This window comes from Diadema antillarum, unplaced genomic scaffold (genome assembly GCF_040938485.1).
Source record: "Diadema antillarum isolate AM-2024a unplaced genomic scaffold, OU_Dant_1.0 seq00000303_RagTag, whole genome shotgun sequence".
NCBI lineage: Eukaryota > Metazoa > Echinodermata > Echinoidea > Diadematoida > Diadematidae > Diadema > Diadema antillarum.
The window spans coordinates 494,698-565,000 of record NW_027271326.1 but is presented as its reverse complement, the minus strand read 5'-3'; the positions used below and the strand labels follow the sequence as shown (position 1 = coordinate 565,000).

The 70,303-nt window shown below is 39.5% G+C and overlaps 1 protein-coding gene across 1 annotated transcript; it reads left to right on the top strand.

The window, feature by feature from the left end:
- The first annotated feature begins 9,709 nt into the window (after nucleotides 1-9,709).
- Nucleotides 9,710-55,978, top strand: LOC139730364 (BMP-binding endothelial regulator protein-like). The gene is made up of 14 exons (XM_071641231.1): nucleotides 9,710-9,716; nucleotides 10,728-10,879; nucleotides 19,312-19,411; nucleotides 26,955-27,037; nucleotides 30,696-30,792; nucleotides 35,823-35,905; nucleotides 36,579-36,678; nucleotides 37,281-37,387; nucleotides 41,831-41,968; nucleotides 43,043-43,147; nucleotides 47,705-47,756; nucleotides 53,251-53,577; nucleotides 54,665-55,001; nucleotides 55,831-55,978. Exons 1-14 carry the CDS (start codon nucleotides 9,710-9,712, stop codon nucleotides 55,976-55,978), a joined length of 1,836 nt encoding a protein of 611 aa, XP_071497332.1.
- Nucleotides 55,979-70,303: the final 14,325 nt, after the last annotated feature.

Sequence of the window (70,303 nt, the reverse complement as noted above, 5' to 3'; positions counted from 1 at the left end):
TGTGTATTGATGTGTGTGTGTGTGTGTGTGTGTTCACATGTGCGTATCAGTTGAGGAGTAGGATGAGAAGGAGAAGGAGGGGGTTGGGTGACAACTTCTTTTCGGCCGGATTCTCGATGAAAACACCTGCTTCGCAGCTCCCTTCGGGCTGACGTGTAATAGGTGAATGTCGTCATGCGAGATATCCTCCTTTTGCGCTCATATCCGTGTGTGCGTGTTTCTTTTACTTGTGTTTTCATCAACAGTCAGGGAATAGCACACTCCATTTTACCACCCCCCCCCCCCCTCCATGGTGTGATGATAATCTATTTCTCTCTCTATCTCTAACTCTTTCATTTTCATCCTTTTTTTATCAGATACATTGTTTGAAGCGCTCACTTCTTTCGTCACGTTGCTTCTGACACGCCCGAAAGTCGTGACGAAGAAAATTCCGTCACGTCTTGCTCGTGAAAGAATAAAGAAACTTGCGTACACAGGAAGAGATAATAGGATGACATAATCAGAGCATCTCAAGACACCGGGGCCATTCTATCAAACATAGATTCAGAAGGCTCTTTTTTGGGATCTGCTTCGATCACTGTTTGGGCTCCCACCCGAAGAAAAAAAAAGAGTAAAATACGGCAGAACAAAAACAACCACTCGCTCTTTCCTATCCCCCCTTGTGAGCACCGTGATCCACCGCGGGCAGGTCATACGGAAGAGGCGGCAAGAAGAATAATCCCGTATAAATCGATCGATACGGCTCGTCCATCCCCTATTCTCCACTATGTTTGCGGGAGGGAAGGAAGACATGTCTCGTGAAAGATTCAGTGACATTTGAACAAAATGTCAATTCGCAAGGGGACGCAGGTGCCACACACGGGCTGATTTTATCGCTTTAAGTGTACCTTAAGCCGTCGGCCCCTTACGTCTCCCCCCCCCCCCCCCCCCCCCCCCCCCTCCTTCCCTCCATGCAGCCCGCTCTATGTGTTATCAGTGTATTAGCGCTTAGGATGCTGGCCACTGGAAATCGAGAAAAACGTGATCGATTGAATACGGGTTAAAGGCGGGCACACCTGTGTTTGAGATGTGTCGCCCCTACGCCATGGCCTCGTGTATCAATGCAAAGACAGCAGACTCCTGTCCGTGTGGACATACAGATTCTCACCGTGTTATCTCCGACATAGCCGCGCTGTCACCGACGAACGGTTTCAACAGCCCGACCGCCTAACTACCGCGTTCATATTTTATGCATTTCTTTTTAGAGCAAAGGTTGCTTCTGCTTAGTGCCAAGCTTTGCCGAGTCAGTCAACAGGTGAAAAGAGAGGGAGAGAGAGAGGGAAAAAAATGCATCTCAGGAGACACACAGCCACAATATCGAGCGCATCGGAAACCGATCTATAAAATTGTCGTATTCACCCTTTATAATGTCACGATAATGACCATAATTTTCACTGGTTACTGTTGAAAGTGGGGGTCAAGCAGAAATATATGTCGATCATGTATTATCCGGAAGTACTGACTTATGAGGGTGACCGGCTGACATCATTTTACTCTCAGATCAAAATAAATTATCGACAGCACATGCACAAAGCAAACTTGATAAAACGACTGGAAGATATGTCTAAAATCTTTGAGATAAATGCAAAGGTTATAGAATAAAAAAGTAGAAATAACCTTTGGGTGGCGGGTGAACATAGATAAGGAATGCTGTCGAAATATAACTGTAGGCCCTACAGATTTGAATGCTCGCCTGAAAATCAAACCCACAGGATCCACAATGACCCAAAACGTGAATGTAGGGGGTGAAGAGGCGACCCGACCTACAAAAGACAAAAACAAAAACCTGCATTCATTAATTATCCTAATGATGGATTTTATCTTTCCCCCAGGAGTGAGTTTTCTACAAAAATGATAATAAAGAAAAAAACAACTTTGATTTGCATAAGGATTTGGGACGCCAGCTTCAGATACGTGCAGAATGAAATTCTTTGACAAGTTAAAAGAAGCACAATCGATTGATGATCAAATAAATAATGTTTTATCTATTCAGGGAGCAGCCTCAGCAAATCCCAGCAAGTAACCGAGCCACCTGTTCTGGAGCAAAATTGATGGCAATGCGCATCATTGACAATAATTGCTCATCGATTTAAATGGAAGAAATGAGAATCCTATCAGAGCTCAACCAGCGCACCTATCACATGCGCCGAATGCGAACACAAATAAAAAGCACGGTGATGAGTCATAATTGGGTGCTGACGTTAACATAACAAAATAATATCTTTGTGCGTTTGTGTGTGTGTATGTGTGTGTGTGTCTGTCTGTCTGTCTGTCTGTGTATAGTTGTCAGACATAGATTTACTATCTGAATTGATAAAAGACAATGCTTTGTATGACTATAGCCGTTTCTGCAATTAAATGATGAAATGGGCACCGCGTAGCTAAATCCTTTGCGCCTTTTGACGCTCACCAATGAGCAGCTTCTATCTTTGCAACACCTCGGTTATGATTTTTTGAATCGTTCAATTTTTCCTCTTTTTTGCTTCCCATATCAGCTTGCTCGGAACAGGTTAGTTTTAAGTGGCGCCCGAGAAGGGATTGTCGCCGGTCTTATCATTCTAATTTTACGACCGACTATCTCTCGACATCGCTGGAAGGCGAGAAAGACAAGTATCGGAAACCCTCTGCATATTCAAGAAAAATGCAAATTATTCCTTCTCTTACAAATTTCTCGGAGCTAAAGGGGAAAACGAAGAGGTAATTGAGACCTCGCGCGGCAGCGTTTCTTGCGCAGCACCATAACCTCGAAAGTAGGCCACACGCCTCCACCTTTGAATGTCATTTTGTCAACAAAGACATAGGGTTTAATCACCGTATGGCGGAGGATATCGAATGGGAATGCAACCGTAGCCGAAAAGAGCGTTCGGACCAGATTACAACACGCGCGTGGAGCCGTCCTGGCTGGAAAGATTTGGGACGAGCGGTCTCTCTGGATGGTGAGAAAAAAAAACAAAAAACAAAAACAAAATAATGGAAGACAACAGAAACAGAAGCAAAGATAAAGATAGATAGATAAGAAGATAGATAGATAGATGAATAAATGAATAGATAGACATATAGATAGATAGGAAGGTAGGTAGGTAGGTAGATAGATAGATAGATAGATAGGTAGATATATATATAGACAAACAAATAGATACATAGATGGATAGATAAATAGATAGATAGATAGATAGATAGATAGGTAGATAGATTGATTGATATATTGATTGATTGATTGATTGATTGATTGATTGATTGATTGATTGATTGATTGATTGATTGATTGATTGATTGATTGATTGAAATGACAAAAGAGTGAAAGAGAGGGAGAGGGGAGAAAGGGGGGCGGAGGGCGGGTCAACATTTGACTGTTTCGTTGTGACCTGTCTAACTTGGCTATGCTGGCAGGTAAACAAACTGCTGTATAAAAGCGTTGCATCATATTATCTCTTCTTATTTTTGCATACAATATACAACCGTCATCAGGCCGTTAGATAATTCTCCACTTTTCATATCGTACTAGGGAGAATTTTTTCAGTGATGCACGGAGTTAGTGTTGAATGTACCTCGAAGTCGTTAAATAAAAGAGCAAAGGCGGCGACGTGATGGTATCGTAACAAGCGCCAGTTTTAAATAGTTGAGTTATGACTTATGGAATATAGATTCCAAGCGGTCACTCGCTTTCTTGAATTATACGTTTCCTTACTCTATCTCAGTCATCAAATAGACGACAAATTTGATTGCACTTGAAATATCTAGCAGAATTAGGTCACCAACCCTTATTATTATCCGGCCCGAAATCTCCTTGCGCTCACTAAAAGAAATTTACTAGGTCAATATCTACGGGCGGCGGAAGCAAACAGGAGAAAGGGGAATGGGATAGATTTGAGCGTACCTTATGCCGGAGCTTCGGCTGTAATAACGGTAACGAGAGCCGACAAAAACGGTGTTATTCTTTGAACGTCTAACCGAATTTGTCGATCTTTCGGTCTGGCGCGCGACAGACAGCGAAGCCCGGCGAGATGGATCGCTCCATTCTCCCGCCATTTGTAAGCCAAAATTCAGAATCGATCTGGATTGAGTGATGGGGATCGCCTGCGCGGAATGATGAAACGCGCACCTTTCACATCGCAGAGCTAAGACTATCTCCACTAAAGTTTTCTGCCTGCATGCGTGAATGATGTTTACCAGATTATAGTATTGTGAATATTTGAAGACATCAAAACTGGATTGAATTATCCGTCATATTTCCGCGATATCTATTTGTGCTAGGGAATCTTGTGTAGCTACTTTACTACCCAAAACTATACCCCCAAAAAAGATAATAAAAACCTCTACAAAAACATATGAAATATTTAAAGCAAGTTCCCAGCGATAAACGATATAACACTCAGTTGATGTCGTTATAGGTAACATTCATTTGTTTTGGTCTGTAATATTCATTTTATTATATGTATACATATTATGTCATGTTCACGTATAACATAGATGTAAATGCATGCAAATATCCAATGAAGATGTAAACATAGCGTGTATCATAAGTACAGGTGTTTGCCCTTGTATTGGGCATGACCATCCTTGTTTGTTTGAGGGCCAGAATGGAACTGTAATTATTATTCTTGTAACTAAAATCTTTCTTGCAAGAATCCATGTAATACATAATAACGCTCTCTGAGTCCATTAAGATGGACTCAGATGATGTACAGAGTCTGAAGCTAACAGAATATCATATCAATAAGAGAGAAGAGTTAATGTCATCAAGAAATTAAAAAAAAAACATAATCTAGTGATACTAAACGAAACTATGTAGAGTGCGGGATGAGCACTGAGAAACAAAATCAAATCATGGATTGCAAGAGTCGCAGAAATTCGGTGTGAACGGGGCCGAAATGCACCGCCCTGTGTGAATGACGCGGCTAGGCGATTTAAACCGCGGGCATGAATAAGCGTACATGCAAGCGGCTTTCTCCCGATAACGGATCGCCATGTTGCCTCAAATTCCCTGTGTATTATGCAGATCGAGGATGGATAGCCTACAAACACGTTGCGGGGTACCCCGGAGACGCTTGTCCAAGTTGCATAATGTTGAATATTCATCGCGAGTTTGTTTCCCCAGCGCGAGAATGCCGCCTTTTTGTTTTATTTTGTCGCTGTTTTTCTGGGTTTCGTGTCCCTTTTCTCTTTCCTGATGTTCGACCTATGTCTGCTATCCTCACCCCCCCCCCCCCCCTTCTTCTTCTATCATACCCTAACTGTCCTCCACATCGTCATGTGTGTCACTTCTTTTTTCAAGAACAACTTTTCGGCAACACCCCCCCCCCCCCCCTTTTGTGTTTTCTTCCTTTTCTCCGCCAACATGGACACTCAGTTGTAGTGGTGATTCACAGTTAGAGGTAAGGATTAAGGAGGGAGGGATGGGCTATCTTCTGACCACTGATTTCCTTTTGGTTTTCCCTCGGAAGGGCAAGCTTCAAAAGATGGCCTTCTTTCTGCTGACAGCATGCCTGGGGGGCTTTTATGCTAAAATTCGTAATTTACCCCGATATCGGGCTTAGAGCATTGGGAATGTATAGGGTTGTTGACGTTCGAAATAATATTCTCATCACCATGCAAGGCAGATTAAGACAAAATAAAATAAGATGAATATAGACGCCCACACATAAACGCGTACACACATACACACACATTATTCCACACTGTATATAGACACACATGCATACAAACACACACGCACGCCTACACGCACGTATGTATAATGTGTAAGTGGACAAAACTGATGTAAGGAAACTTCAATAATACATTTGATTATGTAAATGAGTATGGATAAATTTGAGAGCACGAATAAGGAGAAAACGGATCATGAAATGTAACCCCGTCTCACATGGCTCACAGCTGTAATCGTCGATTTCCTTGGTTTCATAAACATCCTTTTTTTTCTCCTTTTTTATCAAAGGAAACGACAATACTTTTTCTTTTTCGCACAAGAAAGAACTTGCTCAAATCTTCCTGGCATTATCAAGGCATGTATAGTAAAGAATCGTTGCGAAAATGGCGGCTGAAAAGATTAGATAAAGCAGATAAGATTACCTTTTTTTTTCTCTTTTGTCTATTTTGCTCGTATGCATAAATTATAGCATGCATGATAGCCGGCAATTCGGAGAAGAGACAGAAATGGGGGGGGGGGGGGTGGTTAGAGGGAGATAGTCAGAAAGAGAAATGGGAAATGCATCAATAATCCCCCAAAGCCGCGATTTACTTGAATAGCTGCGAATTTATGGAGATGAGTGACTCATTTTATTTTATGCAAGGACAACACAACGCTGGTGATCGCTGCATACTGTACTCTCAGACAAATCCAGGATGTTCATCATAGACATCAAACAAGACAACAAGAGATTAACGGGATAGCGCCGAAATAGATCGACGAAAAAATCTATGATTTTGAATGCGAATTAACACATGGAATTTATGCATAAAAGTGCAAGTAAATTGAAATAGATGATATTCATGTACTGCAGGACAGAGTTTTGAAATGTGGGGGAAGGGGCGACGATACTAGAAAATATGTCCCTTAACTGTATATGATTAATAGAAAAAAAATTGTGTTTTCAGGTAAGAGGGACAAAAGATTCGCAGAACAAAAATGTTGCTCGTGCATGTGGGTATCACATTCATTTGAGGCTCTACGGTTAAACCTCCGTCAATGTCCGTCATGTGTGGATAGGAGCTGAGATGATCTGTAGAACCGGAGCTGGTTTACGTTTGCGGTATTTTACCACTTCTTACTGATAGCATGCTTTCTTTGCACATATCCAGCAAAGAAAGTACCTTATCATACAAACCGACAGCAACTGGGTGGGGGGGGGGGGGGGGCGAGGGGAGTAGAAAAATGGTATAAAGAGATGCAGATTCTGGGATATCACGACAAAAGTTAAAAAACAAAAAGCAGAGAACTCAAATGTAGTCATACTCGGATGGATACAAAGCATGTGATGACATACATCCTTTGTGAAAATTTTTGTCAAAGGGTTCTCTCGGCTTAAAATGCACAAGACGTGATTCTATCCATTGACGTTTGTTTTTCTTCAACACTTGTTGAAAGGCCTTTTGACATACATACAAACTACTTCACTGTCCTGAAGGATTCTTTCAAGACTTACTCCTTTTAAAAGCCGTCTGCACGATGTGTTAAGGTGGTCGGATTATCGTTATGTGTAGCTTTTGTGACCTTCTATCTAAAACTGGGAGTTATCGGTTTCCTGAGCTGTCTTCGACCGGTTGTAACGCGCCTCTTCTTCCCTCCCCCTCCCAATGATGATAGTAATTATATGAAAGAGAGGTCATTACCTTTACAGAGTGTGGTCCCCTCCCCTCCTCCCCCCCCCCCCCCCTCCTCCCCAGCTGACAGCTCGGTCAAGACGTATATACCGCAAATCAGTGACACATTATGATGCTCTCCTGCGCCTGACTTCGAAATGTGGCCATTCGCGCGCCCACTGTCAAGCGATGACTTCATCCGATCGATCGATTGCGCTATCATGACTTTTTTTAGTCATGATCGGCTCGCTCCACTAAGCGCGCATCAATCGTCGAAATGCACCTGACTTGCGCGCGCGTTTCGCGGAGGTGTGTCATTCCTCAAAAACGTTTGGCGATGATGAAGCCGTAAGACAGCCGTAACAGGTGGCTGACAAACAGGGCATTGGCCCTGATGGAAACAATGACGCATTATTGGTGGCGCTTCCTCTGTTAGTATGTCTCTTTCTGTCCACTGTCGTAACCTTCTCGCACGCCTCTGTTTCCCGTGCTACTTTTCTCCTAGCCAGCGAGTTATCTTTATCATAACTTCCATCGCTTCATGCTTTGCTCTCACCTTAATTCCTTCTTTGTCTGAGATGTATTCCACCATTTCTCTTCTTTTGTCCAGTTTGTGTTTTCGTCTTCTAATTATGTCTGTTTACCATCTAGTTTAACAGTAATCTGTGCCATCATTAGATAGATAATTATTGTTGGTATCATTGTTATTGTTATCATTAATGCCCTTATTATTGTTGTTATTATGAGCAGTGCTATTATCATTATCAGTTTCATCATAGCTTTTCCTCCTCCTCCTGCATCTCCGTCCTCTTCTGGATTCTGTCTGTCTGTCTGTCTGTCTGTCTGTCCGCCGCACCTGTCTTCTTGCTTTCGTTTCGCGCTCTCTCTTCTTCTTCTTCAGTGTTCCAAGGTTGTATCATGCGCCTTCTAACATCAAGAGTAACCTACTCTGAAAAAGATGTGTATGTATGTGTGTGTGTGTGTGTGTGTGTGTGTGTTTTCTGCCGAAATTTCAGTGTAGTGAGTGCCCCCACCTTCTACACATTCATTAGGCATTTATACATTTTTTTTTCATCAAAAGGGATATAAAATGTAGCATTCATAGAGCTCCACGGCGTTTTCGATGGTTGATAACGCAAAGAAAGAGTAAAAGTGTGTCGACACATCCATGCGATGTGAGACGGTTCCCTCTTCGACAGGAGCTAATCAAGTTCACGCCGAGCTTGTCAAACAAGTTGGCTTTCTCCAATATTGTTCCCCCGAGGGGCTCGGGAAGATTGATCTCCAGGAATTAGACGACGCTCAGCGATAACCGCCTCTCCTGTTGATTATTATTGGTCTGACAGCAAGCCAATTAACGCCAATGAATATAAATTCAGTTCAGAAAAAAGAAGATAACAGCAAACAAACATTGATTACAATCAATGCTTACCCTGTCAAAGAAGAAAAACAAAGCAAAAACAAAACAAAGCAAAAAAAGTCTTAAAAGTGGGTCTGTAGCAAACTGACAAAAAGTGTACTAAATTGATTTTGATACTCATTAGAAAGACAGAAGGGTATGGTTCTGATAAGGACAGAACCAGTATAATGACTGAAGATAATCACGTTTGTCTTAAAACGGCAACTGAACTAGTCAAAATATAAATTGAGAACTCAAGCTAACAATTTAGGGCGCTTTGTCAGAGAATTGCGTTGTCATCACATCGTGTTTTCGTGGACTAATTCGGAGGAAGCGTTCAAAAGGAAGTTAAAACAAATCGTGCCAACAACAAGTGTAAATTGCGCGATCAGTATGCCAAGATTCAATTCAGAAGAAATTGTTATATGAATAAAAGAGAAAGAAACGATGACAAGAAAAGCATGTTGAGTCGCGTTGTCCAAATGAAGTCAGCCCCCCTAAAGCTGGGAGGTGGAAATGTAAGATGACAAATGAATTAGACCAGGCCTCAGATCTTAATGAATGACAGTCTTACTCATCAATTTTCTCGTTACGCCATCATCACATCGGTCGAAGCCAAACAAATCGCTCGCCACTTGTCGTTGGCAAACGATTTTTTGTGTAAGTCGCCTTCTCTGCCGAGCATTACGAAACGGTTTTCGTGCTCCGGCGGATGCTAGATGGCTTTCACCAATCATGAGGGTGCGCGGAGGATCAGGACATTAGCAAGTTTTCTAAACTGAGTGTTTATGATATTCTAAAAGGACGCTAACGGTTATTGTAATGGTGGCAGCAACGCATAGTGGACGGCAGATGTGTGCCTGTGTGTGCAGTTACCAGTGGGTATGGCGAGAATCTACTGAATCAACGATGTGCCGAGTATGGATTATATCATGTCTATGTGTGATTTGGGGTTCCTACATCTGTGCCGCAATGTCAGGTATAACATAAAGTTTTCACCAGCAGAGATAATCGCATGGCACGCTGAACTAACCCCACCACCCCCTGCCCCCTCCCCCCCCCAAAAAAAAAAAAAAAAAAACGAAAAAGAAAAAGAAAAAATGTAGTAGACTTTCGTGACTGTAGAAAAAAGTACTAGTAGTTGAGACTTCTCAGTGCACATACTGCACTCCTTAATTGCAATGTATTTGCCACAGTGATTCAAGGAACGAAGATTATGTAGCCCAAATGGATGTGATCCGAGAATGTTATGACTTGTACGTTGCCACACGTATACAAAAATAAGACTTCGTATTATAATGATATTAGCAGGGTTTACATTCCTTGCATGATGATACTGTGCATGATTGTTCTTCTACATCTCTTTCCTCTCAATTTGTTGCTGAGATATGAACCTATTTGGGTTTTTTTAATGTGCATGTAGACATATAGGCAAAGAAAACGACCATCGAAGTATCAAACTGGGCAGAAACACAACACATCAACTGTTCACTGAATTAACATGCTATCAAATTCGAATGATTTCGAAGAACTGCGTGGGTTTTCTCAATCATTTGTATCAGACTCGAGATTATGTAACAAATGACAACAACAAAGATGACAACAAACACAACGGAAACAACAACAATTACGAATGATGATGATATTAAAATGCAAAATTCACTGATGTAAATGTATTATACGCTGTGGCATAGTGTTTAAGACGCCCGCGACTCCCAGTCGGAGGACCCAAGTTCTATTCCCGCCCAGTGTTTGTGTTCTTGGACAAGATGTTTTTACCCATCACGTCCCTCTCGACCCATGTGTATAAATGGGTACCTGGCATCGCCTATGGTAATAATAATGGCAGGTGGGGCCTCTGGTAGAGCAGTCGTAACACTGAAGAGGCTGCTCTAAATAAAGAAGACCTTATTATCATTAATATCATTATTATTTATATCTTGCGCTGTGTTGCAAAATGAACTGAACAGATAAAGACTATTTCGTTCAGTAAATGATCGCTCCAAACGATTGGCTAACGAGACTACACCATTTTTGTTCCTTATTCATTCTGCAGGTGACCCACTGTCGTGCGAACGAGAAGGCGAAGTTGTACAGCCACCTTTCTTGGTGGGAAATCCGTGTATTACGTGTTTATGCGAGGTAAGCTGCTGTTGTTTTCATTTACTTTATATAATACGTACTGTCTGGATTCTGATTAGCCCAAGTAATCTAGTTATCATACCATATTAGTAAGAGAGAGAGAGAGAGAGAGAGAGAGAGAGAGAGAGAAATACAGTCACTGATACTTATTACAAATTTATTGTTCTCTTGTTTGACTTGTTTGGCACTGTTCTCTTTACGCTCTCGTTGTATGTACAATCTTAATTCGAACATTTCCCTTTGTTAGATAACCAAAACAAATTTGCAGAAAAAGCAGCTTTTGTTCTAAGCCATCTTTAATCCGTGTTTGCGCAAATCAAAACCGAAGCAAACGTGCACGTCTTGAGATACAAATGAATGATATCCTATTATAACTGGGCGTCCATTTTAGGAGTAAGCTTAGTTTTCGAGAGAAAATGAAAAAAGAAAAAGATGAGAGAGTTGTGACATTTATAGAGGAAGCTTTTGTGTCTTAACATTCTTCTCAAGTTCTTTATTTTCACTTCAGAGATGCCATCTCAAACTTTTTTTCCCCGAGATGGATCACTGTAAAAAAAAAAGAATAAAATAAGATATAAGAAAATGGGAAGAGTCAGTTCTATTCAGCGAAAGATGGTTGGGTCTCTTCTTTCAATTGCTTTTCTCAAGTGACTTTGAAAAACAGGGGAAAAAAGAGGAAGACGAAACAGCACGAAACAAAACCAAACCTCAAGGAATTCTGCAAGTATGTCGGCGCGCTGCTAACCGACATTTAAACTGTTGCTCTTCACCTCGTCGCTCTGATGTTATCACAAACTCCTCAAAAAAAAAAAAATCTTTCTTCCGTTAAGGCACTCGAGATAGCATCGTAGTTTCCTGAGTGACGAGATCTTTTCATCCGGACTCATTACTCCGGCATCTCGGAAGAAGCGAAACAAAGCACCGTCAAACTGCGTACAATATTTTATTTTTGTTTTCACTATTTCAGCAATCTGGGCTCAAGAATAGGTCACGTGTGTAAGAAGAGAATATACAAACGATAGAGATTTATCTCAAAACTTTCCCCGGCCGACGTAAACAGAAGAGATATCGTTGTGCGGTAGGCACGTTTTATGTTTACCAAGATTTGTCGAGTCCATAGGCCACCCAAAATGCTGCCTTATTAATCCAGTCTCTGCGTTCTTGGAATCTTGATTGCCGCAGACATTACGGACAGTTTCTGAGATTTATTATTTATGACGAATGTGTTTTTTATACTCCCAAATCTCCCCCGTCGTTACCAGTCCTTGTTTCGTTTCCTTATATTAGCTCTGTTTGTGCGCCGCGCACGGATTCTTTTATATTAATGTATGGCGAGGAAATATGCGCAAGGTAAGATCAAAGCGTATTTGGGCTCTTCCGAACCGGTATCTCTTTGGGGAGTGCCGACAATTTCACAACCTTGGCAGGAGCGACTGCCTATTCTGCCATCTAAACGAGAAGACATTCGTGGAAGAGATATAGGCAATAAGTTTGACTATAAATGCTTGATTAGATTACACGTTGAGCAACGTCTCTCTGATAGTAAGAGTGCTGGCGTACACATTTCATTGTTTAATGGTATAAAAAAAAACACACACACACACGCAACTTACAGCTGAAAAAAACAAAGACCCTTTCTGTAATTGATTCATCAATCGACACAGAAATGAATGAATATGGGAGAAAGTAGTGTTATATCATGAAGTTCAATCTACGGCAAATGAATTGACATAGCGTAATTGTTGACTTTAGGCGTACCATTTCGCGTCCCGCAATGTTCAATACAGGTGCCCTAGAAATCGAGGCCAACCTGATTAGCAACCTATGACAGCGCATTTCCTTCTATACAATCTGTAACCTGAACAGGATGCCTAGATATCGCAGCACAATATAGAAAACAAACAAATAAACAAATAAACAGATACAGGAACAGACAAACAAACACACACGCACATACACATACAAACTGTAGGGAACATGCATTTGTGACCCCGATGAAGTTGCAAACATGGAAGCCGAGAACACTTCAAAAGAAAGTTATGATGTATAATTTTGTTTAATAAAGAATTGATTCCTATCGCTCGACCGTTACTGATGTTCTGTAATCACGGGCATTGTCGAAAAAGCAACAAACAAACAATGGCACAATTTACTTCAGTCTTCTTCTGTTGTTTTTACATGGTGACCTGCTCGCGTACAGCTTGTTGTGAGTTGTTATGAGTTATGTCGTCGAAAGTATTCAACAGAATCCTTAAAGTCTGGGTAATCTAAAATTCCCAAACTAAGAAAAGCAATGTGCATTGACTTTATCGGGATTTGATCGTGTTGTATAACATTGATTACCCTAAATTAGTTCGCATGTGTAATTGGTGGCATAAAAGGAAAGCGAACAGCAATAGCAAAGAGAACAACGAAAGTTCAAATTGTCGTTGGATAGAAACGAAGCGAATTTCGATGAATCGTCTATCCGCATTTGCACTCTTCATTATCTCGCACGATTTCTCAGCCTCTACCACTTGTAACGAAAAATGAATGATGTGTATCTCAAAGGATTGTTTTCATCAGGTTTGACTTCGCCACTGCTACGATGTCAAATCATTGGAGTCCTTTTCTTTGGGGTCAGGACTTCACATAACGCAAATTGGCAAGTGGCACGCCGACAGAAAAAAAATGCAGTCAGATCCGACTTGCCGATAAGCGTTTACCAGGGTGTCAATTGAGCAGACGACAGAGTGTTAGCGATGGCAGAAATCATGTATCGTTATACTCGCGATCATAGGGCGATAACATTGTATGCCAAACCACTATAAATATCTTCCCTCTGTGCCACCTTCTATCTCTTGATCGCTCTTTTATTCAACCGTCTATTTTGTTGATTCTGTTTCCTTTCTTGCTCGCAATCCTGAAATTGGGACCCTGATATGAACTGCGATGTACTAAAAAAGCACACGGGCATTTTATCCTTTTTTTTGTACCTCTGTCGATCACCCATGTGTTACTTGGTTATTTTAATTCATCTTTCAGATTATAATCTCTAACTGTGCTGAATTGAATGCCTGTTATTTCCACGTTTGCGTCTTCTGGAGAATTTCTCGTCACCTCGCTATAATCGGTGAATACCTTGCAATTTGGCTGGTACAAGGACACAGATTTAGTGGGAAAAGGGGGCAATTTGGGGAAATATCGAGATTTGGCAAAAGATTAAAAGTGGCTAAGAGGTGTGAAAATACAATGGTAGTGGTGTTCGGCTAACAGGGAGGTACTAAGGGAGGGCTGTTTAAGTTATATTTCAATAAGCAATTTATTTTCAATTGATATCTCACCTCGTGCTCACGTTGAATGAGATCACTGCAACAGAAAAAAAAAGTATATGTATATACATTCGATGCAAGGTAAAAGGAGAAAATAGAAGGGGTATGAGAGAGAGAGAGAAGGAGAGAGTTACAAAAATTCATTCATTCATTTATTCATTCATTCATTCATTCATTCATTCATTCATTCATTCATTCAACCATTTATTTTTTTTTCCATTTTCAACAGAAACAAATAAATATATCAAACTAAAAACTTTAGAATATGATCGATGCTGATTGACCGACTACAAAAAGAAACAAACTTATAAGGACCACTGATATTGAACTATTATTGACGCTTTTCTTAGAAACTGTACTTTTTTAACATAACGCTTGTATTTGTTTTTTTAAATCACACGCCCTTATGTGTCATGTGCATACGCTTATATTGGTTAGGTGGTACTGATCTAAGCTGATTCGGTGCTCTATTCTGTATTCAGTAGACCAATGATATACATAATGACAGAGGGGGATTTCAAGTAATTGGAAATTAAACAATCACTCGTGAACTCTGTCAATGAAGGTCGTAATTATCGTTTATCATACATGATGTATCACGAATATCACGATTTAAGACCGAATTCTTCCTGCGGCACCGAGATTTTATTGAGCAGCTTGAGTGCACCTGAACGAACCGAGAAAGTTTGCAAGTATTTAATCTTATAAGCACAACGAGAATAAAGGATGCAGTTTATTCACCTAACACTGGGAACTCAACCCTGATTGGAAGATGAAGGATCCGCCATCTCGCTTCATTTGATTTTATTACTCAGTATTGAAGCCAGCCCTGACAAAGTGTGGACTTGCACTTTAGCGGTTGTAAAGTTGAAGTTATTACGATATCAAAATATTTTTATGAGAGTGGAAGTGTATAGAGGAAAGAAAAAAAAAGGAGGAATGGAAATGAAGGAAATGACGGAGAGAATGATTAAGGGAGAGAGATGGTTGATGGACAAAGAAACAGAATAGAGATGAAGGAGGAGGGGAGAGAGAAAGAGATAGAGACTGAGGGAGATATTGGGAGAGAAAAGAAAGGGAAGGAGAGAGAAAGGCTACAATGCAGTGAACTTGGAGAAATGAAATTATCGTTCCTGGTTAGAACAAATTTAAATAAATACCACTTGACCGCACATAAATCAAGCGTGTCGACTCGGAGCGCTTAAGTCTATACTCGGAGAATCATTCTCTGTTCCAGTCTGGAGGTCAAGTTACAAAAGCGACATAAGACATCATAGGATTGTAAATTACAGATAAAACGGCCGCATGTTAATTTGTTTATCTTGGATATTATAGCGGGAGAGGTTATCTATTTCCACGGAGGAAGTTATGGATTACGGCGCTCTCTCACAGGGTTGATTTTTTTTTTCCCCGAGCCTTTTGGAAGTTTGGAAATACAAAGCCAACAATGAATACAAATTGACACGAAGTTCTGAATGGGACGTGCTTCAATCGTTTCAGCATTCAAAAGTGTAAAGTCATTCGTTCATTTCCCTACAGTCTGCCAAACTAAAGTTGCCTTTGATTTCCCCCATCCTACCCCTCCCCCATGCTCCACGATACATTGTGCATACACAAAATATGGGATCACTCCAAAAGTAACAATGTTGAATAGGCGTACATGTCTAAGAAACTGAGGTTTCTCGTGTAGCCTCACTTCGTCATCCGGCACGCAGCAAGGAGTTAAGGGGACCCGCTTTGTTGGTAGGTCCATGGTTACATTAATGTTTGGAGCCCGCCAGATATCGCGACAGCTCTCTGGGAACGAGAGTTTACCTCGTGCGTGCATTGGTCTGCTTTCGTTTTGTTAGTATGTTGGAGCGTTTGTTTGTTTGTTTGTCTGTTAGTTTTATTTTTATTTTTGAAGAGAAGATAATGCCGTATCTGATATCGTTTCGTCAATTGAGCAGAGGGATGAAGGGCTTTTTGAAATCAAGGCTCGCGTTTATACTGAAATCATTCCCCTCCCCCCCCCCCCCCCCCCCCCCCCGTCCCTCGCACCCCCTCTCTCGTTTAAGAATCTATCCCAATTTAATCATCAACCTTCCTTCTGAGAACTGCTTTTCTCGCATCGACGGCCGACGCCGTTTTCATTTCTAATTATCTCTACCAAAAGTCGTTTTAACTGTGTCATATCATTGCAACCACTCATAAAACACAATAAACTTTTTGCCAAATCGAAGGAGAGCTTTCCGACGACGACGTTATACGACGATTGGTTCCAAAAGTCTACGGCTCGCTAATTTTTTGATTATACTACTCAATTTAGAGAAATACTTTGAGAAAAGGCAGAAAGAAATAATGTCTACAGGGGTTGATCAACGGAGAGTTTGAAAAGATCAATGGGCGCAGATATCTGACTAAGGATATTTGCTTCTTTCTTTGCCAACAAAAATGATCTCCCTCTAAGGGCGATTTATGTGAAGTTTTTCCTTTTGCACAATGATTCGGTTGTCATGTTGGACGAGAAAAACACGCAGTAAAGATGATTTACGACTTGCTCTTGCAGTCCCGCGGTTGTTTCGAAACATGCGATAGTGCATCACTAAAGGGTATACAGTCTCAAATTCCTGTTTACGTCTGTGCGTTTGATCGTCTGCTTTGTACATACGAGTACTTTTCTTTCTTCTCCTTTTTTCCCTACTGCGGCTTCAAATGCAAAACCACTGGACAACTTCGAAACAACTAGGGCCTACTAGTATTCGCACTTCCCGTCATAAAAAAATTGCTGTAAAGTTTTCAAAGAATGGATGGCTTATTCGTGCCTGAATCACCTCGATTTGTCTCCAATATGTCAGTCATAAAATGTCAATGTGAAATATGTTCATAAGGCGTCTGTGAACGATTCTAGGAAGCGCCTTGCAAGTACAGGTAATCTGGGGGGGGGGGGGAACTTCTGTCGCACTTTCGTACGATGCCATACATGACACAGTAACCAATAACTACAGAGTCTATTGTAATTGTAACCTATTCCGATGCACAATTATGTATGTATTCAAATTGACAGCGTCTAAGAGGTAGCGGTCTCTGGCAATTTTTGTTTGCTCTCTCTTTCGTTAATTGTTACTCATAGATAGTTGTTTTTTTTTTCAACTACGTAATCAATTCTATTCTACTTTTACGATTCTTCCCATTAGTTAGTCATGTGAAGGACACACACAGGAGTAGATCTGTATTTAAAATCAATATCAAGACTGCTAGTTTTTCCATTTCCTTTCTTTATCTTTCTTTGAAACCGATATAAGTTTGATATGATATTATTCTTCTCTTACATTGCAAAATCTCGAGATACAGGATTATACAGCTTCACGTGCACTATGATGACTGATCGTTTGTGTGTGTGTGGGGGGGGGGGACTTCTTAAATTTCAAAGAAAACAATATCTACCTCCATGATGATGTATACTCCCTTTCCCGACGAATTAGGGTGGTCTTTCATCGTTTTTTACTAGTATTTGTTCGCCTGCGGCCACGTGTGGATGAATATGGCGGCCCGACAACAAAGATTATGCCAGGAAGGAAACTATAGATTGGATTTATCTTGGCCATTGCAACTTCCCATCGCAGATATAACGATGACAGTTAATTTTCATTTTTTTGAAATATGATTTCCTCTACAAATAACAGAAAAGAAAACAAGCCTCAGAATGACTCATCTAGTATTGAATATTTACTTATTATTTTGATTGAATTACACTTCAAGTTTCTTTGACACATGCTCGTCGCTGAGTATTAAACAAAAAATCGTCAAGAATGTTGCGCAGAGCTTCTCAAGTATTCCCCTCTGGAAGTAATGTCAATAATGTGTGATGATTCTTGTCGATATACATGTACTGTATGTAAAGAGGGTTTTTTTTTTTGGGGGGGGGGGGGGAGTGTTGGGAAAAGAAACGACGATAAAAAAAAAATATCTTTCAATGTCTCTAGAAGAGTTCATGAAGACGGAACCTCAGTGTCTTTCCTTCTCGAAAAGATCAGTCGAATCTTAGCCATTGAAAAGGTAATTTCCATTATTAATTCAGAGTTTTAAAAGCAGCTGTATTGCAATATCTTTGGTAACCTTTAAATGTGACCCTGTGAGGTATTTTCGTGAAAGCTTGTCCACGGCGAATTAAGAGGCGTTTTGTAACCGTTCACAGCTTCGAAATTTCCCGCAATTGTCGTGGAGTCTTGCAAATACTGCGCCCCTTTATCAATAAATGTCTGATATAGTCAATACGCGGTCCTCTCTATGCAATTCAAGGTATATATATATATATATATATATATATATATATATATATATATATATATATATATATATATATATATATATATATAGTTGAGACAATGTAGATAACAGAAGATGTCGCATGAAACCGGCAGAGTTGTGAAGCTTTCGACCGTGGTCTTCCTCAGCTTTAATGTCTGTTTGTGTAACGAAATATATGTTTTCGAGCATAACAAATCTGAAGTCATAAACACAATATATTAAATATAAGTTGAGCATGAGTTAATAGTTACATGACATACTTGGCAATATTTTTGGCACTTTGCAACACATTCAACAATGTATAACTGGAAATGAGTGTATAGTGAGTATATATAGCATACAAACATATCATACAATAAAAATTATCAAACATATATCATAAATAAACTAAATAATATGATTACCTGCTAAGCAGACGTTTGCGTTGCCTGGATGTCTTGTGGATGTCTTGTGGCTGTCTTGTGGCGGGATGTGAGTGATCATGTGATATTGGGGGAAGGTTTGTGTGCGGTGGTGCATGTCAGGCAGGAGTGGGGTAGTGTAAAGAGTGGGGTAGTGTATATATATATATATATATATACATATATATATATATATTGCAAAATTTTACGAATATTACAAAGTTCACTTCAGGTGGAATGTTATTATGAATCGAAAGAATGGTTTTTATATCGATTGAAACCAATCTCATTTCGGTAAAAAAATATGTAAACTCAAAGAAAAGTTTAGTACCGAGATACTAAGAGATGGGATATTAAGGAAACACCCACATGAAGATAATGACTTCTAAAAACTAACATTTTGTTTATCTTCTCTTTTCTCTCTTTTCAGAAAGAGAAAGTGATATGTAGAAGAGAAGTGTGTGAGGATCTAGTCGATTGCGCACTGGTGATAACGACGCTTGGGGTCGATTGCTGTGAAAAGTGTAAAGGTAAGTGTTCGGGTGTTCACCACTTCGTGTGAATGGCAATCAGTACTGTTATGTGAGACATCACCACACACACAAACACACACACACACACACACACACACACACACACAAACACACCCACATATGAAGTGACTAATGTTAATATGTTTGTATGTTTACATCCCTCCCCCTCTCGCTTTCCCTCTCTCTCGCTATATCTTCGCATACAACATTAATTTTGATGAACATAAAATTTCATTCATATGAATAGATTATATTCACCAAGTATAACCTATATAGAAACGCATGATCTTCTACAACAATCCAGTACTTAACACCTCAGACTTTCCTGGGGGGTGTTTCACAAAGCTGTTCGTAAAGTTACGAACGACTTACGAGCGACTGGTGATCAGTTCTAGTGCTCAATTATGGAAATTCTGATAGGTATAGCACATCAGAACTGATCACCAGTGTCCCGTAAGTTGTTCGTAACTTTACGAACAGCTTTATGAAACAGGGCCCTGGTATATGTAGGAGTGGTATACATGTGGGCAATACAATACACATAAAGATATAGAAGGACAGATACCAGTAGATCAACGAACCGACAGAATGACAGACAGACGCACACACACATTCCTATTACCCACACACATACAAAAGGAAAGTATAATTGATACATAGTTAAAACTGACAGACGGAAACACAGACACACATTCTCACACACAATACATATTTTTGGTGAAAAACAAATTAACGCATATTTGAAGAAGTGATATGAATTTAATACATTGGGACAGTGCAAGAATTCAATTGTTCATGATGAATATCAAATATTTACCTACATTTGCGCGGTTTGTCTTAGTAAGATATAAACTTCTGTCTGCATCTTTTTTTTTTTTTTTTGTAGCGTTACCAACTTGTACCAAACACAACCAGGCAAATATGCCTATGCAGAGTAGAGCATTAAAAAACATGGAAAGATAAACACATCAATTGTGTGATTATTCCATAAGCTAAGGCACGGAAAATACCTTCGAAATTCATTAGGAATAGACCTATATACTCCTCCTCCCTGTGTTCTTGGCGCCACCGGTTTATCACAGGCACGTATAATCGCACGCATTGATCGGGCATTCTTGATGATAATAAAACTCTTCCTTTATAGGGAATGACAGTACAGAATTAGAGAAAAATTTAGGCAGGAAGTTTTCTCGGGGCAGAAACAGTTATTAAGTAAACTTCCCGCCTCTTTTAACACTATTGTGTAGAATGCTCAAGAAATGAGGGAAGTAAGGAATCAAGGGAAGAACGAATGAAAGAGACAAGGAGACAGACGGACAGACAGACAGACAGACAGACAGAACATCGAGGGGAGAGGTTGATGACAAACTGATAAGATCTCAGTGACGCTGCTTGATCCCCGAATGACCCGGTCTATTTGTTTGGTTGTCAAATAGATATGTGGGTTAAATAATACATCTTTGATAACCCATTCACATCACCCCAAATACCGACCCTACTCAGTCTTCACTGTAGGGAATGCCGCCTATACGACTTTGTGTTATTAGCGGCCGATTTAAAAAAAAAAAAATACGGAATGAAATTTGAGTGATAACATCCAATTGACGTATCTGAAAGTTTCCTTCCTGAGTTCGTTATATTCATTGATAGATTGCACCAATAAAGAGATCCGTCAAATAGGCCTAGTTCTACATTTAGACGTGCGCAAAATGGTGCCGTCAGTATAATCGACTCTTCCTCTCCGGTGTGAAGGGGGGGGGGGGGGGTAATGATCAACATTCGCCACAATAAGCATCGGATATCAACAGGAGCTTCGCACCTCAAAATCAAGGTTATTCTTTTTTAGCTCCAGCTCACGAATAATTGATGATATTTTTTTCTCTATCTTTCTCTCTCTCTCTCTTTCTTTGCAAACCTCCCTCAGCTTAACTGATCAAATATGTACGACATTCCGCCACGCTAGCGGAAGTTCAGGAAGGAATTACACACCGCGGAAAGAGAATAAATAATAAACACGTGATTACAAAATCAAGGATATTCAACATTTAGAATTGAGTAACCTAAGTCTGTAAGTGTATGTATGCATGTATACATAATGTACGTGCGTACATAATAGCATTAACTAATGAGCTCACTCGCAAGAGGGCCTAAGTCCATTTTTTTTTTTGTATCATCACATTATGGTGCTTTCAATATTTGCATGAAAGTGACTAAAGTAAAACTCTCCAAGATTTCAGGAAGTTTGTTCAAAAATTTAATCCGAAATTCATGTTCTTTATAAATACATACATTCTTTTCGTTTGCTTAGAAAACTTGCAATTAACGGTTTATTTATGGCATGCGATTTGCGATTGGTTACGCCGTCGGAGTCCGTGTCCAGTTTTCGTTTTATAGTGCATGGTCGTGCAATATAACGATGCATATCAATCGATGTTATAGTTACGCTTATTTGATTAAACAAATATTTCCTGCTTTGTCATGGACTAGTGTAGATTACATCACTCCAAAAATGCATTCCAAACCTGTGGAATTTTACATGTTACTCTCTTCAATTGGACTTATAGTGTGCTTATTGTGCATAAAATCAAATATCATGAATATACAGCATTCAAGATCATAAAAAATATTAATTGGTTTTTAACCGTCCCACTGTGTCTTATGGTCGTAGTGCAGACTCGTCTGGATATGATTTGCAGCGATAAATCATCTCAGAAGAGATAAATCTTGTCATGCAATTTTGAGATTAGCATGTAGGTGAAAATATCTATTAAATGTAGAAAATGGTGTGGGTTTTTTTCGTATTTCATTTCCCACACTGACTGTGGTATAAACTCCAGCGAAATTATCATCTTATCTGTCTGCTCACAGGTGCATTTTTTTTTTTTTTTGGGGGGGGGGGCGCTTTTGAAGACTAATTTGCAAATGTATGATCACATAAAAAGAATGCTCAATACATGTAGTTCATTTACAATGTACTTCTTGAAAATACTATGTTGACTTGGAAAAACAAAAGAAGACAACATGAAATCTGATGGAGTCCGCGTAAGATTACAATTTGACACCGTTCTGTCAAAATGTCATCGATTTTGGTTTTTTCTTTATTCAGAGTTCCTTTTCCGCCACTTCAACGGCAAAACTTTATTGTTTAGCAATGAGGTCACATTTGTGTCTGTAAGTTCTCGCATGGCGGGCAAAGTTACACCAGTCGTTTAATACTTTAGTTTTATCCAGTATTAAGGTTAGTCTCAAATTGCACGCGGGTATAGAGTGTGGAGGGGGGGGGGGGTGTCAGAGGGGGAGAAGAGGACTTCCGGAATAGATTTTTCTGCCTCTTCTCTTACTGCCTCCGTGAAGAACCTGGAAGACATTCGATTAATTTGCATGTTCTGGACACAGGACCAGGTAATGTCAGACTGTCACCGAGGCACGATGTGACACCTCGGGGGTGTAAATCCTATACCCACCATATTCAGGGCATAAATGTATCAAGTTCGCTCGTGAGCATGGGCACATTTTCAGGCGACTGAAGGTTTATTGAATTTCAGGTGAATTCGATAGCACAGCCTCCCTGATTCGGGAACGTATCGGCTTTGCCATGCGCCTAGTCTCCTTCCCCAGATGTTTGCTCATTGATCTCAGCATGTCTACACATATTCTACACGTTATTCTAACGTAATATCGGGAGTCGGGGTACCAAATATTGGTTGATGTTGTCATTAAAATAAAAAATACTTATGACTGTGGGAGCACCAATATAATAAAAAGAAAACTGTGGTCACAATAGAATTACAGACATGAACAAATTGTTGATGATCATCATAATAGAAGGTGGAGCATGGGCGAAACTGCGAGCCTATAGTGAACATAGACTTTTGCTTGAAGAAGACAACGTAGATTTGTTGTTTTCTCCTTGATGATGAATGATATTCTTCATCCTCATTCCCTACTTATTTGGAGTCAATGTCATTGGCAATTAGCCATTTTGTGGTTGAAATCATGGTTTCCTGGTAATATTCATTTAATCGAACCCCCGGATGTTTATAGACCTTTACATTTGAACATCTCTAAATTATTGATAATGCTGGGTACAAAGTTTCGAAATTTATAGTATTTGGGACGAGAAGTTATTATTTTTTTTTACAACTCATTACTTATTAACATGAACGAGGATGATTACATAGCAGCTTTATATCGGAAGTATTGTTTGGTGATCAAAGAAGCATAACAAAAGAAGAAAGCATGTATAAACTCGATACTCAGGTAATCTTGTTAAGCACGTGGCATTGTAATGGAATTACATTTCTACATTACTGACATAAGTATGCGAAAATGCGAATAAGTATGCAAATTTTCAGAGTATTGCCTTCTCTGCTCAAGAACGACAATAAATTACGCAAATCTATATAATACATGATACCATCGATTTACACTACACGATGTGAAATTATAGAAATCGTCTTGAATGTCCCTTTAATCATGGTCTATGTTTCTACATGGTCAGAAGGAATGATGAATCCAAACTCACTCTATAAAATGGTGTATTCTTATTGGTAGAGTCACCTTTGATTACACCAATTGTGGCGAAAGTGAACAGTCTTCATGTTTTTGTTTTTATGTAGCTCAGCCTTTCATTATGTCATTATTTTTTATACTTCATTTCTCTTTGTGTTATGAATGGAATGAGTTGATATTTTCTCCTTTTTTTTGGTGGGGGGGGGGGGGGGGGGTATCGAGTCGCACTCCTTTGTCATTTGTTATCAAGGCTCTTGCCAGTTTTCGATAGTCATGCGGTTCAAGCAAGTTTGTGTGTCGAGGAAGAACGACAATCAGCCTACGAGAGGGAGAGGCATTAACACACATCTTGGCCGGTAGCGTTCAAGGGCACGCGTGCACAATTCTCACGGAAAGAACTTTTGACTCGACCCCTAAAGGACGGGTTTTCTTTTGGATATGCCGAGATTACCCCAGTTAAATGCTGATTCATTCAGATATTTTCCTTTGTGCTCGACGCTTGTGTGATCTTTTCTCTATTCAGCCTTTCTCCCTCGCTCTGCCCGTCATATGTTGGTTGGCGCCGAACTTCATTTACCGTGCCCTGTGGGACTAGTGGGTCTATTGGTAGAGCGTTCACCCATGGACGCGCGGCCAAAGTAGAGGCAAGTCGTATGTCAGGGCACAATATATCCAGCCTGGCACTATACATGCCTGCTCCTACGCTGGCCCCTTCCCTCTTCCTGCGAGTCCCACCCCTCATATAACTTTTGAAACTTTCCTTCTCCCCTTCCCTCCCAACTCATTGCCCCCTTTCCACTCCCGTCACCTCACCCCAACCCACCCACCCCGACCCCCGTCCAACCTCCTCCATCTTCAGGAGATCAAGACCTGCCGCACGTACCTAAGATGCGACGCGAAGGTGTGTCGCAGTTCCCGTCTATTCCCATGCTTTTTCATGCCCCAGACGATGAACCTCGCGTTTTTCGTTCGTTGAGGCCTCTTGGTATTGTAGGTCTTTAGATGCCTCCAATGTGCAACGTATTCGAAGAAATGAACAATCAACTACTCGTTACTGTTAAACCGTGGTACCTAGGAATCTTTCATTTTAAACTGCAAATAAATGTGTTGTTTGCCAAGCTCCGGACTGGAAAAAAGAATAAGTCGAGAAAAGTGACTTCATTTCTATGTTAATATTTGCACAGGTTAGTCCCATGCAAAGCATAAAACCCTCCCATATCTCCTCCCCAGGGACGTCAATTTGCGATCTGATGGGGTTACTCAACTCCTTCATGCATATGGCTGATGTCATATCATTGATGAACTTTAATAGATACTTTCTGATTAATGGCACCGCTTAAGGAACGGCAATGGAATGCCAACTCGGGATAATTCGTGCAGATCGCAGTCGAGATCCTTTTAATGGCCCAAGATTGGCGGGCCATCCACGGGTAATCCAACCAGCGTGGTCGAACTTAAGCTTGGTTATTCTGAGGCTGAGAGTAACTGACACAGATGTGGGTAGGTGGGGACCGTGTTTTAGAGATTTAATGCTGTTTGTCTATGCAGTACGTACAAAAATATAATTCAGTTATACTAGTCAGGAAACATTGTTTTGTTGTCCTTTTGCAAAAACATTGCTTTCTTTTTGCATGATATGAATTCTCCGTAGAGGATTTGATACAGATAAATTAATGGTTGCAAGGGTGGGAGAACGGGGTGCTACTTGATTTTACTAGGCCAGACAAATAAGATTCAAATTGAAACCTTACAAGAAAAGCTGAAACCAATTTGTGCTTATTGTCTGTCGTATGACAACTTTTACACCACATCCACACTTATATGACTTAGCAGTCTACAGTTTATCTTCTTTTCTGTTTTTTTGCGGAGCGTTGAAATTATTATGGTTAATCGAAAACTTTTCTGGAGGAATTCAAGAGGGCATGCCTTCCAAGAAGTGTGGGGAACCGTCAGGGGACACTGCATTAGGTTCCCGAGAATGATGCCAACCCGCGTTGTCCAGCGGAAACGACCACAAGTGAAAGTGAAGAGCGCCTATGCTGTGGTGGCCATGGCAACGATGTAAAGACAGATGATGTTCTCCGATGAACTCATCGCTCGCCAAAAGACTTCTCTCCTTCACTCGCCACCTAACGACATTGTATTTCAACGTCGATCCAGATGTGTAGGTGTGTGCATGGGTATAAGGGGCTATAGTGGCCCCATGACCCTCTGAGAAAACAGTGTCTCTACTCAAGAGGGTACCTTCAAGAAAACAAAAATCATGATAATTATCTTCACTGAAGTTGTCATTAGTAACAACACAAAATCTCAGCAAAGGTTTCTGCAGGGATTATCCCACCAAAAGTCCTTGATCAAAGCATTTTGCACAACATCTGTGAAAATCTGGGTCGGATGTTACTAAGTAATTGGTAACTGCGTCTGATCAATATCAAACCGAAGGATAAACAACAACAACGACGACGACGACAACAACAACAACAACAACAACAACAACAACAACAACAACAACAACATCATCATCATCATCATCATCATCAACAAGCGAACATCCGTGCAATACCACCGAATTTAATTGACATGGAAACCTGCGAGGAAATTGCTTCATTAACAGATTCAATAATCAATAGACCCCGCACTTGGCGTGAGGAAGTTATCGTGTCTACCTGTAAGTAGTGGTGGATATTTCATCTTGCATGCTGCGTACGGTAGTTATGCCGATGTAGCGTCCATGTCATGATTAAAATGGAAAAGGATACATTCCTAGATACCACAAATATCTGTAGTGATGGCAACACTTGACTGTTTGCTAATATTGATATCTCCCCTTTCATTCACTATAAAGTGTCACTAATGACTTCTATTTCCACATTGACTAAACGTTTTCTACTAAGAATTGGTGTTTTGTTTGTTGTTGTTTTTTGTAAAGTGTGGACTTTAATGATGTTGTCATGGTAACTCGTGAGATGGATTTGATGTTTTCCTCCTGAATGAACCTCCGTCTTTCTGATTGATGTTCTCCCATCAGGTTGTCGATATAACGGTGATGTCTACTCGAGCGGCGACAAGTGGGCTGCTCACGATGACTCGTGTAGGGCGTTCCAGTGTCGGGTAAGTGGACAGCATCAATTTCCTTCCCAGGGCAGGGATGCACGCTCAATGTAGTTCTCAACTCCCATCTCATAAACAGTGATGAACTAGGCCCGGTTCTCAGTTTGCTCTGAAAGTCTGGGGTGCGATGGCGTCACTTGTTTTCTCACCTCTTAAAGGCAGTCAGCTGAGAGCGGGAGAACACGAAACAAAGCGAGAAAAAAAATATAAAGCAAAACAACTCAGAATAAACAGTGCAGAGCGCTGCGTCACTTTCTGTTGATTACGGATAGGATACGTATTTGAATGATTATGGTTATCGCAATTGCTTCATCGTCTAACCACAACAACAACAACAACAAAAAAGAAAAGTGAATAAAAGGTGTTAGAGAAAATGAATGAATAGGTGAAAGGGAAAACATATCACCTTACTGGAAGAAGTTAGATGCAGTTAATACGCACATTGGAAAACGGGTGTCGTCCCAGACATATTAAACACGAGCTAAAGAACGTATCCTTGCTGTTAGTCATTTGCCAGAAGTGCGTAATTTGGTTTTAGTGAAATGCTTCCTTTCTGAAATGAAAACCATTTATTTCAGCATCGAATGATGATACATGTACGAAACTATGGCTGTAAAGGGAATCTACTATCAATAAGTATCAGGGACCTGTGCATGATAGAATGATAAACATCAGGTTCCAACATAATGTGGCACTTCATCGCAGACATAGGAATCATGTGTAGGAATCACAATGGAACTTCGAAATAGACAGAAGTGTTCGAGGGCTAATTGTTTGTTTTTTTTGCCCTTTTTTAAAGTTTCTGAAGATGGAACTTCTCGCTAGCACAGGATTTACGTATTACAATTGACCTATTTTCTTTATAAACTGTTTACACAAACATATGTTGGATTAGAATTATGGTATATTAAGCCGAATTGCATCTTGCTTCTACATTTGTTTAAAGGAAGGAGGTAATAGACGAAAAGCTCCCCGAGAATAAAAATGTTTATTTTAACTGTTAGGTATAATCGTCTTCATCATTGGCGAATTGTATGCAAGTTGCGAATGACCAATCGTCAGTGAGTTCAACTTTCAAGGTCAAAAAATATGACCACGTGCCCATTCCTAGCATATCGTATGACAAAGTCCCACGTCTTACCAACCCATGATCATGAGATGCAGTGTATTACTATTAATACGTTTCCTATGTTGCATAATATGTTTCCGCTTAAATTCACTCATGAATCAAGATTGTCATCTTCAAGTTCCGGATAAAAGAGAGAGAGAGCGAACTGACAAGTCGGATACCCTTGAACAATTTTGTAACAGAAATCCCATCAAACGGAAGACAGCTGAAGAACTGTCAAATTCATATTGATAATTGAGCGCGCTAAACCCATCCACTTAACGAGCTTTCGCTCGCGTTTAAGCGACTTTATTTCTCGCGGGAGCGAGATGCTACAAATTGGAGACTTCCCCTCGGTGGGACACCTGTGCGCGCGTTTCACTTCGTACATCGCCATCGGAGAGCGCTGTCGCACTAATTGAAATGTCCAAGCTCATCGTCTGCGATGGCTATGATTCCATGACGGACACGAGTTACAGGGCAATTTGTCAAATCGCCGGTGATGATTCACGGCTCGCGAGCGGTGCGCCAAGGGATGGGGAGGCGCTCTTTTACCGACGACGTGAGAGGAAGGCGAGCTCTCTCCCTAGATAGAATGGCCGATGATGAGTCAAGATGTCAGTTCTCATGAAGAAAAATCACCCAAGAGACCAAATCCCTGCACTTTTTAATAATTACAATGTCAAGATTCTGAGGAGGAGCTTTGCGGCTTACGCCGGAGCATCTTGAATGAAAAGTTAAGGTCACACCAACGGGAAATAATGACATCTCTGCTGAAATTTCAACCAACGGACGAGAAACACGGCAAAGACACAATACTTGTATTCTGTTATGGTGGTAACTTTTTTTTTCTTCTACGAATACCTACTGTATGTGGGCCGGCTGCTCAAAGCGTTTTTGCTAATTTGTTACTTTTTAAATGCCAGTAATAATATAAGGGTTCTTGTTATTCAACTGGTCATAACATTCGCCATGATCTTTTTTTTTTTTATTTCAATGTTTCCTACAGTGAAACTGCTATACTGCTTCATCTTAAAAAGAGCATCCCTCTTTCAAGATTACATTCTACATTCCGGTATCTGTTTGGACCCTTGAATGTTTACAAATTCACTGTCTAGCTGCAGTTTGACAAAGACACTTTGACTAGCTACAACAGATGGCTGAAGGCGACACAGAATAACACCTGTTGAAGAAAGACCTCCATCATTATAGATAATTAGAAATCCCTTCTACGCATTTTGGCATGCTATGCCGATCCAAGAAGTATCGCGACTATATGCCCATGACGTAACATTGGAAGTAGTGCCGGCATGCGCACACGGTCATTTCCAAACACGAAATGATCGATAGGGTGATGGCGTTAGATTATGACCATCATCGGATGATATCCAGCAAAAATTCTGTCTTAATTAGGCTTTTTGAGCAAGTTTGTAGTTAGAAAGTGCACATCACTAAAAAGTTGCCCTTGATGTATCAAAGTGTTAAAGGGACATTCCAGACGATTTTCATAATTTCATATCATGTAGTGCATAAACCAACAACTCCATGTATAGATTTGTGGAATTTATTGTGGTTCTTGAGCAGAGAAACAATATTTTGAAAAATCTTAAACAAATGACACTGAACAAGGATGATGACATAGGATGTTCACATATTTCAGATATGTAGCAGTGTAATTCCATTACAATAGCATTTACTTGCGAGTTCACCTGTGTATAATCTATGCATGCCTTCTTCTTTTGTTCTGCTTCCTTGAGCACCAACTCATGCATTCTTATGGTGACTCTGCCATGTCATCATCCTTGTTCATTGCAATTTGTTCTAAATTTTGAAAATATTCTTATTCTTATTCTTATTCTTTTTCTTAATTCTCACAAATTCTGAAAGTCTGTCCTCAGTATAATTAATTTATAGTTGTTCGAATGTAAAAATCTTTAAATCATCTGGAGGTCTCCTCTAACGTTAGATGTAAGATTAAACTAATTGTTGACTGACTGCATCTATTTATGCTTTGTTCGCGCCTCCCATCATCTAGCGGGGCAAGCATAGTGATTGCATGAACATAAAACTCATTTAGTTATGCAATATCATGATGGTATCGCTCTGATGTGATGTGGCATCAGTCGGATATAGTACTGTGGTTTGCCTTCCTTTTCGTGCAAGATTATCTGATTTATCTTCATGATCTTGCCTTCAGGTATTGACTTCAGAACATCATAAATGAGTATTCATCTATTTCTTTTTTCCTGATTATGACGTCAATAAGTTTTACTTATTTCACTTTTTTTCATTGCTTACGAGCTGACTTCCCTCTCAAAAATAATCATTGCCACTGATCTTTATGGGATGCATTGAATTACTAGTAAATCGAAATCCCGAAAGCCTAGCCACAAATTTGGAGGTTTTATTGCGTTAAAGAGTGCAATGAACGCATACCGGATTAACGTATCAGTGTTAGTTGGTTTGTATCGATGCCGACGTAGTAGTTCGTTTGAAATTAATGTAATATTTGCGTTTTGCTGTCTCATTTCATTCAAACATCTTTTGTAGGAGGGTGTCATCACCGCCTCCACGATCCAGTGTGAGCCGACCGACTGTCCGGGTGGAACTCAGATATTACCAGGAGAATGTTGTCCGTCCTGTGCTGGTAAGACAGACCCACCCATTGTCTCCATTTTTGTTTGTTTGTTTGTTTGTTTGTTTGTTTGTTTGTTTTGGCCCTACCCAGAGTACCTTGGTAACACGACATTTGTTCCTGCGACATTTGTTCTGGTCTTATTTTCTCCGAGGACATAGAGATATGGTTTTACTTTAAGGTTTAGTTTGATGTGAGGATCAGGATTATATGTTTAGGGTTATAGGGTTATGTTTGTGGGTATGATTCATGTTTGACTTTTATAGCTTGCAGATATTTAATGGGGAGCAATTGTCGCAACAGCAAATAGCATGGAACTGAGTACCTTACTTTTTCACATAGTTGAGAAAAAGTTTCGGTTTCAATTAACTCGACTTTTGGCAGTCGGCACGCTCCCTGACTCGTTTGCTTATATTCTTGCGCACTTTCAGTTCGTCTCTTTCTACCCTATAACACAACATCATAATGTATTTAAACACCGTTTTCCTGTACACGCTTCTTTTGTGTGAATGTCAAAAGTTGCTGTAACTCTTTTGCGAGGAACCACATCCTTTACCCAGCCCCTTTCCCTACTGCTTCTATTTATATCCAATAGCTCCCGAGATCATTAACTTGCTTATTTCATTCAAATGAAATCCTTGTCAAAACTGATGAATGTATTATAAGAAAATATGGGTAGACATAAAAAACAGCACCAAAATCGAACATCTCCACAGAAGGAGGACAAACATATTTGGTAAGCTTTCAGTCTCTTCTCAATCGCCATGATATCAAAAGAGACGGCTTATGAATAAAAGGGAATGAAATATAGCTACTCCGAGGCAATGGTATTATATCATCTGATTTCTGAAAATAATGTATGACAAGCAGTGGGCGTCCTTCATAATATGCTGCCCCATAGGTGCCTATATTCTGCATGTTCCTTTCGACACTCTTGGTCAGTGATTGGCTGTTGCTTCTTGTATTGACGTTTGGTTGTCCGCTTATACTCTGAGATTGCACTACTCCATCAATTTTTGTTTTGGATATTACATAACCCATTATTCAGAACAAAACAAATCATCACATTTTCTTCTTTACGGAAATCTGCCCTGTTAGCCAAACTATCAGTGGGGCTTTAACTTCCAGCGCGATGTACCCGAACTAGTCTTCGCTCGAGTCGGCATGGGGCCCTCGATATTTTTACTCCAGAGTTTTGTGGGGCCTTTCAGTGTATATAATCAATTATTTTTCTTATGTTGATTTGTTTTTAACGACACTGGCAGATGTACGAGGCACGGAACTGACATATGCATCTGTATTCATTAGGTTAGTCACTTATTGGAATCCACGAGACGCGCTCTTTTAGCGTCATTTCGCGAGACAGAGCTTGGGGCGATTCATTGCAGAGTCAATTTTCAAAATTATATTCTGCCCTTTCGTATCTTTTCCCCTCTCGTGAACAAACGTTCTGCAGAAGAAAGAAAAAAAGAGATATATGACTATTATTAGTACCGTAATGTGGGGATATTGCATCTGGGTGATTTTTGTTCATGGTTCTTACATGACAAAGTTGGGGCAAGGGGGAAAAGGGAAATGAAAAGAAGGAAAAAAAGTACGTAAGTTTTCATCACTTAGTGAATTAACCCTGTCTTCTCAATAGGAATGCACGATGCTTCCGAGCAAAATTTGTTTTTCCGATTGTGCCGTATAGACAGAGATCTGTACAAGGAAGACGCTGTATTATGCATCGATAATTACCCGGCATCTCCGATGGCGCCAGTCATAAGTGGCGATTTTCAATGGCATGTGTATGGTTGAAATTACGAAAATGATTCGATTTGTAAAGCGTATCTATTCTCCGAGCAACCGTTGAAACTGGGGTTCTCGACGTGCATGCTAGAAAAGAGAAAGAAAGACAGTGAAAACGACGCTTTTTTTTTTGCATGTCGTGACAGACGTACACCTAAACTGACGTGTTATTTCAGTCTTTATGATAAATGACCCTCGGCTAAGCCCCTTTTAATTTGCCGGTAGTCAACCTTGTCGGCTAACGTTGTCGGAGTCAGCCGCCCGTTACGAAGACTTTGTATGAAATACAAAACTTAATCTACATGGTAACATGATCGTCTATGTTCAACACGTCCACGGTTAAGCCAGCGGAAAATATCCGAATCAAGATGGGGATATTGTTTAGAGGGGGAAAACAAAGGGTGTTCATAGAGTAGGCAGGTCTCCCGTAGTCAAGCGATGCTTTGTGACTTGTTTCATAATTCTTTGAAGTAGGGAATGAGGGCATGTTGATGGGTCGTCGGGGGTTAACAGTAGGCGAACCCCGGTGGCTGGGCGCGCGACGCATCCCGACACAGAGCTAAACGCGTATAGAACGCCATCGACAGGTGGCGTCATTTCGCCCCATTAACCCTTTGTGCGCTTTGAGAACTGATTGCCACAGAAAAACCACTCAACGTGATACACTCTGTCCAAAGTTTCCGGCACAGAAAAGGTTTACCATTTGCCTCCAATAAATGGTATTTTCCATACATCTGTAATATTACATAATCTGTTCTTGGTAAGGAGTAGATAAAAGGCCCCAATCTTGAAGACGGATGTAATGTATAACAGCGGGAAAAGCAAGACAACAAGCATATAACACGAAATAATCATGATGATCATAAAGCAAAACAAATCAAAGAAAATTATTTCGTGAAAAAAAAAGTTGACTTACGGAGGGGGGGGGGGGATTTTGGCACAAAAAGAATATCTAGGGAATTCCTGCGAATATATCTGGTCGTGGTTTCGCTTCATTGGTGAGAAACATCCATCGAGGCCAGTGATAAATCCTCCCAAAGTTCCCACCAAAATCTGGAGAAGAACGAAACAATCCCTGTTTTAATCGTCAAACCGTGACCGACCATCATTCAGGGGAGTAAAAAAGACTGCCTGTGTTCTTTCTCCCTTCTCCGTGCTACTCTGGTTATTGAATTGTCATGGATCTATACACGAAATCCACACAAAATAGATACCTTTCTCTACATAGCTCATTAACCTAGAACTATAGTATTTTGATGCGTGGAAGCGTGTCTGGATGTTAAAGAGACATCCCCACCCCTGCCCTTGTGTGAGCACTGTGATCAATTTCCACTGAAATTACGGTTCTGTGACACAGATTCGAACAGGGCAATGTTGATTCAAATCTAATATAAATCAGAATTTTGCAACAAACTATCATTCGTTCATCAACTCTCATGACAGATGTCTTGATTTTGATTTTTATTTGACCGGTGACAGTCTCCCAAAATGCGAATCATTATGTGACAAGCATCCGATGCCTAGACGGAAAAGGCAGAATAAACCAGTAAAATTTCATTTCCTTTTGTGGGGTACAATAGCAACCATAAATGGATAAGTGACGAAAACAAAATTATCATACATGAATTAACATTCATATATTATTCTCTGATCTAAAATGAGCATACGTAATCTTTACCAAAACGCAAATTGATGAGAACCGCTCCCGCACTCTTACAACACAAATTTGGAATGTTAAAATTCCATAATTTTCTAACTGTATGTGCAATTGTTATCAAATGTTAATTATTTTGTGTATAGTTTTTGTAAAGCAAGACATCGACCATGGAGGGGAATTGTCCTTTAAAGTACTTCCAAGGACGGTAGAAGAAAGGTTCTAATTCATGCATGGCCTTGACTCTCTCTTCAGACCCATTCCTTGCCAATATCCTCATACAATTAATGAGAGCGCGTCGACACGTCCCAAGCTATTTGTTTTCATGTTTGCAATTTCGTGTGAAGTAATTTTCTTCACGCTGTAAGTTAGTTGTTTCATTTCTGAATGCAAAATACAAAGGTGAAAGGCAACGGGAACAGGGGAAAATGAAAATAGGTTAAAGAATAGAGCATGAATACAACTAACAGATTGGAACAATCGTGAAAGTTCAAGTACTCATCAGTGATTGGATGGAAAGAGTTATCAAAGTCAGCCGCTATTCGACTGTTCGAGGATAAATCTAATATACCATTCTCCTTCCAGTTGCTTCCAGTCGCGATAGAGGAAGAACGATCCTGGGCGAAGGTGGAGGAGTTTTAGGCTTTCTTTTTTCTCATCCATTGGTTTTGCAACAATCTTTTTCGGAAGATCTTGCTGAGCGATAGTGTGGAAGAACTGGATACGATGTCATCACACAGTTCAAATGAATAAGAAGCGTTGAATCTTTCGTGAGAACATGTATCTATAGTCATTTCATTTTCTTCTCTTGTTTTGTCATTTGATTCACTTTGTCTTTGACATAATTGGGTATATGCAGTCTGTTTCGACAGCGGTGCAAGCGCATGCATCTCGGTAAGCACTATTCGGGCACCCGTCCCGCTTCATCATGAATATTCATCAGGCAGTAAGATACTGTACAAGTAAGTGTCCAGAACGCTGGATAGGTGCCATAGAATGTAAAAACGTATCGCCGGGAAATGTAAAAATCTCGAAAAATTGCATCAACGGGGAATGTAAAAACGTCTCGCCGGGAGATGGAAACATGTTCTGTTTTGCTTGGAAATGTAAAAACACTGCCGAGAAATGTAAAAATCATGTATTTCCACGGTATTACGGATACATGTAGATGATGAATATTCATGATGAAGCGGGACGGGTGCCCAAATAGTGCTTACCATGCATCTACCAAAAATGTACAAATGCAGATTTTGATTGCAAAACGACTTAACTCCATTCTTGTCAATTTTGAGATATTTGCGATTTAAACTGCTAAAAACATGTTAAGTGTATGATATTTATTAAGAAAATGACAAGAAAATGATACGAAAATATGGGATTTTTTTTATCAGAACTTCAAAAATATTCCTTGTTTTGTTGCAAGTGAGATATCCCTGGAAACGTTTTGTTTTGGGCTATACTTGGTAATGGACATGCTCTCAAATGTTTTAGGGTTGGCGCTTGACCCGTTTTGTGGTCAATCTCTTCAAATTATTTCTGACGTTCGTTTTGTTTTTGTTTCTTTCCTTCTTGACTTGTTCTTACCTTTTCTGTACAGGGTGTATGGTGGACGGCCAGCACATAGCAGAGGGAGAAACTTTTCACAGGGACTCTGATCCCTGTACAGAATGCACCTGCCAGGTAAAGAGAAGACGATTGAGTCAGGAAAATTAGGCTAAGAGGCAATGAACAAAGCAAACGATAAGATAATTTGAATGACCCTTTTGATGTAAAGTATACTTTGTGTTTATTATCCAGGTTATGAAAAACAAAATGACATTGTTGTGTAATAATAATTTCAATTCAGTCATGTTCGCACTTTTTCTTTTTCTGTGAGAAAGGAAGAACGATAGAACGAGAGAGGGTGAGAGAGTTTACATAATATGTAAACTCTCTCTACTCTCTCGTTTTATATTATAATTTCAGACTATAAGACATGATGAGTTTTTGATGCTTTATTCAATGGAGGTTGCTAAGTATCTTTACTTTGTGCATGGCAAATGCACGTCACGATGTATCAATACCAATGGACACGTAATGAGAAAGTCACTTGGACGTAAACCGTTTAATTGTTTGTTGATGCTATCGATCTAAAATGCTGAAAATATGTTCCCAACATCTGGCCACAGGGCATACAGTTCCATCTAAATCATGTCTGTACGCGCGTTTAAATGCAGAAGAATAGGCGTAGGTAACACTTCTGACAAAGACTAGATATGATGCAGTCTAATTCCTTGTAATATCGATAATATAGATTACTCTGGTAATACATTTTTATCATGTACCTTGTCCCCTTTCCCCCCGCAACCTCCAGAACGGCAGAGTCACGTGTTCAAGACAAACTTGCCCTGTTCTTTCTTGTCCCAAATACCAAGTGGACACACCTAAAGGCCAGTGCTGTCCAAAGTGTGTAGGTAAGTTGTAGCAAAGCTGAGAATCAAAATTTCAGTCCCATAAGCTGTCTGTGAAATCATTTCCTTTGGATTTTCCACTAAATGGCATTTTACGGCAGCTTTATAGTATGCAAAATTATGACACGTCATCTTTTCCTTTGAACGAAAATGATGTTGAAACTGCACCTATTCCAGGACCGTGTATCCCCAATAGAATTCGATTTTCGTCTTCAAGTCCCTCTACATGAAAATCATGAGACGATTTTGATCAAACAGTTCAGAGAAGGTTCATCCAAAGTTAATGTTCAACTTTTATTCCCTAGTTTTATTGTTAGGTTTTAATACACTGATAGGACGGATCATCAATGCCCAGGGGATTGATTACTCACCTGTTTCTGTTTAGAATGCTAATGGAGAACCAATCAATGTTTTTTTTTTTCTGAGAATACTTCAAACGATGCTATCATCAAAGATGAATTGGATTACACAACATCACCGATTGTGAGTGACCTGAAGTGTTTCTAAAATCAATAATGAAATCATTCATTTTGTCTTTTTTATTTTTCTTTATAGTGACCCTTCAAAATGTTTAATAATCATTTCCTCCTTTTCTTGTACTCCAGCGCAGAGAAAAGTATTCGATCTGGGGGATAGGTGCCTCTTCCAGAACCAAGTCTTCGACGCCGGAGAGACAGTATTCAAGGACAAGTGCACAAAGTGTGTTTGCCTGGTGAGTTAATAAAGGGAGTCAAGCAAAGAGAGGGGGAACTGTTCAAGGAAGATCATAAATCTGCATCAAATTTCCTCCCTCGATAATAAGCCTTTCCTCTCCAAATTACGGCGTTTAATTAGTTGACGGTGTGTGTGTGCGGGGGGGGGGGAGGGAGGGAGAGGGTGGATGTATACCCTCTGCATGTCGTAGGCCCAGACGGATGAGAGACGAAGGACAGGGGGATCCCCGCTTGTCCTGTGAAGGGTGAACGACTCTGAAATAATGATAATTGATCCCCCCCCCATACACACACGCACACATACGCATATATGCAGCTTGATGCTATGATCTGATTCTGTTTCACAATCAACCACTCGAGCAGTTTAGAACCGTCTGCATGCTATCTAGTAAAGCTCAACTCCAATTTAATGCCGCACTGCATAGTTGTCGTCACATGATTTTGATGAGTTTTCAAAATTGATAATTCAACAACTTTGCAGCTGAGCTGTATGTTTCCAGAATGCATCAAAAATTTATTCTTTGATAGACTAGAATTTTACCCTCCATCATTATCATGAAGACACATACAACTGGATCGCTAAAATTCCTTATATCATAATCACTGCGGATTCAAACCGATTGAGATTATAATTATCTACCCGCGACAGTCTTCTACATACATATGACATGCATTCATTGAGACAGCAGATGTTTAAAAAAAATGGAAGAAAGGAGGGGTATCGTTTCAAAAGAGTTGACGAGCGGTGTCAGTTATCGTCAACGAACAAGAGGTCAAGAGCTAAAAAATACATGTACAGGCTTCTGTTCCGTTCATAAGGAAAGCAAACATGACCTTCACCCCTTTCACCGGAACTGCCGAAATTGAAAGAGGATTATCATGACCTACCCTAAGGAGAGCAGTAAAAAGCACGTTCCAGTATGAATTGGGGTCATTTTTCTTCTTCTTTTTTTAACACGGTAAGCATGACTCGTAATTAAAGTCGAGGGTTGTAGGATCGTCATCAATGCCTGTCTCAGAAATGGGCGTGCGTCAGGTTCATAACTCCGTCTTCAGGTAGACGAGCGTGGCGTGACGTAAGCAGAATGACAAGCAGGTACTTGACCGCCTGGCGGCGTGCTCCTTCAATTCAGTTTACATCTTTGTGTGAGTTCGTGCGTGTTTGTGTGTATCATGAGTGTACGTATAATTGTGTGTGTGTGTGTGTGTGTGTGTGTGTGTGTGTGTGTGTGTGTGCGCGCGCGTTTGGCAGGTGAGGATTAGTAGGTCAAACTCGTAATCCGCTGGAACGCATGACCTAGACTGAGATTATAGTAATTACAATAAAAAGACGTTGGTCATCCATATTCCAAGCAAAAGATGATTCATCAAGAAAACGTCTCGGAGGAACAGGAAATGTTCTGCGCAAAGCATCCTGGGGGAAAAAATGGAGTCGTATTCAAAATTAACTGTAAGCTCCATGTACTTATGGTATCATAACGAAGGCACACGAAAATGTTATTGATATAATAACTTCGTTGCTGATTTTTTAATCTCATCGAAATACAGAAAAGCAATAATGAATATTAAAAAAAAAATTATTTTATTTTCAGCGTTACAATATTCTGGGCTTCGGGCAATCACACTTATACCACAAGGATCTATAAACATGAAGTCTTATGAGTTGGTATTGAAAATAAAGATAATGTTCCACTGTCTTCTGCCTCGAAAAGATAATAAGTGTCGCTGAGAAAGTTAATTTTAATGAAAGTAGGGGACGCTACGTAGTTCTTTTGAATGAATATACGGTCGATTCCACTTTATAACGAAGTCTTCGGGACCAGTAAAGTTCTTTGGTTATGATCAGAATTTCGTTATAACTAAAACAATAACTCGATGCTGTTCAACATTGTTTCGATTTCTGAAATGGAATTGATTCATCTAAATGGGACCTCACAAACACTTCTGGGATCCGTTTTGGGTCGAGGGACTGTCCTTCCTCCGTGGTTACATCATTTGTACATCTTTTGTTGTTGTTGTTGTTTTTTTTTTTTTTTAGATGAAATCTCACTTGCAGCACACAGACCCTACGCAGGAATTATGTAGGCTTATATGCTGACTGAATAAACTTTTTCAGTTCAGTTTCAGTTTCAGTAAGTTTAATTTCTCCACTTGTATATAAAAGAAAATAAGTATAACAATATCAAATATATTATTCACAAGTCATGAAAATACAAACAAGAGTTCACATTACAAGTATAACCCTATAATCATGTGAAATAATACACGTACATGAATTTCATTACAAATCTTTAAGTATACAGGTGGGGAGACCGTTATCAATAAACTTTTCGCATCTCTTCCAACATAGCAGAAGTTAATTCAAAAATTCGAGTACGCGCGGCCCTACATCATTATCATGGGCATAATGCATGGTTGTTCCATGATTTAAATTGATGCCTATCTTACAGTTACAGAACTAATCGTCAAATCAACGAGATCAACACGCTATACTGGGTGACCAACTCATTTCGACGGAACTGATGTTCAGATCAAGTTATCTACGCAAACCTCCCCCCCCCCTTCTCCCTTTCTCTAACGGCCTTCGCAATTCTGTTGAATGTAATTATTCCCCTGAATGAAATACTTCTTGCTTCATTCTGCTCCCATCTTACGCATTGTTTCCAAAACAGCTTCTTATAGGTATACCATCCTTCCCTGTATATAGCCCGCACCCTAAACGTTAGCCCCGGGCATCGAAACAACGTAGGATGATAATAATCCCATACGTCAATTATCGCGTCGGATATGAAAATGACTAACCGCAGCCATCGGTCTCGGTTCTTCGTCTTGAGTGATATCATAATTTCTTCTCGCAGAGTATTCCCCTTTTCTGAGTAGTAATCCTTCCGTGGAGCCCTAAGGGATGGCCACCGTGCAAGCGACCTTGTAAGTTAAAAAACAAGATGAAAGCAAGAGCCTATAGCTTGTCAAAGCAAGTCCTGTCGAAGGTAATCGTCGTTAAAGGAGAATTCCGGCTGACTTTAAGACTCTTACATTTAAACAATTATAAACTGGTTACACTGGGTAAGCCTACAGAGTTTGAGAATTTATAGTAATTGGGATGAAGAATAAGAATGTTTTCAAAATTTATAACGAATCACAATGAACAAGGATGATGACATAGCCATAGGAATGCATGAGTGGGGCTCAAGGAAGCAGAACAACAGAAGAAAAAAGATGCATAAATTCTACACAGGTGACCTAATGATTCAAGCAAGTGGTATTGTAAATGGACTTGCATTGCTATGTGAGCCTCCTACTCATACATTTTTACGGTGACCACAACTCATGTATTCTTGAAGTAAAGCTACTACCTCGTTCAGTGTATTTTTTTTGGGGGGGGCGGGGGGCTTTTGGGAGTATTAGTTCCTCTGCTCATAGACCACAATTAATCCCAAAAATCTAAACATGAAGCTGTCGATTTATGAACTACATGATGTGAAATTATGAAAATCGCCTGGACTTCCACTTTAACTCAAGACGTTTCGCTATAACCCATCTAGCAGCACACAGTATAGAAATCACTGTTTTAGAGTCGACTCCAGTGTTCTCCTCTGAATGCTGGGGCGTGATTCTCAGCCCTAGTGCAAAACGCAATGGGATCACTCAGCGCGCTCTCTTTCCGAGTGTAGATTCCGCGCAGGAGCGGAAGACGAGCAGTTTCGCAACCGATGAGTTTCAGCGCTGATAGTAATTTGCCGTGGCTGGTTGCCTACGTTCTTCTATTGTCCTGTTTTCTTCTCCCACCGTATCTTGAGGAATTTGAATGCGCGACCTGTCAACTTGTAATCCCCCTGTGTATTTGAGATGCGGGATTTAACTTGAGTCAACAACATTTGAAACATGTTTTGTGTCGGCATCACCTCATCGTTGGAAATTGTCAGTTAATAAGATATCAAGTTATGCCTCTTTGTAATGACTACCATCTGTGGTCAACACTTAAATAATTATCGATGAAACCGATACGTATTCCCACTTGAAACCGTAAATTGGCAACACCACGAGTTTTCAACACCCTGTTAACAGTCTCTTCCAGAGATTGAATTTTGCTTAAGTAAAAACAGAGATTGATTCACTGACAGAAGTGATAATAGGACGAGCATGGATGGTGTGAGAAGCAAAAGAAATGACGCATTTTCCAGATTTCACAATCATTGTTCCGTCATTCTCAGCTAATAGGCGTATCTATCTCTATTCTGTAATTAGAACACATAATTTTATATTCGCCTGCATGTATGTATATTCAATAAAGAAGAATAGACATATTAATATGTCTACGTTTCTTCCATGCCTGTGTGTGCCGATGTATCTATGGTGCAACACTTGAGTGACACAGGCTAATATCAATCCAATTATTACCCTAAGTGGCCTACATTTCTCGTCCTATTTGTCGTGCACAGGAATCGACGGTCATGTGTCATCGGGAAACGTGTCCGTCAGCTCTGAACTGTCCGTCCGGCCACGTAGTGCACGAAGAAGGGGACTGCTGCCCGCGATGTGAGCCTCTCGTCTGCGAAGTCAATGGGACCAAATATCAGGTGGGGACAAGATAATGCTTCGACGCGCGTAGACAGTTACATCAAGCAGCATTAGGATCATGAGACTACGCAATGAAGCGATCTATCATCCTAATTGAGATCTTCATCTGCGGTAGCGTCGTATGTTCCTATGTGTTTCTAGTCTCTCCGCCCTCCTCCTCTTTCTCTATCTCCATCTATCTACCTCTGTTTCTCCCACTTGCTCCCTCTGACTGTCTATATACATATCAGTATCTTCTCTTCAAGCAATAGTTCAACGTAAAATGTTGACAGCAATTAAAGACATCCGCAGCATATCACTTCTTTGTATCTCTTTACCGTTATAGAAGAAATCGAGCTGTTTTGAGAAAGACGCCTAATTTCATCCCTAGCCTTTTGTTTTAGCTGAAGTATCTTTGATGTGTCGACATGAAAAAACGAACCACAACTGCGAACAAGAACTCAATGTCGACATCGCTATCATCCTTTAGTAATGTTAGTTTGTACAATCAAAGTAGGAATGCTCGTTGGTATTATTACCGTATCCACCACCACCACCACCACTATCACCAACACCATCACCATCACCATCACCATCACCATCACCATCACCATCACCATCACCATCACCATCACCATCACCATCACCATCACCATCACCATCACCATCACCATCACCATCACCATCGTCACCATCACCATCGTCACCGTCACCCTCACCATCACCATCACCATCACCATCACCATCACCATACCCATCATCATCATCACCATCACCATCACCATCACCATCACCATCACCATCACCATCACCATCACCCATCACCATCACCATTATTGTTTTTATCATCTTTTCGACAATCACCACCATCATCATAACCATTATCATTGCCAGGTTTTGCAACATCATTATCAACATCATTGGTGGTTTTTAGTGCTATAGGACGCATTCTTTGCGACAAATACTTTCTGCGATTTGTTGTGTTTGGAAGTTGTACGTTTTTCCCTGACACCATCGTTCTGTCTAAGCAAAATCACTGACATCGACTGATGTGATCTTATGCTATCATTTTCTTTCTTCCCCTTCCATCCAAGGATGGTGACGTATGGCACCAAACCGTGTGTGAATTCTGCAGCTGTAATGATGGCGTCGTTCATTGTCGTGTCGAGGAGTGTGCGAGAAACCTGACATGCGAGTCGGTGAGTCACTGGGTCGGATTGGGGGGCGGACGCAACTAGGCCGAATCGAAGGGTTGAAAATGAACACTGCTCCAGGACTCAATACCTCACAACAACGCCTAATCAATCCATGAAATTACTCGCCCCATAGGCGTTTTCATCCCGCCCCATCAAGCTATTGACTTTCCTTCGTTTGCATCTTTTTGGGGGAAAAAAGACGAAGAACTGACTTGATCATTTGTCATACCCACCCACGGCATCTCAAATTATCTCTTTTTTCTTCACACGATCTCAATTTCCATCACCTAGACCTCATTTCTCTTTTAGCTAGTCTTATCACATTTCTTTATCACATCCAGCTTTTTTTTTTTATTTTGTGTTTACACGACCTTTGTTTCCCACTGAAACCTACTTTTAATTGCACTTGTTCTGGGTGTGTTCTGTGTGCGTTTATGTCTGTGCATGTGTCGCGGTCTTTAAGAATGCTTTCCAAAAAACAAAAAAAAATGTAAGAACTTTTTCTTTTCGACGAACAAATGGATAAACAAACAAACAAACACAGACGTTTTCATCCAACAAAGATTATAGTCCGTGAACTTAATAAACCTTAATTCCCGTAACGTTCCGGGTGACAATGGCTGCTATCGATGCTATCTATCAAAGTTAGCCAAATTGAGCCACAGAGCTGGCTATCAGCTCCCATTCTCAGACGGTGTGGGTGTTGATATATAGAACACTTAGCATTCCCCTCAATGACCGTTACCCCGGTAATCCTTAGGATTGATCCGATTTTCTGGATGTGCAAGTCATTTCACCCTTTGTTTTCATACAGTTCCAAAAGAATCGTTGTACCGATGCGACTAGCTGGCAGGGCTTTCATTTTAATTGTTTCAAGTCACTTCGTCTAGTGAGTTTACGTGTTTGTGGTGTTAATGTGTGTTGTGCTGTATTGTGTGTGTGTGTGTGATTGTAATCGATCACATCGAGGAGTCAAACATATCGCTAGTGCTAAGCCGATAAAACGCATGCACTTCCTCGCGGGCTGGAACACTGTTTCCAATCGGATGTGAGAATGGTGTTCTTAAAGCGAGACATTGCCTCATACAGAAGCCATACAAATCAATATACCATGGGTTTTATTTGGGCAATCATGCATCCAGTAAGTAGCGATTTTCGCAGCCCAAGGAAAAAGAAAGTCACGTGTACTGCGGCGCGGACAATCTGGCGACCAGTCGTTCTAGCTCAATAACGGCAAAAAAGGCGATTATGCCCAAGCAAGCTGTAAACAAATGGTCACTGAAGAAAACACATTAGTTTCACCTCTTGCAAAAAATCAGGCCACAGCAACACCGTGTCATTCGATTGAGACACATTTCTTTGTGAAAAGTTCATTTAAACATGATATGAATCGATTTGAAAGATATTGCAAAATAATAGATTAGACAGAACAGAAAATAAGGAACAAGTAGCTGCCATTAAAATGCCATAAAATGAACAATTTGATAGAATGTGATCCTTAATGACGAATGAGAAGTCATAGTTTTCAACACTTTTTTGGTGAAAATTTCAGTGAGACTTTTCATAGATGTTAAGCTCCAATGCAGGACATACTTTAAAACTTTGCAACTACTACCACCACATGGACTGAGGCTGTTGTCCTTCTTTAGAGCCCTCTCAAAGTTTCAAGAACTGTGAGAAGTCAATTGTTTGATAAAGAGAGAAGAAATTAAAGGCGTTTACCAACGAAGAAATCACATCACTTCAATAAAGACAGAACATTCATGAAAGTAGGACTGATAACTGGCCGTTCGCAATGAGAGCACCTCTAATACCTATTCCCTTGATGTTGATTAGGCCTACGTGATGATAATTGTAATTAGAATCTATGTAATGATAATTTTCAAATCAATCTTATTTGCTCACCGTTAATGTGAAAAGAGCGCTCGGGCAAATGCTGTGTTCGAAGATAAAGTATAGGAATGAATGATATCATACTGCCAACGTTAACAGAGAAACAAGACAAATGGATGGATAGATGGATATATAAATAGATAGATAGATATATAGATAGATAGATAGATAGAGAGAGAGAGAGAGAGAGAGAGAGAGAGAGAGATAGATAGATAGATAGATAGATAGACAGATAGATAGATAGAGGGATGGATAGATAGATGGATGGGTAGATAGATAGATAGATAGATTGATATATAGATAGATACATACATAGATAGATATGGAGATAGGTAGATATCTATTATATTACATATGTATAGGAATATAGATGGATTGAAAGAGGGAGAGATAGAAACAGAGACAGAGAAAGACAGAGAGAAACATATCCATATATCAGTATATCTTGGTTTACCTGGTCTGGCCCAGGGCCCTGGCTACCGAGGAAAACGATAAATGCAATCCGTAGAAATGAGTCCGAGCAGTGTAGCTAACCTCAGTTTAGTCTCGCTTGACTGCTCGTGCTTTAAAGCAAAAGAGAGAGAGAGAAAAATCAATTGAATTTCTCGGGGTTTGTCCTTGAATCGATTCCAAGACATAGGGGATTTGAAATGGTTTTTAAGCATTGTTATTGAATTCCTCAAACACATTGGATCTCACGTGAACTGAAGATGTTTCCGGTTTGCTGTCGTCTGTAGACAGCGGGTGTAAGGGAGATTACGTAATTCTAGGTGCGCATTGAACAATGTCCTTTTTGTTCATGTCGAATGGAGTGTGGGAATTTGTCTGTGTTGGATGTGCCAAGCAGAAGGGAAGTGTCTGCTAACAGTTGATAATAATGGTAATAGATGATGATCATGATGAATATAATGTGAACAATCATAGATCTATGATGATGATGATGATGATGATGATGATAGCAATAACAGCAGTAATACAAGAATTGATGATAAAAATGATAACGATATTACTACTCATATAATTATAAAGAATTGATAATGATGATAATAACAACAGTGATGATACTTCTGCAGTAAATGAGTGAGATATAGGCAATATCTCGGAATGTCGGGCTATGTGACATAGCCATTTGCATGGTCACTGTTGCTGGTTATGTCCAATCTGTATCAATTAGCTGATTGAAAGTGTTTATCTATTAGCCGCCGGATCATCCAAACAGTGATAGAGTTTGTTGTGTCCATACTGGTGCGTGTTAACATCAAGTGTGTCAAATATGTATAACTATGTGCATTTATGTGGGTTCTATTTTACTTAGAAAGCTGGCAACGGATTTTGAACTCCTAACAAACCGTAGTTGTGCACCATGTTAATAGGATTTTAGGCTGGTGGACCATTAAAAGGTTTAAGCAGTCTTGAGGTGGAATCCTGTACCTGTTTGGGGTAACCTTCTGAGAGTTTGACGACCCCTGGTCCCGATTTCTGAGGCGCGTCTCTAGTTGGCGCCATCAGGGGTGCGGATCTCGCTTCACCGTGTTCGGGCCAAGGCCGGACCAAGTATCCGCCCGGTTGACCTAAATTTCTAGCACCCCAATAAGTAATAGGAATAGACACAAATGAAGACGCTACCAACGCTCCAGACTAGAATTTTACAAACGTAGACATACAAAGTATGTTATGTTTATTTCCGGACCAAATCATACACAGTCGAAGGGAAGCAAAGCCAACACTCGCATGACGCAAACAAAACCTTTCACGGTCCTCTTGCGTCAAGAGTCAACCTGCCGTGGATACCAAACCTCCACTATTATACCAAGATTAGTACGTATTGTCATTAGAATGTATTTTGTGATTCCTGAAGTCTGATATGATTTTGCTATACGAATCAGTTTCGACACGACTGAGATTTATACCAAAAGAATTTGCACCCTTTCAAATTGAATTTCCCCCATCGCAAACAGCAAGATATCAATAAATGAATTTTAAAAATTCCGATCAGACGGGTGGCTGTTTTTCTATGCTTTATTCCCGAAGGTTTTTCCTTTGAAGCAAACAAGGAAAAAAAAACTCTCATAAGCAATAGGTGCCAAAATCTTCAAAAAGCGGAATGTGATGGAGTTTTGATAGAAGGAAGTTTGTTTGTTTTTCCCCATGCAACACATTTTAGATACCTCTTATGAATTGAAATAAAACCACGCGACAGGTATGATTTCTCACCAAACTAAACTATCCTTGCAAGTAATAGTTGTATCATGGCCTGTGACAAACAGATGAATCGGAACACGTACGAATACAATCACTGCATTGCAAAGGGCTATCCTTCCTCAGGAAAAACAAACAAACAAACAAACAAACAAACAAACAACGTAGTAATATGGAAAGAGTCACTTGACAGGGATAAACTTCAAGTGGCACGTGACTAGTGACGTCACGACAAACATGAGCAACAGGGTCTGGTACTTGGTCACATTGATTGCTGTACTGCACAGAACAAAGATTATAATCACGGCAAAACTATCTTTCTGATAGAATAGAAAACAAAACAGCCATACCCAAAGTTGTTGTCGATGAAAATTTTATTCCATATCATATTCTCCTCTCAATTATTTTATTTTGGTTTAGAGTGTCCATGTCACTTATTACAATCTCTCTGTCTTTTGTTTTACTCAGAACTTTGAACTGAAGAGACCAACTGGAGAATGCTGCCCAAGATGTGTAGAAAGTAAGTATATCTACGCCAAAATTGATTCATTGGTCTACAATATTATTTCCTAAATTGTATGCAAATGAAGTGTTAATCGATCCAATGCGAGTCACTTCCGGTTGTACAACGTCCTGATATGATTCAATTATCATAGATAGTATGGTTAATAGTTTATAATATCAGCCTGATAAAAAAGACTATACCATCTCTGTCTTCAAGGCAGCTTCAATTGCGTTCAATTCAGTTGCGGTTTATTTCTATTAACAAAAGGTGATATAGACCCTAGCTGCTGCTGCTGTGAGCTATTCCTTTGACAAATCATATTGTTAACATTTTCAAGAAGCACAAATTATAAAGTTTAATACAGATTAATTAATATTATAATTATTGATATAACAATCATTAATTACTAAATAGTAATTACATTATAAATACAATTAATCAATATTTAACATGATGATAGAAACATTGCATTCTTTGCAATGGCAACAACAAGTAAATGTAGCTTGTTGTATCTTTATTCGAGAAGTCAGCGGAATGCACTGTCCAAAGACACACTACTCTCTCTATGAAATAGGGCCTACTCAAATATAAAGAAAAAAAAAAGAGGTTTAACCCGTTCAGCGCGAGATTATGAAATCCTCAATTATATTGGAGGGTTTAACACTTCTACGTATGCAGATGGCTATAATTAGATAAGAAAACTCTGTACCAATCATTGTCTGTCTGTTTGTAATTTCACTATGGGTTCTGATGATATCATCAGTCATTCTGGGAAACTTAGATTTAAAGTTAAATTCATCGTACCAAACATTGGCTCCTCAACAAGTATTTCGTAAGCTCTGTTGCTGTCTTTCTGGCGTGCGTGACGCAGTTGTAAATAATCATTCTGATGGCTCAATGATCAAATATTTGTAGAAAATTGTGTCCGAATAATAACACAAATCTTTTCGGAATACACATGACCAAGGAAAAAGGAAGAGCTAACTAAACGAACTCGGCGGAGACATGACTGTGTACAGGGCATGCCCTTTCGTATGCCGTCTCGCATGCCCTGGTGCCGTATGTGAGAATTGCTTTGCCAAGGTCGTTTCATTCGTGCCAATCTATGGGAAGCTAACTTTCATTCACAAAATATTACCCTCAGGCGTTCCATACATCACTGTCAAAAGGCACAATGCGTTGAATTGTAACTTTAGCGGTGTCATTGTAATACATTGAAATTATGGGTACACGCTGGGTTCCACGCAAAAGATCGAATGAAAAAAAAAAAATGGCTTTGCACGAAAAAGACGTAAGCGGTTTTGGGGTGTCAGGTGTACATAGGTAAGTGAGATAAAATCGATGGGGGAAAGCAAATATTTTATCTGGTTTGTGTGAAGCAAAACTCACGACGAAACCATAGATTTTGATCTGCACATCCGTCATTCGGCTTGAAACGTTTACATTACCCAACTGTTTGAAGAGCCATTCTATTCTTCAACACCTCGTTATGTGACGACATTTCTCTCTTCTTTTTTCCTTCTTTTTTGTCCTCTTGAAAAACCGCCAATTATGGGAGATAAACCCTCACTTGGCAAAGCTTTTATAGTGTGTGATTGGATCTCAAGCGCTCTGAAATAGGGCGATAAGAAATAAGTAATTTCCCCCCTTTGTAAATAGCCCGGATTTCATTTGAGCCGTCACATGGGAATTGATGATATCTGTCACATAGTTTCCGCCTCGTCCTTTTATTCTACCCCCTCTCTAAATCTCTTTATTTTTCTCCCCCCCCCCCTCCTTTTACCCCTTCCTATCTGTAAGCCAAACTGTAGTTTGCCCCCTCTTTAAACTGTCTGTGGAAAACAGATGGGGCGTGATGGATGGTATGTACGAACCACCTGGCAAGGGATATCAGATAATAATGTCATGATATGAAATCAGAAATTAGAACGGAAACAACTCTTCTTCTTTCTCCCTTATCAAATCGATGTCTGAAAATAGGAACTCCCTGAACCGAATTTATGTCACATTCTCCTATTTATACTTTTCGAAAGGCTGACCTCGCATTGTTGTTCATGTGAGTAGGGGAGGTTTTCATTTCACACGAATTTCTAAAAGATGAATCCTGCATTTTCTCTCCAATGTTCCCAAGGATTTTCCTCTTCCTTATCCTCCTTTGAAAGATGACGCAAGAAGTGCATCTAGTGTACCGAAAAACGCTGCCGTTTGCGTCAGAATGTAATTACAAAAAAAAAAAAGACTTTGTTTCCATCAATCGTGACTAACACGTGGGAAGATGCATGCGGGTGCACGTCACGATGCTGTCAACCACGAGTCATACATCCCACGAGTCATACAGCTCACAAGTCATACAGCCCATGTGTTATACAGCTTACGAGTCGTACAGCCCATTAGTTCGACACTAAGCTAAGAAGGTCCACGAGACCGACACATTAAGCCCAATGTTGTATCTGTCGAACTCGTGGGCTGTTTTTACCTAGTGTCGAACTCATGGGCTCTATGACTCGTAAGCTGTATGACTCATGGACCTTGTTTCAGTGTCGAATTCGTGGGCTGTATGACTCGTGGGTGTCGGTCTAGTGGGATGACCCCGATGCATACTCGACTAATTTTCTCGCTGTGAATTTTGCTCCAGGGCATATCCGATGTTAATTATCAGTTGACATTTTTTTTTTTCTGAACACGTTCATCATTGGTTCGTTATTTGAAACATTGCTCATCTTCGAAGATTCAATTAAATGGTATTGTTTTATATCCGCCCAACAGAAAGGTTATATAAATACAAAGTATACATTAATAAGTCATATATTTTTGAAGCAGCAAATCAAAACAGTGCATACTGTGCAGTGGTTACAGGAAGTAACAAAGAGAGTGTTCTACTGAAAAGCGGAACTTGTAATGCGTAGATCACTCAAAAAACAAAATGGCAAAATTATTTTGCATATCTAAATTTATCTGTCATTTTCAAAATCTATCATAGCCAGCTCGATGGATTATGAATATGATGATAATCATATAATGTCATAAGCGAATAGAGTTACATTATAAATCCTGGATATGTAAAGAAAAACTGGAGAAACACCCCTGCGTAGGTAGATTGATAAAGACCGATTTTGAACATTGCTTATAAGGTCCTATTCAAAGTGTCATTATTTGCCTTTATACCGTTACTTCTATCCACACTATCATTTTACAGAAGACGATCCGTCCATCTCTCTCTCTCTCTCTCTCTCTCTCTCTCTCTCTTACATATCCATACGAATATTATATAAGCATGTATAAAATACGTTGATATCGCAAGTGGGTGACTCACTGCTAGGTAGGTCTCCTTACCACAAAGTTGTCAAGCCTAGAACCATCGCATGATCGAGGCACGAACCAAGGTAGAGGTCGAGTTTAATGTGAAAGGTATGGGCGAGGAAATAATGGATGTGATCATGTTATCATACCGTCTAAAAGTAAAAATAGAAAAAAAGACTAAAAAAATCTTAGTAGAGAGTGGGAAAGAGAGAGAGAGAGAAAGGTGGGGGGGGGGGAGATGGGGAGAGAGAGAAGAGAAGACAAAATAATATTATATTCCAAGCATTGGTTCTACAGATTGGGAAGGGGAATGGACTATTATAGCGACGATCGAATTTATCTCTTCATTGTGTGCACCGGTTTTTACGATCGTCTCTTCGTGAATGGGAAATCATTGTCTCCTCTGTTCAGGCTGGTTAACAGAAATAATCCAGGTTTTTTTTCACGTCTGCGGAGAGTGCAATTATTTCCCATTTTCATTTCGGCTGCTGGGAAGGGGCAAGTGTCTCCAGTGGGAAAGACTGAAATCAAAAGACCGAGGCTTCGAATGGCAAGCACTGCATTAGGAGCACAATGCTTCGTTTGGAAACTTCCTTGTGGCAAAGACAATTTTGCTGGCTTTTCCTTTTAAGTGTATATGATTAAGTTCTCTCTTGCAAAGTTTGATGGATACTTTAAAACTTCGCTGGAGTTGAATCCGTGGTGAACTCTGCAGGGAACGGGGGTGTAAATCTCTTCCTATCTTATTATTATATTTGTTGTTGAGCACATTACACCGATACTATTCACCCCTCCCTCCATACCTCAACCATTACTGGGTCTTTCCCATTGTGTCTCCAATGTTTACTCAAGATAACTTCATACAGTGACTCTAATCGTTTGATACATTAATATAATATATAGTATAAGTGTGTCGATGTTGTCATGCGATTATAAGGAAATAAATTTATTCCTTCTCTGTCGCGGCTATCATTTTCTGCTGTCCAAAGTTCCGAAATAATTGTTATAACAATCTATTGGGTACCATAGAAGGTTCAGCAAGGATTCCCCGTGCGAGGGTTATTGCTCTTTGCTGAGCTTTCCTCTGACGTTTGCTTCACAATATCACGTCACAGTGTCGTTTGATTGGATAATGCCGCGATCCAATTAATCCAATTAATTCCATTTCATTTCTATTCTCTAATATCGATAATTGTTCCTTTTTAGAATCATGGAGGTTGATGGTATGCTTGTAGTCACGTCTTTGTGAAGGCAATAGTTCTTTTTGTTTCCCCAAAATCCATTTAGCAGACTGGCAGGAGCCAGCTCTTAATCTGCGCCCGTTGAAATGGAATTGGTTTCGTAGAGATTCATAGTTTATTGTATGGCGATCATTCATCCATCCATTCTTTGACAATCATTTTGTCTGAAGGCCAGTAATCAGATGGGCTGTGTACAGAAAATTCCGATCGCGCACAGTTTCATCATCTGCCGTTTTGGAAAACTTCGCGATTCACCGAAAACACATCGGCGGGATATAATAATTATGATGATTTAGCTTGTGAACCTCTCTTGAAACTTAGTAAAATTATTCAAAGTCCGAATAAAGATATTTAATGTTGATGTTTTAGTATATTAATGTTCAAGTACACGTTTGCTTCGAGAAAAAAAAAATGCCCACATTCAACTCGAATTAGCTAGGCGCTTTACGACGGAGAATTAGATTAATTTTTATACCCTAGTGTTTAGTTGTCTTTCTTTTAGGGGGTTGTAACTTCTTGCCTTTCGATCTTAACTTTCGGAACAATCTTCCACTATTTTTTTTTTGTATTTGTGTGAAATTTTGACAGGTTCGATGAAAAGCAACTTACTTTCAGCTTACATATCACCATGGTCATGGCCGAATTTGAGGAATTATAACGATTTTATGATGGAAGATTCCTCCAGCATTTTGTTATGTGCATTTTTATACTTATCACTGCATATACGAACAGATTAATTAAGGGCATAGCTATTATACTGCGAGTATAGATATCATTCCAGTCTACCAGAGGAATATTGGCACTCTCCTAATCCCTGTTAGGGGGCTATATTGGTGCTGTGTAGGAATACCACCATGACAACAACTCGCTAACAATGTGATTACATCTTATATGATTAAATTGCATCGTCAATGTGGTGATTTTATGTGTTAAGGGTATTCAATCATCCATTCTGCCTTCTCCAACAGAAAATGGTGTCTGCACGGTATTTGGAGATCCGCACTATCGGTCTTTCGACGGTCGTCTCTTCAACTTCCAAGGGCGCTGCAAGTATCTCCTGGCGGCGGACTGCGTCACTAACGACTTCCGGGTCAAAGTTCGCAACGACGGGCGCCACACGAAATCGTTCTCTTGGACGAAGACAGTGTTTCTCACGTTTGACGGGTACGCCATCAGGTTGATGCAAGACTACGTGGTACGGGTGAACTACGACACGGTGACGCTGCCCTATAGTGTGACGTCATCGTTCCGAATCTACAGGGAGAGCTATAACGTCATAGTGGAGACAAAGTCAGGTTAGCTATTGGTTGACACTCACCACAAGACGAAGAGCACCAGTAATTGTCACAGAAGATCGAGCAATTAATAAAACTTCAGCAGTCAATTCCTGTCTTTTTGTTCAGATTAAGTAGGCCTGTGAATAAGACCAACGACTTCACGACAAACGACAACATAAATGTAACACGTTGTTAGTCATTTTGAAGCGGAGAAAAGCTGCATTGTGCATGCCTCAATACATGTACTTTAAACTGTATGCCCTTTTATCCCTTCCGCTTCCTAAGTACAGTAACAATAGGAGAACATTTCATATTGTCCTTCAGCCCGCTCGGTAAGACCTGAACAAAGGAAGACATTATTCATGGCGCCTTTTACAAATCAACATAAATCTCTTCTCTAAGCTTTGCTCATCAATAGATGGCGCCCTTGCGTGAAATCGCTCTGATTTATGGCTTCGGAAACAACAATGAAACAGCACACCCAAACAAGTAGAATGTAGGATTACTCAGGTTGCATTGTACAGGACGTGCGTGCGAATGGATCTACTCGATGGCAATGTTATGACTCTCGTAAAGAAAAGACAAATGGAAAACAACGACATAGTTCTCTCTCATAGTCATCCCTACGGTCAAACATAATTCCACGTAAAATCAGCGTCTCCATTAAAGCAGTGCACATCAGTTATATACCTACTTACCTCAGCAAATGGAATTTTTTAGACTTCTTTTGAATATTTACCACCGTATGATACGGTGCAAGGAATGATTCCATGAGTTGGTATGATAATAATTATTACGGTCCCCACATGAGATCTATATTATAGAACTAATAAAGTAGCCCCCTCCCCCGCAACTTTAGTATATTTATCTTTAACCCGCCCGGTAGAATTTCGTAAATGTTGTTCACAAACTTTTCTTGCGCAAAGTGCAGAAAGAATTTCACCCTGATTGAAGAGATATGGAATGAATGATGCTTGCAGACGATGCAGTGTTCGTGGTTAATTTGTCACAGTAGAAAAGCACCATTGCCCAACCCTCTAGCATTGCCATGAATAAGGCATTGAGAAGTGTGAACGAAACTTGTTTGCACCTGTTCATTCAACAGGCATCACGCTGTCGTGGGACGGCGACAGCTTCGTCGAACTGTCGGTGCCGCCGAAGTACAAGAGCAAAATGTGCGGACTGTGCGGCAACTACAACGCGGACAGACACGACGACCTGCGAACGATGAAGGGCGATTTCACGAACGACGTTCGGACGTTCGGCGAATCGTGGCGGATCGGCGGCACCAAGATGTGTGACACGAACGTACCGAACAAGCTCAAGTACCTGTGCTGGGACGATAGGGGAGCGAGGAGACGAGCGAGGCAGGCATGCCGAGCGCTACAGTCGGAGCCGTTCCAACCTTGCCATGGCGTGGTGAATGTAAAGTCATATTACAGGTGAGAGAGAGAAAAAAAGGCGGGAATTCGGAACTGACAACTTGACAAATTACGAAGAGTGTCTGCCCAATGATAAGACACGAGACACAGGCCTAATCAACGTGCAATGTATCTATTCGGTGATGGTAATGAGACAGGATATTGGACTAAAGGATGTCATAATTATAAAAAAACAAATTAGTATTATGTTGTAGTATAAAGTAAAGTAGCATACACAATGATATAGATGTTTATACCATGCATATGAGATTCAGTTTCACATCCATTTAATCACTGGGTTTGTGTTCCCATGAATGAACAGAGAGAAAAAGGGATTGAGATAGAAATATAAAAGGAGGAAGAGGAATTAGAGAGGGGTTGTGTTTTCGTCAAGAATGTACTAGAATGAGTGTTCGATGCGTAAGTATGAAAACAAGATTGTATGGTGTGTAATTATGCACCGTAAAGAGAGTGTTATAGTTGTCTCCGTGACATACACGAAGTACTTTTAGTCAACTCTACATAATTATCGAACTATAAACATGCGTCGTCCACACGACATTGTTGATAGCCAAATTCGTAACATTAGCTGCCAAAATCATGGTCTGTATTCAATTACGTCATGGCCATGATGTCAAAAGAATACACCTTAATTTGATTTGATTTGATTGATTCGGTTCTTCAAAATTATTCTGAAAAAGGGGAAAGATAAAAGCATGATGCATTAGTGTAAAAGAAATAGTAATGATTCTTGATAGCCTCCCCCACCCCCCCCCCCAAAAAAAAAAGAGAAATTAATAATTAATAAAAACAAACTAATCAGAAACATTCTGATGTTGTCCCCACCCAGGTCGTGTTTGACGGACATGTGCGAGTGTCCCGAGGGCCAGAACTGCGCCTGTGAAGCCATCTCGGCCTACATCCGGGAATGCAAGAGGCGGGGCATCGACCTGGACTACACACACAACGAAATCTGTTCAGGTGAGAAGAGGAAATGAAGGACAAACCATGACACAGCTTCGATTAAAAAAAAGTTCTTCTTCTCCTCCTCCTCCTTCTTCTTCTCTTCCTCCTCCTCCTCCTCCTCCTCCTCCTCCTCCACCTCCTCCTCTTCCTCCTCTTCCTCCTCCTCCTCCTCCTCCACCACCTCCTCCTCCTCCTCCTCCTCCTCTCCTTCTTCTCCTCCTCCTCCTCCTCCTCCACCTCCTCCTCTTCCTCCTCTTCCTCCTCTTCCTCCTCCTCCTCCTCCTCCTCCTCCACCTCCTCCTCCTCCTCTTCCTTCTTCTCCTCCTCCTCCTCCTCCACCTCCTCCTCTTCCTCCTCTTCCTCCTCTTTCTTCTTCCTCCTCTTCCTCCTCCTCCTCCACCACTTCCTCCTCCTCCTCCTCCCCCTCCTCCACCTCCTCCTCCTCCTCCTCCTCCTCCTTCTTCTTCTTCTTCTTCTTCTTCCTCTTCTTCTTCTTCTCGTATGGCACAGTGTGCAAAATGAAAGGAGAATAATATTCCTTGTTGATAATTACAATTCAGTCGACTGAAAAAGTAGAACTGTCAAGACGGTCAAATTTACACAAGTAATGAAAACTGCAGCAGTAAAGGAAATGGTCTTTATTTCATATTTTTGTGGTTCTGATTGATGGAAATTTCGTGGAAAATACTGTCATTCTCTGATTATCAAATGTCATAATTTTCTTAGTATCAGAGGTGATGCAACGGAGAGTAATGTGGACTTAGCATATAGTATATTCGACTTAGGGAACAGATACAACGTGTTAGAATAATAAAGCTGTGCATTTACCCACAAGATCCGAAAAAATTGTCCTTAGCTATAAAAAAAATCACATCATTTTGTCACAGTCATTCAGCCCTCCTACCTTTGATTAATCCAAGGCTTTTGTAGAAATATGCAAAAAGGAAAAAAAAAACAACAAACTAACATTTTTTTTTTTTGCATATACTTGATGTGACTGACGAAATGGTTTTTGTCATAAATGTGTAGTTTCAACTTCCATGAAGAAAAGATGGGAAAGAGCGATTATTGGATGGACATATGCAATTGTTATATTTTTTTGATAAACAATGATTTCGCACCAAGATCACAAACTTATCGCAATAACGTATGCGACTTTGATTAACTGTGGGTATTTCCCTTCCTTTGCCTTTGCATCTTGAAATGAAAACCTGCTCCTGACAGTGGGGGCGCTGTTTGGCTGTTTCTATGCTATGAAACAGTCGACGCGAGTTGGTTTGGCGTTGAAGGGAGCAGACAGATTTCAAGGTTTGAAGCGAGTTTTTGGCTCGCTTTTGGTGTCCTGACCGCAAGAAAGAACGGGATTAACCTGCGAGATGTCTCGACAGCGCGTCGCCGTCGTCATGGTCGTATGGTAGAGTGATCTGCTCTGTTTTTCTCGCTACATTGGGCGCCGTGTGTCGCTTACAACTAGCGAGGGATAAACTTCGGCACCACGGAGATGGCCAGCTCTTCCGACGTGTCGTATCACCACATCAACGACATCGATAACGACATCGATAACGAGTTTGATTGTGTCCTTTTTACCGTAAAAGAGGACAAAGCTGGCTTGGCTCGGATCTCAAGTCCAGACCGACCAAATCTATTTTTGTCATGCTGCAACAGTTAGACGGGTCTAAATCCTCGCAAAAACAGCAGGATAATGTATCCTTGCCATCGTGTCCAAGCATATAACATAGTCGAAAAATTAAACCAGTGATGAAAAAAAAATACTTCAACCGAATTGAAGATTTTGGAGAGTGATGGTGCTAGAGCGATTGCTATGCAATCATAATATCACAAACTCGCCATTCATTGTAACCTGGCGTGTAATATGTGAAAGAAGCCATAATTATGATAGTTCCCTTTATTTTGATGAACCACTTTCTGGTATTCATACATTTCGGTAGAACGAGTCCCATGAATACCTAACTCCTGGCGTACTGTTACAAAGATTAGGAGAGCATTACATTATAAAATCAATTTATGTTACATATGAGTAGAGAGTTATGAAATTGTATGGCGTCTTGTAAAGCTACTCTCGCTTTCGTTCGTTTTAAACAGTAAAATATGTCAAAACAGAACTTGAAAGGATAGTTTGAAGTAATCTAGTGAACGTGAAGATGAATGATTAATATTGCGACCAAAACCAACAAATCAATGTTATCAATTCATATCAATAAAAAAATGCTGCTGAACTTGAAACATCGTCAAAAATACAAAAAATCTACATTATCTGGATAAGATGGCATTACATTTTAAAAGGTCGTTCAATTGTGAATGCCCGAAGAATATATTTTGCTGTTGCCCCGATTTGAAGGTAAATAATGTTCTAGCGTTTATTCTACGGGAGCCGTGTGGGTCCAGTTCAGAATTGATAGAGTATCAGAATACAGAAAAGAACTGTTGAATTCATGATCCATGATTGTACGATACTGTAATCGTTACGCACGAATAAAGATAAACGCTAATAAGAGTCGCTATGGGATAAATAAGTAGGGACTATGTTTTCTAAAACTTGTGATATCATTACTGAGAAATAATCAAGCAAGGACGTATTCAATAATAGAATTTAGCCAACTTATCGACAGGCATCGTTATGTCATCGAGATTACGAAGTAAAGCTCTACATGTATTACGCATGATCACCATGAAATAGGAGTTACTTATCTGCGCTTCAGTGAATTCTATTCGTGCTCTATGTCAACAAACATACTTTTGTAACTTAATGTCAATTTGATGAGATACTTTACTGGATTATTATCATTTTGAAAGCGGCATGGTGCTTGCCCAATTTCTGCGATTTGACTCAATTGTGCTCTGACGCTAGAGACCGCACAACGCCCTCTACCGCCTGAAGGTAGTAGCAGACACAGAACCACTGTCCGTTGTCCTATCTGTAAGTGCGAGACGTTCTCATCATTCCTGTCAACTCAGTGCTGTGCTTTGAACAGTAAATTAGTGACTACGTAATTCTCTGCGAAATTTGTTGCAACAGAGGGGGAAAGTGCTATGGTATCCAATAAACGAGATAAAAATAGTTCTTGGTTCACGTCACATATGCCGTTGTTACCTCCTCCTATTAATGATATGACTAGTTTTGATGACCTTGAAGAGGGATTGATTTCGAATGTCATTTGCCTTCTATTCAACGACAAATCATTCGCAGGATGATAAAGAAAAGAAAAGAAAATCAGCCATGATGCTGTATTTTTTTTTCTCTTCACTTACTTCAGTTTTAAATTTTCTCGGTGACACAAATAGAACATCGAAAAATTGTGACAAGCAAATCGTGTGGCACATTATCACATAGTCATGATTTCGCATGTGTATCATTAACTGAAAATAAGTAATGTCCCTAGTGTTTCAGTAACGATCTTAAAACCAGCTGAGACATTTTTTTTTTTTGAAGCACAAAACTGCGTCTTATTTTAGGGGTTATTGCGAAATACTGCATAGGTTTTTCTATTGAATTGCGATTTTTAACTTGTATGCACTTGACAGCGGTAACATGTAATGCAGGTTCATATCGGCAACATGACGTCACCAAGCAAATAACATTCATTAATTGTAGTAAAATATTTAAGGTTTTGAAACCGTTGTAATGTAATGCCTTTAATAAAAGTATGGATCGCATCAATGATAATGGAGGTTAAGCACATGGAAGACATAAGTTGTCTGAATTCATGAAAAGATTGAACAGCTTTTCCTGCTATTCGGAAATATCAATTTTTCAGGCATAGAATGCTTCTGAGATGTACATGTACAATGATTTGAATGCAACGAATGCGAAACTGGTGTGTAAAGTATAAATGCGTGACATTACGGTGTGCATGGCATGCGTCACGTGACCATGCGATATTCAGCAGTAGATGATGTTGATTAGCATTGAGCTCAGACTCGGTTTTTTGTTGTCAAACGCCTTGCCTCAATTCGCGGTAGGAATGTGCAATACACGATAAAAACAGGTATGAGTTGAGTTATAAGACTGATTTCGCACAGATCTATGTAACAAGCTGTTTTGAAAACAGAAAAATATCACCGCTCAATTTGATCAGACAATAGCTTGAAAGGAGATGGGCGCAAATTGTTTTTTCATTGACCTAATTACAACTATGTCAAACGCACTTTTCATCATCTCATTATATTGATAGCAGACGAGCGGATGCAATGTTCTCAACTATACTGTACGTTATTATGAGCAAACATTGGTTTAAAGATCAGAATGTGGATAAATCCGAGTGGCGAATGTTTATATTTACAGTATTTATGTTTTGGAATAATGTTCCTTTAATATTTGGATCATAACTGTTTGAGTTGTGGTATGTACACTTAAAATACTTTCAACGCTGATGCGTGGTCATGCTCCACAGCAAAATATCATATAAAAAAAAAAATGTGTACGTGCATGACGAAATGACTATGTGTGAATGAATGTGTACAACAGTGAAGTGAATAATACTATAGATCATTCGTGTAAAGCGTCGCGTGGGAAAAATGCTAAACATAGACTGTTGTTTTTTTTCAAAGCGGTGCTACTAGGGGCATCCCACAAGACCGACACCCATGAGTCATATAGCCCACGAGTCTTACAGCCCACGAGTTCGCCACTAGGCAAAAAAAAGTCCATGAGACCGACACTAGGTAAAAACAGCCCACGAGTTCGACAGATGTAACACAGGGTCTAATGTGTCGGTCTCGTGGGCCTTGTTTGCTTAGTATCGAACTCATGGACTGTATGACTCGTAGGCTGTATAACTCGTCGGCTGTATGACTCGTAGGTGTCCATCTCGTGACGTGCACCCGTGCTACTCACAACAGAATGATAGCGCATAGTTTCCTATACTGAGTAGACTTGAGAGCCGTCTCACACCGCTATAACAGTTGAATGTAGTTTGATTATTCTTGTTTTTTCATATATTTTTCAGAGTATAGAAATATGTATGCATACAGCTACCTCATACGTTTAAGCCATTGTATATAAAGATCCAAAAATCCTTAGTACCTGCTTTTTTTTTCTTGTTTTTCTTTCCTGTTAGGTTAGAAGAAAGACTGGGGCTCATTTCCTTTCGCAATCACGGAAATCCAGTTGCGCCTCTCTTTGTAAGAGGTGGTAGGGAAACAGAAATCCTGCAAATCTTCGTCTGGTAATCATAAAAAAATGAAGAAATCGATGATAAAGATAATCATTTATTAGTAATGATGACAGCAATGATGATACGATACTAATAACAATTATATTCATGATGATAATACATTTTTGAAAACAACCAGCTTTAACTTTCAGCTGTCCTTGTTATAACTTTCCTTTTTTTTATAATCTCAAAAAAATTATGTTTTTTAAATTTAATTCAACACCATTGAAATAACGAAGATTGTCGTCATGTCAGCTATAAATGTTGTAGGACCGCACTATTTCCACTTGTAAATGATTTCTGCCACACCGCCAGCTTCGCGAAAAGAAGAGGCCGAATTTTGTTTCCCCGGGAATGAGAAAGGAGTCCGTTGAAAATATGAGACTATTTGTTGGTAAGAAAAGCTTGTAAGAAATGAACAGGATGTAAGAAAGATTGAGTCCTATCAATATGAAAAGTTGCTATGCGGGTGATCTATGAATTGTTGTATTGGTCTTTCTGTATTGTCTGATGTGCAGAATGGTATATAAGGTAAATCGAAGCGTGCTAAGTGAGATACAGTCAAATCTTTCAAAAAAGTGTAATGTCAAGGTCTTATTTCGTCTTCCTTCTATTTCATGGTGTTAGAAATTTGTTTAAAGAAAATTGATTTTATGTTGGTAAACGAAAGGACTAGAATTTCACTGCTGATAATAGGATTGAAACACATTTATTCTTAACATGAACTGAGGTGCAAGCGAATGTTTAAAATCGTTAGCCGCAGCACATCACAATGATGGCATTTTCTGCCGTTTCACACTAATGCAATACTCTTTAAGGAGACCATGCACATTACTGCTTTTCTCCACTGAAAGCAAATCAGCACCTAAGCATAAATATGACAATTGATGTGACTGTTGTCTTGTTCCACGATTGATTGCGAAATAAAGAATCAGATAATGCTATTACGTGTCATCAAACATCAGTGAAATAATTAAGAAATATATTCATTTTCCATTTGCTACTTGAAGAGGTGTAAGGACGATTGTTATCATTGTTTCATTAGCAGGCACTGTGTGCTGAAACGTCACGTTTAGCACGATATAGATTAAGAGAGATTTTCACCAAAGAATTCTAGTGAATACCTGGATAGGCCCCCATCCTTCCCAACAATGAGGGCAGTCTCCATAATTTCATTAACACGCATGTGGCTTCCAGTACAGAGTTATTTTCCGAAGATTTTGACAAAGTGATGCTTAAAGTGATTCGAGTATATAATCTATATTAATGAGAAGTCATTCAATCATTTACTTACAAGGGCCCGTCCAGACGAAGATGAATAACACGATGGTTTAAAACGCATTTATCATTATTGCTTTATTGCTTTAAACTTGTGTGTTGCGCTTATTTGTGACAATTATTGTATCAATCACAGACAAAAGCTTACGAAAGTCTGTGTTCAGTAAAACATTATCAATAGTACAAGGCAGGGTGATCGCTGCATTATATGTTCCAATAACTCGCTCCAGCGTATGGAGATCTTTCTTGTCCTTGTTTTTTCTCTTTCCTTTTTGTCATTTTTTTTTGCTAAATCGTGACTCTATGATAATCACGTGATATTCTTGTGTGTTGTCCAATCGTCCTTCTTGCTGAGAGGATCCAATTCGTACCAGAGAAAATGTACATGATGGTGGTATGGCGTGATATCATAGATCTTTCGAATGTGTTCCTTTCTGTAGAACAGTTATTGTAATATATTGATATGTATACATTAAAGATTATTTTAATATAACCTGCCGAAATGTACACTCCTAGCGTCAAAAGGTATCTTATTGCCTTGTGTCTCGTGTTTGACGAAAAGCATTAATGCGGAATGTCAGCTAAAGTCTGAAAGCGATGTTGGTGTCAGAATTGTACGTGCACTTCTCAAATAGAAACAGATAAAAAGAATATATATATATATATATATATATATATATATATATATATATATATATATATATATGTATTTGAGAGCTATGCTCCGTTTTTAAGATCTTCAGGATCTAGGATTTATTATTTCATTTCGGCGTTCTTCGTCTACTGATTCGTTAACTATATATATATATATATATATATATATATATATATATATATATATATATATATTCTGTACATGAGTAATATTCATTTCAATCTAAAGCCTCAGAAACAAGGATTTTAGAACAATATCGTTAAGATTAAAGTCAGATTCAAACGTCTACATGAAACAAAAATGAAAAAAAAAGTCTGCGTGAAAGAGCTGGAATAGGGAACTTTTCCAAAAGTTGTTTTTTTTTTTTTAAGAAGTGTATTCATGCTAAGAAAAGATGGAGTTTTTTTAGCGAACCAAATTTACTTAAAGTAAACTGAGAGAGAAAGAAAAAGAAAGAGAGTGAATGAGAGAGAGAGAGAGAGGTGTAGGATTACAATGAAAGAAGACCTAAGGATGACTGGACTGACTGGAGTGACCCGGGTGACTGGAGTAACTGGAGTGACTAGAGTGACTGCGGACTGGCCGGAGTGACCAGAGTAACCAGAATCATTGAAGGGACTGGGGTGATTGGCCTGACCATAGTGACCACAGTGACTGCGGAGTGGCTGGAGTGACCAGAGTACCCGAGTGACCGAAGGGGCTGGGGTGATTGGCGTGACCAGAGTGACCAGAGTGACCGGTGTGACTGGAGTGACCAGAATGACTGTGGAGTGGCCGGAGTGACCAGAGTAACTGGAATGGCCAAAGGGACTAGGCCTAGGGTGACTGGTGTGACCGGAGTGACCAGATAAACTTGAGTGACTGGAGTGACCAGAGTGACCCGGAGTGACTCGAGTGACCAGAGGGACTGGGGTGATTGGCGTGACCGAACTGACTGGAGGGACAGGATTGACCAAAATGACCGGAGTAACTGGAGAAACTGAAGTGACAGGAGGAACTGGAGTGTCTGAAGTGACCAGAGTGACCGCAGTGACCGCAGTAACTGGAGTGACTGGACTGACCGGAATGACCCGAGTGACCGAAGTGACCAGAGTAACCGGAGTATTTAAATGGAGTGACCGGAGTGACTCGAGTATTAAACACGAGTGACAGTAGGGACTAGAGTGACCCGAGTGACAGTAGTGTTTTGAGTGACTGGTGTGACCGGAGTGACCAGTGTGACCGGAGTGACCGGTGTGACCCAGAGTGACCACTGTGATCGGAGTGGCTGGTGTGATTGCAATGACTGGAGAGAGAAAGTGGCTGCAGTGGCACGAGTTAACCCTGGGGTTAATCGGAAAATGGAAAAGTTGAGTATTAACTAACATTCGGAATAAGAAGCCTTCTTTCCACCCCATCAGAATAGCATCTCGTTGTATTTCTCTGTAGACTTGTTTTTCGTTATTTTTGTTTGTTTTGTAGCGTCCTACCATCGTCTAGATTTGATGTATTACGTGTCTTTTGTTCGCTTTGATATGTATTACGTGTCTTTTGTTCGCTTTGATATTTTCAAAATTTTTGAGATTGCTTGAATTGTTTGAGCTGTTTCAGATTAGTTTATTTGTCTATTCATTACAGTTTTACTTTGCCAGGGCAGTCTCATGAAGACCTGCGTGTACAGGTTCTTCTCTTCCACAGAGACCTGGATACATGATGGAAATATGAAAATACACATCAATACTCAAAACAAAAATCTGTACATGATAAAGCAGTAAAGCCTAAAAACATAAATATTTGACAAAAGCTACCTCGTTAAAATGCATATATACAATCAAAACAGCAACTGAAGCCACACAAATGGATTTAACTTCACATTAAAGCTTGAGTTGATCATATTTGGTTTGGAATGGAATGTAAATTTGATTACCAGAGTAAAATCACACTGACGGGAGGGTGAAACGTTCATCGAAATTTGACATATTTGAATAAATTGTGGAATTTTTTATGATTCAAACTGTTTTCATGAAAACAAAAGTGATCTCACTCACACACAGGCAGAAATACAAATCAGATGTAATGATACACCATGGCCGCATAATCATGGTATAATACCTGGACATAACTCTTCCCTACTATCCTCATAGATTCAAATAACAATGTACGTACAGCTGATGTAATGTAATGTAATGCAATGTGTAATGTAATGTAATCAAATGATATTGTAATGTAATGTAATGTAATGTTATGTAATGTAATGTAAATGTAATGAAATGAAATGAAATGTAATGTAATGTAATGTAATGAAATGTAATGAAATACAATGTAATGTAATGTAAATGTAATGAAATGTAATGTAATGTAATGTAATGCAATGTAATCTAATGTAATGAAATGTAATGTAATGTAATGTAATGTAATGTAATGCAATGAAATGTAATGTAATGTAATGTAATGTAATGCAATATAATGTAATGAAATGTAATGTATTATATGTAATGTAATGTAATGCAATGCAATGCAATGTAATGTAATGCAATGCAATTTAATGTAATGTAATGTAATGTAATATAATGCAATGTAATATAATGCAATGTAATGTAATGTAAATGTAATGTAATGCAATGCAATGTAAATGTAATGTAATGCAATATAATGTAATGCAATGTAATGTAATGTAATGTTAATGTAATGTAATGTAATGTTAATGTAATGTAAATGTAATGAAATATAATGTAATGTAATGTAATGTAATGTAATGCAATTGTAATGTAAATATAATGTAATGCAATGCAATGTAAGTTAATGTAAATGTAATGTAATGTAATGTAATGCAATATAATGTAATGCAATGTAAGTTAATGTAATGTTAATGTAATGTAATGTAATGTTAATGTAATGTAATGTAATGTTAATGTAATGTAAATGTAATGAAATATAGTGTAATGTAATGTAATGTAATGAAATGTAAAGCAATGCAATGTGATGTAATGTAATGTTATGTTATGTACAGCTGTAAGTCGCAGTAGAGGGCGCTGTATTAAGTATTGAGGTATTTTGGGCTAGTAATATCGACTTGATTTCATCTTCAATATCTAGTCGATAGTGAAATTGCACCAAAAGAGATGAAAACACACTCTTTCAACAGCTATGACCACAGAAACCTTCACGTTGAATGGTGCTGCTCACGTACAGCAAAAACAGAAATCGAAGAATTCAAAAAGGGAAAATCAATTTGTGAAACACCAAGGAATATATATATATATATATATATATATATATATATATATATAAATTGCATTTATGTATACATATCATATATATGTGAGATTATACGTATATATATTGTATATATGTATATACATATTGCATTTATGTATTCATATATATGTGAGATTATACGTATATATATTGTATATATGTATATATATATATATATATATATATATATATATACATGTTATATATATTTATCGCTGTTCCTATTTAATGAAGAGAACATAACTTTTAGTGCTTTCGAACGAGAGGAAAACAAAACTTTCAAGCAGTGACAGAAAGTACCTAGATACCACGGATAACACTAAATATACCAGTATGGGTAAATTGATACTGAGAAACACTACTAAGGAACGAAAAACACATATACGTAACCGTGAGGCAACGAGATTAATTAAAAAAAAATCCCTTTTGACACATCAAAGATGACGTCATCACTTCCAAAGAAAAAGGCTAAAAAAAAGCAACACCAGCAAAGATACTAAGTTCACAGTTTCTGCGTTGTTAGTATAGTATCATGCTATTTCTTCAAATGTTTTAATTACCGTGGAGATTAGTATTCAAAATGGTAAAACGATTTTCTTGTTAAAGAGTTCATTGAATTTGATTTTAAACTTCATTGTACTCAAAACTTTGAGTAGAAGAGAAAACTGGATGCAAGTATGTAGGAAAAAACCCAGAAGTTTATCATTTTACAGAAATCACAAGGAGAGAAATGTTTTACTGCTCAAACTATTGACCTTTCAAATTTCATTTAAGAAAAAGAAATATTTATCATCTTTCTAATACCTAAATCATGGATGGGGTTTTATAGTCTCAGTATAATCGATTACTCATATAAGCTCTTTATGTGCCTCGTTCGCACGCCTGAGTCAGTCGACGGAGTGCCAACTTCGCCATATTCTACTCAAAACACACAAACCCGCCCAAACCGATCAATAAACCGCCAAATGCCACAGTACTCATGAAAGCATTTCTTACGATTCCATTCCTGTCTCATGTAGCTTGCAGTTTATGTAGTGATTGACTCTCATGTGATGTTCCAAACTAGAGCTGATGGTACATTCTTTTGTGTGCAAATCGGTCAGGCATATATACAGTAATGTAGCTATTGGTTATTTGACAGAAAAACAGTCATCAATTTGTTATAAAATTTACATCAAAGCAAAACGTGGCATTCTCACTACAATTTTGCTCATGACATGTCCAGGGAAACGAAAATCTGTGAATATTACATAGATTTGAAAAAAAAAATGAATGTTTTCCCAAAGCATCACTACGTTGCTATATCAGAATGTGACACACAGGGGATTTACACAGTGGCACATAAAGAGTTGGGCTTCAAACAATGTTTCGAATACCACAGTGCATTTTTAATCAAATTAGGACTATCGAGCCTTTAAAGAGGATGCAACGAGTTGACTCCTTTCTCTCTCTCTCTCTCTCTCTCTCTCTCTCTCTCTCTCTCTCTCCCTCTCTATCTTCCTCTCTCACTACCCCACCCCCTCTCTCTCCTTTTCTCCTCTCTTTCTCATCCCAGCTTGTCACATTGTCAAATGCAACGCGACAGGTTAACAAGAGCTCTCGACTTCGAGAGATGCACTGAATTGATAAAGGAGGGTGCGTCCAGTTTCAAGATGGGCATGCAAGATTTCAACAAGTTTCCTCATCTTCCGATAGCGGAGAGGCAAATTTCACCGCGAAAACGTGCTCGAGAACAAGAAATGCCCCGGCAATCTGGAGCGGATCGGGTTTCTCTCCCCTCCATTCCGAGAACGGAGAGGTGAACCGTATTAGCCCCCCTCGCTATGGCGAGGAATGATGGTGTAATGGGTCGTTGATAGACAGAAATACTGCTGCAAACGGGCAGACCATTAAACGATGGAGAATGATGAGAAACACCGAGGCACAAAGCTAGTGTCAAAGAGTGGTTGGAAGCGAGTGGAGAGGGCAAGACTTGTGTGACGAGGAAGGGGAAGAAGAAGAAGAAGAGGAGGAAGAAGAAGAAGAAGAAGAAGAGGAGGAAGAAGAAGAAGAAGAAGAAGAAGAAGAAGAAGAAGAAAAAGAAGAAGAAGAAGAAGAAGAAGAAGAAGAAGAAGAAGAAGAAGAAGAAGATGAAGATGATGATGGAGAACGTGGGGATGATTATGATGATGATGACGAAGAAGAAAAAAAGTATTGGTGCGATTCAAGATAGAAATAGTAAGAAAAAGATGAAAAAGAAGGAAAGAAGGAATGAAGAAGACGAGACAATGAGAGAAGAGGCAGAAGTAAAGAAAATATGTTTATATGTGTGTTATGAATACTGCACAAGCGCATGTTTAATCTATCTCAATATTACAAACGTTATATTGGTACGATCTAAGTTTGTACCACTTATCATGGGGGGGGGGGGGGGGAGTATAATCTTTCACTAAGCACGATGAACATATCTACCATAATGTTCTGCTGAATTCGAATAATGAGGGTTATTCCCCCTACCTATAATTTAAACACCTTGCATTTCATGTCAAGGTCTAGCAATTTTTCAAAAATAGCTGTATCGACGGCTTTTTAATTTCTTTTTGTTCACCCTCTTTTTCTTTTTATAAACTCTTCACGGAAGAAAAGACGGTTATATAGCATGTGGTGGGTAGGATTTCTTATAGCTATATCGTTACTTGGTACCAGCGTCTGTAAGCCCGCTGGCTGCGGAGATTATTGGGTATAATCGAATGTGTAGCAGGAAAAAAATTAATTCTATCGCATAATCTGCGTCTCCATGTTTCAATGAGATCAGTCGGTTTTAAATTTACAGACAAGGAATGGCTCCCTATAGGATATTTTATCTGACAATCCGCTGCTAAATGAAAGTCAACAAATCGGATTAGAAGGACCTTGGGAAAATATGTATTGGCTCCAAGGGGATTATTATTTCATGGCCCTAGGTTTTTCTTGGCTCTGGCAGCATTTTTCCTTTATGTTTTTCTCTTTTGAAAGGAGGGATGGGTTGTTGGTTGGTTTGTTCTTGCTTTTTGTAAAGGTACAGAATGCTATCAGACGTCCTTACCCAATATGAGCAATATATTCTGAAGAACTAGTCATAATGACCAAAAAAAAATTAAATCAGAAAACAAAAGACCAGAAGCGATCGATTCAGGTGCTTCTGGGTTGTTCGACCTTCAATAAGATTTTCAATTGATACGTAAAAGGAGTAACATCAGATAGCAGAGATGAAGCAGATAGTCAATGATAACGTGATGAACTAATTGAATGTTTTACCCCAGAAAATTATATAGGCAATATCACCCTTTCGATGCAACAGACCATTCAAGAAATTGAAAAGAAGCGTCATATTGTGCAATGAGGGGAGATAGAAAAGGTAATACTTTTAAGAGGAATTAGGCAGTAATCATCATTTTATTAACATTATTACAGAGCTAGATTTTTCTGTATTTTCACTATCGTTACATATGAAAACTAATAATGGTGGTCATCTATTTTCCTTGAAAAAAGTCTTTTAACCCCCCCCCCCAAAAAAAAAGAGAACAGAAAATGCTTACAGTGGAATATAATTGTGGGCTGCTTCCGAGAGTATGGATTATATAACATCGCCATGTAAACTCTTCCCTTTTGCAACCCAATAAGCTCTCTACAGAACATAAAACAAAGAGATGGTTGCGAAATAGTGTGGAATCACATTTTGTTCCTTGTCTTAATTTGTATTAATTTTAGAAACTCTGCCTCTCTCTCTCTTTTGCTTCTCACAATTTTATCCTAATTATCTCTTTTTATATTATTCATACCTCTCTACTCTCTTCTTCTTCTTCTTTTTTCTTCTTCTTCTTCTTTTTTTCTTCTTCTTCTTCATCTTCTTCTTCTTCTTCTTCTTCTTCTTCTTCTTCTTGATATTCGGACTCTGTCTTGTCTTCGTCTTTTTCCTTTTCTTTTTACTTACCGTGTATATATGGCAAACCGCTAGATTACCTCTCAGATTGATCAGTGCATCTACTTATATC

What these genes read in the sequence shown, in the direction of transcription:
- LOC139730364 (XM_071641231.1), top strand. An exon ending in ATGTTGTCCGTCCTGTGCTG is followed by an intron (nt 30,793 to 35,822) that starts GTAAGACAGACC and finishes TTTTCTGTACAG; the next exon opens with GGTGTATGGTGGACGGCCAG. An exon ending in CATAGTGGAGACAAAGTCAG is followed by an intron (nt 53,578 to 54,664) that starts GTTAGCTATTGG and finishes TTCATTCAACAG; the next exon opens with GCATCACGCTGTCGTGGGAC.